This window comes from Phalacrocorax carbo, chromosome 3, assembly GCF_963921805.1.
Source record: "Phalacrocorax carbo chromosome 3, bPhaCar2.1, whole genome shotgun sequence".
NCBI classification, from domain to species: Eukaryota; Metazoa; Chordata; class Aves; order Suliformes; family Phalacrocoracidae; genus Phalacrocorax; species Phalacrocorax carbo.
The window spans coordinates 80805689-80877777 of record NC_087515.1 but is presented as its reverse complement, the minus strand read 5'-3'; the positions used below and the strand labels follow the sequence as shown (position 1 = coordinate 80877777).

At 37.9% G+C, this 72089-nt stretch overlaps 1 protein-coding gene across 5 annotated transcripts; it reads right to left on the bottom strand.

Annotated features, from left to right (window-relative positions):
* Positions 1-17837: 17837 nt before the first annotated feature.
* HACE1 (HECT domain and ankyrin repeat containing E3 ubiquitin protein ligase 1) lies at positions 17838-70528 on the bottom strand. 5 transcript variants are annotated; one of them, XM_064447549.1, is made up of 24 exons: positions 70325-70528; positions 65704-65758; positions 64371-64460; positions 62480-62584; positions 61103-61178; positions 60724-60855; positions 59466-59548; positions 57011-57107; positions 54447-54548; positions 51926-52032; positions 48082-48328; positions 42292-42629; positions 39373-39441; positions 38630-38717; positions 36770-36881; positions 36580-36677; positions 36300-36387; positions 35092-35241; positions 30152-30348; positions 25300-25431; positions 24516-24614; positions 24169-24239; positions 19186-19299; positions 17838-18753 (listed from the first exon to the last, which is right to left on the bottom strand). In XM_064447549.1, exons 1-24 carry the CDS (start codon positions 70398-70400, stop codon positions 18651-18653), a joined length of 2829 nt encoding a protein of 942 aa, XP_064303619.1. In that variant the 5' UTR covers positions 70401-70528; the 3' UTR covers positions 17838-18650. The 5 variants fall into 5 exon arrangements, with proteins under 5 accessions (XP_064303619.1, XP_064303621.1, XP_064303623.1 ...); XM_064447551.1 differs by having other exon boundaries at positions 35092-35172; XM_064447553.1 differs by having other exon boundaries at positions 48178-48328.
* Positions 70529-72089: the final 1561 nt, after the last annotated feature.

Genomic DNA, 72089 nt, shown 5'->3' with positions numbered 1-72089 from the left:
CCCATGTGATTCCACAGTCTTGCGCTTCCCGTGTTGACTTAAGTGCTTAGTAACGCAGTCTGCTGTTCCGGTAAATATCATCCTCCCAGTCTCTACAACTAGACTCAGAGAACTGGGAGGCCTCAGGACAAGCCTTATCAGTAAAAACTGAAACAAAAAGGGTATTGAGTATCTCAGCCTTTTCCATGTCCTTTGTCCTTAGGTCCTGTGCCCTGCTGAGCCATGGCCTCACAGTTCCTTGGTCTTCCTTTTGTTGCCAGTGTATTTGTAGAAGCCCTTCTTGTTGCCCTTCACTAGATCCTCGTCCACACCCGTCATGCAAGCTACCCCAGCACATTTCTGTAATCACAATGATTTCATAAGTCTGCAACTGCACATGGACTTCAAATTCCTTTTGTTTCCCATGCTGCATATGTACCTGCACAAATGCTTGATTCTCTGCCTTTATAGAAAATAAGCAAGCAAACTCTCCTCCTTTAATATTTCTCATGAGAAGTTCTGTTTATATACAAACATACCAATGCTATAACAGTTCTTGGATAGCTAAAAACTGGAACAGTAAGTTAAAAACTTTCTTTTTGCTTATGCATGGATTTCATAAAGTCAATAGTCAAACACTAGCTATATCTCCCATGTCCATAGCCTGAAAATAAAACACAAAAAAGCAGATAGACTGGAGGGGGTGAAATGGGGTCTGAAGGGAATGTTACAGACAGGAAGATACTAGGGATGTACAGCTGGGTATTCTTGGGGATTGATACTCTTCCCTAATAGTGACAAGTGTTCTCCAACACTGAGCATAGAGTTCAAAGTATTTAAAAGTCTCAAGAATTAGAGGTAAGGAAGATTTTGGCTATGGTGTCCAAGTGTCATGGACATGGAAAGCACACCTTACAGAAGGAATACTTAGTTTAATGGAATAGAAAAAACCACACTCCAGTAGAAGTTGAATCCAAGTAAATTTAAGTTATACATAAGTTATAAGTTTTTAAACTAGTGTAGCAGTTGACTACAACAACACATTTGTAAAGAAAAAAGTGGAGTCTCCAGCTGTTCAATTCTCTTTCCTGGCAGTCTTTCTGGAAAGTATATTTTAACAGAACAGAAATAACTGGCTCCTGAAAAAGCATATCTTGTGGCCTCTTCTACAAAAGGCCAGATGCGAACATACTGATAGACCTGAATGTTCATAGGCTGAAACCATAATAAAGCACATAGTTTCTTGGTTCTGCCTACACAGCAAACAAAATACTCAGCAAGCACCATAGCAAGTCAGAAGCGTCCCCAACTGCACCACGTTCAGTGTAGCTGCTAAGGCGCTTCTTGCTGGAAAAGATTAATTTTCCTTTTACTTGCATTAATAAATTCAGACAAAGTTTCAGGCTTACTGATGTGAATAGACCAGCAATGCAGTAGGGCAACAGCTTGTTTATATTTCTGTAGAATGACATTTATTGCGAGAGTGAACTTTACAAACACTTAGGACCAGGTGGTGACTGGTCTCCTTGATGGTACACGGGGGACGGGGAGCCCCTAAGAACCAAGCACAAAGGAAATCTCGGCAGTTCACAAGGTAACACCTCCAGCAACAGTAGCTTCCCCAAAGCAACAGGGCTTTTTCTGTTTGCCCTTTTCATGGGGCTAAGCCTCACTGGGTATGAGTTCATCAAGAGGAACAGATGTGGCAACCTTGTCAAGATGGACAGAGCTGTCACCTGCTCCTTGCGGTCTTCAGAGATTGAGGCCTTCTTCAACTGAACTTTTGCAGGTAGTTCAAGCTTATGCCCAAGTGTGTCAGAGCGTTTGGAGGAATCCTAAAGCAGGAACAAACAAGGACAATGTCTTGGCAGGTAACTGTCCTTTTTCGTTCAGGTGTCTGACCATTCGCTCACATTCAGCAATCCTTTTTTAGCTTTCTTCTTTTGCTGTCTGAGTCAGCCCCTTTTAAACAGCTTGCTGTCCTGACTCCCCCAGGCTGCAGATTTTGATGTTGGTCTGGCACCCCACTGCGATGAGCAGAACTTCATGCCCAACACTGCAGGCATGGAGCAACGCCCACCCACTCTAGCAACAGGGGCCTGGAGGCAGGGGATCTTTCCCCTTCCCTCTTCCCTAAGATGACTCCCATGTCCTGTTCAGCTCTCACAAATAGGCTTTAAATTGTTTGCAGATTATTGCTAATAATCTGTCCACAAAAGCACACTTCTCTCTGCACACTGCAGATACACTCTTTCGGTTTTACGAAATGCAGCTATTCACATCAGCAAAATCTGCATGTTTTACCAGGCTCTTTGCCATTAATTCTCATCTGTGCCAAAGAAAGAGGATGCTCTTTGAGCCACCTGATGAAGGTACTCTAAGCATTTTCGTTGCATACGTAGTGCATACAGAACGCATACCTCTGCAGTGCAGCATTTGAGAATGTACCTTTACATATTAGCATATTGCAGGCAACAAACATAGGCGTATTGTAACAACGTATCCTTTTCACAATCACCCAAGGTATATGTTAGAAGGTCAGGTCTGTGGATTTATCTGCACAGACGCATAGAAAAGTGTTTAAAAAAAAAGGTTTAGAAATAAAACTCTGGGTGCTACCATTCTACGAGAAGTGAAAACTAAAAGCTACAAAATCATGCAGACTTCATTTTGGACTAGTTAACCTTACAAGTACAGTTGCTTCAGACATTTTCCCAGGAGAATTGAAAGCCAGTGGAGGAAAAAGCATTTGTGTGCAAGCATGCATATCTTGCGCATACACACAGGCACATACATTATATTTATGCAGGCGCGTGGTGCAATTTCTCCTTTACACTGAATAAAGCATACAGGATCCTAAGAACTACCAGTTAATCTGGTGGCTGTATCTTCAGATACAGAGCACATCTGCCAAATGACAGAGAAATGGATTGATCGCCACAGATGATTTTTTTTTTTTACTTGATGCTGATGTAATTTATATCAGAAGCAGAGCTGGAATGCCAACCTGGACCAGCAGCCAGCTGCGGCCCCAACACATTAGCTCCCAGATTCCTCTGATAGTTGTGTACATCTGTAAATCTATCAACCTGTCAGACCCAACTTCTGAACCACTTTAATGTGTTCCAAAGATAAACACTCCTATATTTAGGGACGGAAATGAGAGGCTTCTTCTGCTGATAAAAATATGATTTACAACAGGTGTTGGGACAGAACATTTCCAATTAAAAACATCGCTTAAACATTTTGCTTGTCCTCAATGAAATCAGAATGTCAGTGTAATTCTGTTTGTTAATTTTAGCTTGATTTACTAGGAATAATCTGCCTGAGCCAGTAGCTGATCTCCAAAGCATTCCAGCTTTCTGTGGAATAACAAGGAATAAGAAACATGCTACTGTAAAATAAGCAAGGCTGGTGTGAAGTTTGTTCCTGGATAGCCAGAGAGACAAGCCTATAGCAAGTACTCAGCAATGACCAAATAAAGGTCCAGGGACCTTTTTCTAGCAGACAACTCAGCAACTTCAAACAGATTTCTTGGACTAATTCACTCGTGGTATGGGCCTATAAAGCAGTATTAATCTCCTGCTTTAAATCAAGTTTCTGTCATAAGGGTCCATTAATCTCTCCCATGTTATCAAGTGTTTTAGTGGTAGGAAATGATATTCCTAAATTGAATTTTGTTTTCTTTCAGTGTAGCAAGAAATATTTTCAAACTTCTAATAGGAAATGTAAAACCTATGACACTAACAATACATTTGAATAAATAAAAGCTATAAATTAAAGCCACTTTCTTCCAAACCCCAACATTAGAGCAAAATAACAAAAACTGGCTGCCTAGAAAGAAGAAATTAAATACAAGATTTTACCTGAAAGTGCAGCAACAGATGGTTCACTTTTTTATTTAGCTTTTTATAGCAATTGGATATTTTATAAAAACCCTTTACAGTCAAATAATCTCCAGGCACTAATAAAACACTTATTGATTCCCAGTGTATACACTTAGTCTACAAGATGCCCTAACCTGCAGCCTCTACTGTTTTTAATGGAAACAGATACTCTTTACACAAGTCTGCAAAGTTAGTGCCGCTTTGTTTCATAGGAGACAAATTTACAGTAAGTGTCTTTGCATTAAATTTACTATGCTAAAGTTAAAATGGATAACCACAGGCAACAAAACAACTTAATTTTATGGCCAGCAATAGAGCTGCAGGGTGGATGGGGTAGGAGGCAGCAGAATCTACTGCAGCATTGACAAATTTTACAGCCTTTGCTTTTCAAGAACAACAATACCACAATCTCAGAAATGTTTGGGTGGACTTGCCCCACAGAATTCTTTGAACATTGTCTACTGCTGACCATTACTATCTCACTGAGTCCTGCAAACAGCATGGGTTATGGGCTTAGATCAAAGATACCACCTGCATGGTCACACAGCAGTAAATAGAGAGAACCCTTATATATCAGTATATCTTGATTTGCGTTAGGCAGAGCATTCAAAGCCATGTGCCTGGGCACCACCACTCAGTCCACATCAGCTTTGCAGCCCAACCCAAATTCATGTGGTACAAAAGGAAGGAATCATAATTTGTCAGGCTTTGGATGAGGTAGATGAATTCAATTTCACTCAGATGCAATTTACATTTAAAAAAGAGACAACCTGTGTAGCTATAGATTTATTCCCTCTCTATAGTAATTAGACCTTCCTCACAAAGTGAAAGGCAGAACACTTGCAACAAAACCTTTACTTTGGGGAGACGTGGGGGTGGTGATCTCTTAAGTTCAGCTGGGAAACACAAAGTAATGACTGAATACAATCAAAAGCACAGCAAGAACTGACTTGCTTTAAATACTCCTGTTTTCACTCCTATGACAATGATCTCTTAGAGTCTCCTCTGGCATCGCCATGATCTTCATTGCTGCATTTTCTAATATGTCCCAACCTTTAAAGTATCTGTCCTTGTAACTGGAGATGATCATGAAAACATGAGGTTTTGCCCATAAGGAGAATTTATTATAAACATTTCCCAAGGCTAATACGGGCACCTGCATGATGTATTTGCAAGTAAGGCCATCTCGTACACACACAAAACAACTAATAGCAGTGAGCTGAGGAGGCTACGATGAAGACCATTTCTCAGGCTACTGGCTACTTTTAGTGACAGGAATGAAACAAGTTACATTTTTGCACTGTGTCAGATCTTAAGTGTTTGCACAAGAGAGACCTCTTCATTTTTAGCCAGCTGTTTTTTGTGACAAACAGAGGAATCCTACTCCCATTCAACAGAAAAACAAGGGAGAAAAGAGAGAAGGGGGGAGAGAGAGAAAGGGAAAAGCAACAGAGATGGAGAGAAGGGTGGCTGCAGCCACTGAGGCTGAGGAGAAAGTGGGTATGCATCCAAGAGCTGGCAAGCCTCAGGTTAGCATTGCAGCAGCTGTACTGTTGTTTCTGCAAACAATTATTAATGAAAGGAGCTTGTTCCTGTCCATGCATCCAAAGGGGCCTCAACATTTTTTACAGTCCGTTTGTTTGCCTATCAGGCTACTCCCTCACAACATTAATTTTATCCTCTTTCAAGTTAAGCTGTTTTACTGCACACATCTGAGAGGTGTTTGCAGTCCCAGCTCCAGAGCAAATAGATGGCGCGTACTGCTGCATTCACCACATCTCTGCAGAAACTTCTTCTGTGGTTTGCCCTAAGTATCCCTCTGATAAGTAGCAGAAGACATGTCTTCCAAAAACACTAACATTTTCCCTGAAGATTGCTGATCAGAGCCTTTTCCTACCATAACCTGGGTCCAGCCATAAAGAGGAAATATGGTCTTAGGACAACATAAGCAGAACCACATGCTTCTCTAAAATTCAGGATTTTAAGAACTCCTCAAAAGTACATGTAAAAATATGTAGTGTAGGACAGATGTTAACTGTCATATTTCAAGGTGCTCTTCTACATAGAGAAAGAGAATCTAAAGAGAGTAATAGACTGCTTTAAGGTAAGTGTCCTTATTTGTGTTAGTTGAATTCAGTAAAGATTTACATAAGTCTCTGCTCAGAACATAAATACAAAAGTTTGGCAGTAAAAATAAAAAAAGGCCAGCAGCTGAAAATGGAAGGAAATGACAAAACAAGTTATTCAAAGGTCAAACCACACCTCCCATAGACAGCAGTCTATTAAAAAAGGGCTAACATACAGACACTTAAATCATTAAAGGGGAATTAGGCTAATTATCATATAATACTGCTCATTAGAGGAATATTGTGTGATACTCCCATTCCAATGAGTTCTTATACCAATTTACAAACAAGGCACCATTTTCTTAAACAAGCTGTTGATACACATGATGCCTTTTCCCAAAAGTTAAAAGCCAAGCACCTTTGGAAGTTCAGCAAAGATTTCTGAATAGAAACTTCATTTACCCACCAAGTTACACGAGCCTGATGTACAGGATGGCCAACACTTAGATCGAACTTTGACAGGTTTAAGGCTTGGCATCCTGCAAAGATAGAAATCAGAGCATTCTACTACTGGCAAGGGAGACTTAGCAGCAAATAATTCAAGATAATTACACTTAAATGCATTCCCATTGCTTGATGGTACCGATTCATTCTTTGCATGAAGCATGCAGCAAAACAAAACCAGATGTTTACCTTCTGATGCAACTTTATATGCCAAAAAAGCAATTTAAAGTCCTGATGTAATAATATAATATTTAATGGAATGGCTGGCAAGATGATCTCACTTGTAAAGATAGGTGCCACCAATACCTCAACTCTACTGCAGTCAAAAAGAAAACACAAGGGTCAGCGAAAGTGGGTGTTCTGCAAGTAGCCCTGTAGGCTCTGAGATCTGGTACTCTGAGACCATAATCTGAATTTCATGTGCTATAAACAGAGACAGAGAAGTTATGCCACCTACATACACTGATCGTATCTTTCATTATGAAATATTTTTAGTGTGTGATTTCTTGCTTCTGATGATGTCGATTTTTGCCTTACACCCAGGGAAATACCAATGTAATAAAAATACAATAATTAAGTTCCCTTACTTAAGCAGGTTCAGACGTACTGAACTAGCACAGCTTTATGGTCCAGGATCAGAGTAGATAGTTATCCTAAGGCAGAAAAAGCAGTGGAAATATTTTAGATGGATTTATATTTGGCACTCCTCTTTTTAGGGCTGGTAGGAGCTGATGTTTGGCATATATCACCACCAGGCTATATATCACCATCAGAATTAAAGACCTTCAAACCTTGCAAATTCTTTGCTGGTTTACTGCTTTCTATCCATGCCTTCAACAAGACATGCTCAGAAGAATTCCTAATGTTGTGAAGTTTGATTTGTCTGAAGGAGAGGATGACATGAAATTTAAAGATCTCATATTCCACCTCCACAGAAAAATAAGGTACATTAAAAAAAAAAAACAACAGCATCTCTGCAGAGCTGCAGGATAGCACCCCTGGATTAAGAGACTGACACATTTCTGGAGAAGCAAGAAACTCCTCTCCTCTTGCTCCCCAACTTCTTTTATTTCTTTCTTTTAAGTGCTGCCTGCTTCAAATACAGACTTAGAGTTTTTCATGTATGTAACTGTTCACCTTACAAAGATACAAAGCACAGGGCAAAACAAACCAAACATTTATTTATCTTTACAGTGTCAAGAAACTGCTTTCCACTTTGTAGGAAGCACCATTTTTCCCCTCCAGGAAAATTTTTACAGAAGCAGGAGACATGTACCTACACCAGTCACATTAACAGCAGGCTTTAAAGCATGATGCCAACACAATACTGGGGAAAAATAACTTGTGAGTTTCAGTTAGACAAAACCTGCTAAAATATAGGCATTAGGCTTTATTTTAAACTTAAAAAAAATGTTATTTGTAGAAAATATATATGTTGAAGGCACATATTAGATTTAGTGTCAGTCTCTACAGAATAAAGAAAAAAGGCAGAGTCTCCTAAGTATAGCTTGTACTAGTGAGAGGTTGTACATATAGAAAAAAGGCAAGATCTACACAAGACAGACTGTGGGTTCAAATTTAGGTGGTTGGTCTTGGTACAGAAATTGCCAGGTGATATTGAATGGATACAGAAAAAGACCCAAACAAGAGGATCATGACACTGACATCAAGGCCTCTGAAAATGAATTTCGTTTCTGCTGTGAGAAGAAAGTAACGTTTCCCATAAGATACCCCTACTGCTTAAAAGAAACTTTCCAACTTTGTCAGAAGTTAGAAAGCAACAACTAGAAACTTATTTATCTGAAAGATAAGGAATCAGTGTTAAACCATGGGGATTTCCCACCTTTATCAAATGCACCCCTACATTCAGGTGACAGGGGAGGACAAGACACTGAAGCAGAAGCAACCCTTGGAAAGGGTTTGGCTGATCCTGAGTCCTTCTGTGTAACTTTATTACCATTTTCAAACTTTGTGATGAGTGAACACAGAGCAGCTGTGCTGCCATCCAGTGAGACCTGGACAGGCTGGGTAGCTGGGCCAAGGGGAGCCTCATGAAATTCAACAAGAGCAAGTGCAAGGTCCTGCACCTGGGGAGGAACAACCCCAGGCACCAGTACAGGTTGGGGGATGAACTACGGGAAAGCAGCTCTGCTGAGAAGGACCTGGGAGTGCTGGGGGGACAGCAAGCTGACCCTGAGCCAGCAATGTGCCCTTGTGGCCAAGAAGGCCAACAGTATCCTGGGGTGCATTAAAAGAAGTTGTGGCCAGCAGGTCGAGAGAGGTTATCCTCCCCCTCTACTCTGCCCTAGCGAGACCACATTTGGAGTACTGTGTCCAGTTTTGGGTCCCCCAGTTTAAGGACAGGGAACTGCTCGAGCAAGTCCAGGGGAGAACTACCAAGACAATCAGGGGACTGGAGCATCTCCCGTATGAGGAAAGGCTGAGAGACCTGGGTTTGTTTAGCCTGGAGAAGAGAAAACTGAGGGGGGATTTCATCAATACTTATAAATACCTAAAGGGTGGGTGTCAGGAAGATGGGACCAGACTCTCTTCAGTGGTGCCCAACAACAGAACAAGGGGCAATGGGCTCTAGCTGGAACACAGGAAGTTCCACCTCAGTATGAGGAAAAACTTCTTTCCTGTGAGGGTGCCAGAGCAGTGGCACAGGCTGCCCAGGGAGGCTGTGGAGTCTCCTTCCCTGGAGACATTCAAAACCCGCCTGGACACATTCCTGTGCCCCCTGATCTGGGTGTCCCTGCTCAAGCAGGGGGGTTGGACAAGATGATCTCCGGAGGTCCCTTCTAACCCCTACCATTCCCTGAGTCTGTGAAGTGCATTTTCAAGATACAGAGGTTTCCTAAGTGCATGTTTATGACAGCCATCCATACCTGTTTGCTCCAGCTGTCAGAAGAGCTCAGCAGGATGATGAGACAGAAGAGCAGCAAGTAGACTCCTGAGGCCCCACTCAAGGGCTGCCTCCAAGGAATGGTCACCAGAATTAAACCCTGGGTAAAAAAAACCAGACACTACTTCTGAATACTTCCAGACGTCCCTACCGAACTCATCTGTTCTGTGAGGCATCACACAGATACACAAAGGGTGTCCCCTTTCATCAGAAGTTTAAAGTCTAACTATAATAGCATGGGCCTACGTACAGAGACACAAAGTGATTTACTAAGGTTACAAAGGAGGTCAGTGGCAGAGGTAGACATCAAACGTGAGCCTCTGCAGTCTCTGTGTAATCTGTCTGTCCATTGAACTTTGCTGGCTGTTAAGCACAAAGACACACGACAGAGTAAAAGCCCCTGGTGAACTCACATCAAACCAGTCAAGACTGAGTAACAAAAAAGCCTGGTACTGGAGACAAGGACACAGAAGCAGAAAAAAAACTACAGTCCAGCAGTGCAAGACATGGACAAAGGTGGTTTTTTCTGTGAAAGACAATAAGGAAAAGATTTTTTCAGGCTTTTACACACACATAAATAAAGTACACATAGCCATGAGACATCATTAAACACACAGCTGACTCTAGAACAGTTTTAATCAAAGTATTAATATAACTTATAGAAAGCATAGCATTACATTAAAACTTAAGAGTTACTCACTCATACATTTCCATTAATTCAGTCCATTTCTCCGGTAACACTTAGCAAAGAGACAGGTAATCAGCACCAAATACACAGAAAGAAACTAATGAATAGCAAAGGCTAACCATGTTTGTCTGGTCTTTAAGACAGTTCTTAAAATGCCACAATCCAGTCAAGACTGGAGATGGAGATTCCAAATACGCTGAAATAAGCACACTTCCACAAGAACCCTAAACTTAAATAAAGAAATCAACATCTACTTGAATTTCATCCAGCTGGATTTTCAACATTTGTGTGTGAATTACTTCAAGTAGTCAGGAGTACAGCTCTTTGCTGGTAAGGAAGATAGTATTAACATTCAGAACGGTTTGTTTTTTTTTTAAAGTAGACACACAGGCACACACAGACTATTTCGAAGACAAACAGGGAACATAAATAAGGTGCCTTTCAAAAAGATGTTAACCAGCTAAGGACCAAAAGCACAGATATGATAAATAGCTCCCGTGTGTCCCACCCACAGAATTTACATTTGGAATTTTGTTAAATTAGAGACATATTTTAGTAGTCACGCATGCTGTTGTGCTTAATGGAGAGCATCTTGTCTGCACAGAAGGAAGCCCCTTCTCATATATAAGCTAAAGCAGTGCCCTTTCAGCAGAAGCTTAACTTGCTTTAGCAAATACTGCCAAGAAAATCTACTTTAAGGCAAGTAAAGGGAGGAGGGTGTGAAGTATCAAAATGATGAGTCAGCAGAAGGCTCATTCTGAGCTAGCATCAAACCTGAAAGAGAAAATTCACCATCTCTATCAACTCTCCTCGAGACCTGCTGAGCCCAACCAGTCTTCCCAGTCTCCGAGGCAACAGACTGCAGCCTTCAGACCAGGTGGGGAAGAAAAAAAGGGTCACATCTCAAGGAGGCCTGGGCACTTTTCCCACCCCCCAGCTGAATGACATACCTGTTGTCCAAAACACCCATTATTCCACATCTACACTCAGGACGCTATCTTCGGTGAAGAAGTGAATAATCTCCACTTTCAGAAGTGTGCTTCTACCATTTATTTTCTCTTTTCTCACGTTTACGTCTTACACCTAGAGCATCACTAATACATGCCACAAATCAGGGGTAAAGAGTAGTCGTCGTCTCCAGGCCAGCTCACCAGGCCTAATCTATTATGGAACTTAGATTCCCTATAGTACAATCCCATCCTTTAGGTGGCATACACCTAAAAGCCATAATGCCATAACATCCACAGGCATCCAAATAGCAATCAATAGCTGCATCACTTTATTTCCACAAAGACAGCAATTAGAAGAATTAATCTAAAATAATGCTTATGCATAGTCTCACCTAAATACATCAGAATAAACTTAGCACAGGCAAGCTGTGTATTGGATGCCTGTGAAATCCTTGCTCATGTGCATGTGAACTAGTATCACTTCTCAAGTATTCACCTTTCTTTCCAATCCACGTAATTTGTGGACCAAGATGTTTTTATATACTGGACAGCACTAGGGTTCAGTTCCCTTGTACCAAAGGTTATAAATTTGACTAGACAGCAACAATTGCTTTTTAATCTAAGCAAACTGATCTGTCAGAGGCAATCAGTACAGTGAAGCTATCCCAGGAGAACCCTAATAATCCCGATGAATCACTCAGCGCTGTATGAAACTCAGTAGTTGAACTCTTGGCACAGAATGTCACAAGCACTTAATGCAGCAAGTATATACAGCTGCAAGCAGCGGGCTCAGGGACGTATGCCTTCATAGTGTTTGTACTCATGCTGAAATTCTACACCTTTTGGTATTAATTAGTTTCTAATCATATTAGCATAACTTTCTTTTAGCAATATCTTATAGAAAAAAATTAACACACATTTAGGGATGTTATTTGCTATTCTTATCAATGGGTACATGTTACATTCAGAGGAAATGGTCCAGAAAAGTCTGGGTGAGAAATGGGAAGGGTTCTGTTGTAAGAGAAAATTTAGCAATAAACAACAGTCAATGATGAGGAGACCAAAATGGATGGAAGACACCAATTTCAGAGGAGAAATTCTGATGGACCATTACAGCCCTTCTCACTGGTGTTTTGAGCCTATCTGTAACATCTCAAACATACTAAGTGAGCATTCTAAAAATGATGTGCTCCAACTAAATTATACACCATGTATGGAACGACATGCAATAATGCCATTTTTTAAACCCAAACTATTTTCATTCAAATTTTATTAATTTATTCTTAGTTCAAATTACATGCAGGTTTTTATAACTGCAACTAGAAATACTGCTTTATACACATAACTAGAAATGTTTCAATCTACCTAATTGTATAGTGCTATTTTTAAATGAAACTAAGTATAAAAGTAAGCCAGTAACCTTACACTAGTTTTATGTGGCTTGATTCACATTGCCTCTGAGCTACAGCTAGTCCCACAGAAGCATAACAACTCTGTTCCTGTCCTTAGAGAGTAAAAAAGATTGTGGAATTGACAAGCGTGTCTATAAAACATATATCATAGCCTCTAGTCTATCAGCTGTATGATTATCTACAATAAGTATAGGTATAAACAGATGTTCTGACTTGAAAAGCACTTATCTTCATAACTCAAGAATCCCCAAGGAAGTTTAGTCTAGTTGGTTTAAAGCTTTGATTCTTAGCATCAGTTTTGTAGTTGGCCAATTTTACTTCTTAACTGGAAAAATACTCACCTATGGGCATGCTAAAAATTCTTAGTAATAACAGCTGCATATGCAAACTACTGATTTGCCCATAATTTCAACTGCCTAACTGAAAATTCACCCACTATTTCAAAATGAAGGTAAGGAAAACAAACATACATGCAAAATCCCCAACTACAAGACTAAAATTGAAAGCCTACTTTATTTAACCTATACAAAAATCATGCAGTTAGTAGCATTAATAGAGGAAATACAAAATCTCTGCAGCCTAAAACACTGGTGTTTGGCATTTTGCTATAGTAGCACTAATTATATTGTAAATATATTTTCAATATATTACATATAATGTAAATGCTGGGGGTTATGTTATGTATATATTTAATATATAGTTGGTTTATATTTATTTAAATATTTATTGTTATATGTTATATACAATAGAGCATGGAAACTATAGAGAAAAAGAAACCAGTCTTCAAAACCTGAAAAGCTGTCTTGGGAAAACACCTTCTTCTCCACTCTTCAACACCTGCATCGCATTCCAAAAGCTTGTGGTAGAGATAAAACATGCTACCAGATCACTATGCCTACCTGGTAAGGCAAGGTCATCCATTTCTTCTTACCACAGTTCATATTTATCAGTCTGTTGATTAATCAGATGGTTTTCTTCAAGCATTCTTTCTAACATGCAAGAAAAATTCCCCTACAGTACCATCTTCTGCAAAGGGAACTGCTTACCTACTACCTGGAACAGAGAATACCAGAATGGCAGCCAATAAAGCGTTATATTCAATTTAATAGTGCAGCTATTTGGCTTCTTAAGTCCCCACTCCAGAAGGACTTTCTGTAGTAGAAGCGGCTCCTAAAAAATGATCTTGCGTCAGAAGTAGGGATTGCCTAGTGTACAGGTTCCTGTGCATTATATGCTGACACCAATTCAGATTTCTTCTAGAAGCTATCCTGTCTTCTTTTCCTCCTCACATTTCTGTTGGTTAATCAAGAGACTTGAGGATGACCTCAATCATGAGCCAACAACTTCTATTTAACACACATAAAAAGGGAAGTATGTAAGATGGGGGGGGAAAAAAAAAAAAGAGAAGGAAAACCTTGAAGAAGTCCTGCTTCCCAGTCTGGTCTGCCAGCATTAGGCAGACATCAGACCTTCTTTCTTAAACTGCCAGTATTATTGTATTTGATCTCAACTTTCTCCTCTGCTTCCCCCACTAGGCCAGGACACACTATTCCTGTTTTGCCTTTTCTCCCCACTTCCCAAAAGCTAAGGTACAGAAGCAAAATTGCAACTTGGGAAGCGGGGGGTGGGGGATGACAGTAAAACACCCCTATCTTCCTATCTTTACAGATTATAAGCCCTTTAAGGCGAATATTGTCTCCACTCCGGAGACTGCAGTGGTGTTACAACAGGAGCAAAGTATTAAGATAAGGCATTCCTTAATTCTCTAGATGCCTTCCTTCTTCATAAAGGTGCCAAAAGGAGATTTGATTTGTGAATTCACTAGACTTTCTGAAATTATCAACACAAAAGTTGTATTAGAAAGTGGGACACACTGGAGTACTTTTTCAATATCCTTTAGTACTTTCATAATTGCTTGAAACATTTCTTTAATAGGATATTTTATAAGCAGTTATTTACAAAGTCTTTAAAATGGTGACTGGATGGTCTTAGCAAGACTTCTGAGTATGTTGGGCTTTTTTTTTCTTAAGTCTAGAAGAAACATGAAAAATTTATCAATGAGAAATTTGCCTTTTGTCAAGATTTGCTGACACACTATCAGTGGTAGCACCCTGCAAGGAATTCAAGGTTACTCTAGACAACAACCAAGCATAACCAAACCCAGTGTCTTTACTGAACCAAGAATCCAGATCTCAGCAACCATATTTAAATAATACCAAGAATAACTCACACAAAGAACTAAAATAGCATAATTACAAAAATAGTTAATCCTGTTGGGAGCATGCAGCAGCTGCATTCTTTAGATTCAATCAGTTAAAAAATTTAAGCCTTGATCACTGAGGGAACTCTGGATTTTGCTTTTCAGCCACAGATGCCTGGCTGGCAGAGAGCACTGGGAGGAATGGAAGCAAGCCAGTGCCAGCAGAATGGAAGCAAGCCAGTGCCAGCAGACCTGCCTGACCTGTAAAGGACCTCTGGTGTCCAAGAAGGAGAACTGCAAAGACTACTTTTCTTCAGAGTGAAGGATCAACCATCAACCCACTACGTTTACAAAAGGAACAGCAATCCCTTGGTTCAGTTCTACACCTCATTCCTGGAAAATCTGCTACACATTAAGACTTGGAGGAACACCTACAGAGGACTGTTCGTCTGCATATCATGAGGGACAAATTAGGGCTTGTTTATTTATTCAAAAGGTTTAGGAAAGCAATCTGAGCAATCTTCTTCCCTCTTCCTTGCTCTATGTACCGTAACTCCAGGTTGGCTGTGACTGGAGAGAGCTTCCACTCCTGCTCAGGTCTGGAAGGGGAAGAGCAAGGCTTTTCTGAGGCACTATAGAATTCTACTGGCAGAGCTGAATCAGCTCATTAGACTACAATTTTGAGTTTATGCTCTTGAACAGAAAAGTTCATACGCTTCCAAGGTGTAGGTGGTCCTAATATTTTTTTTACTGTATATGTAGAAGTCTCCAAGTGTCTAGAAAATTCAGGCCAACCACCTTCTCCCTCTCATTCCATTTTCAATCTTATTAACTATGGAACATACAGTAGAAGTCATTATGCTACATTTCATGGTTTATGGTTTTAATGGTTTTGCAGCATTAGATGCACAACACATTTTCAAGCATCAAAAACTCGGCTTTGCTATCTAACATTTCATAAAGATAATAAAAGTTAATGAGCACTCATGATCTATGATCTGACAAGACATCTTCTGTTCTTTCCGAGATGAAACACTCACCCTGCCTTGCTCCGGCACAGTGGGAGAAAACAAATATAAACCAATTAATCATTCTAAACTATAAGCTATATTAAGTTATAGTTTCTCAACAGGCTTTTCATACCCCATTGCTAATAGGGCACAGGTGTCCTAAAAAACAGTCTTTCAACACAATAATTAAATCCTGCTAACTTCACATGGTCAACTGCAGCGGACAGTACTGTTTAGCATTTCAGCAGGGAAAAAAACCTGTTCAAAACAAGCAATAACAAGGTTGCTGTTACACCAGGAGTCCAGTATCAAGAGCTCTGTTCCAATTTTCTACATATTTTCATCATTTTTTTTATTACAGAAGTATTTTTTAAAAATTTCATTCTGACCTATCACGGGAGTATCTGGCACAAATATTAAAAGAAATACTACAAGATACTTCATGCAGAACATGACTAACACCAGTATGGGGGAAGAAGGAGTAGTCTGCTTCGGAACCATTTGTGAGGCTGCAACAGGGAGATCTGTCATAGGGAACTGTTGAGAAAATTAAAATTCTGCACTTTGTTACATTTCAAAACCAGTTGCTGAGTGTTTGAGGAAATCTATTTTGAGACCAAATTCAGATTGTGATACCTATGTCTATACCTACAGTATAATACAAAAGTATAGGTGCAAAGAAAAATCTGATTCTTTTTTGCCCCTTCACTCAGCCGTATGGTATGATGTGTTTTAGACACCACACAGGAGTGTGCAAGATTTCTGATTCCTGCAAACTGCTCTATATTACCATGAAACAGAACACGTGAAATGAAAATAAAAAATCAGACTATATAGTAGTTAATGAACAACAGTATTTACAGTAAAACCCTCGGATAAAGATAAAATCCCAGTTTACATAAAGAAAACAAATACGTAACTCCTAACACACACCTTATATTGCTCAAAACACTGTCCTGCAATCAATCTACCTTGCAGAGGCACACAAAGAAATAAACTATAGAGCCAGGGAACCTTGCACTGCCCAACTGTGCAGAAAAGCAAAGTATTTTTGCTAACTGAAGGATCCAAGATAACTGGGATTTAATGCTAAAACCCCCACAGCCTCAAATGTCTAACCTAAATAGCCTAAGCTTCCTAGAGCATGCCAGAAAGAAACAGCATCTCTCCACTGACTGAAGCAATAGTTTAACCAGCTTTCACTGGATTGCCCTGCTGGAAGAACCTGCTCTTTCTGCTAACTAAAAGCAGTATTCTCCCGTAAACTGCAGTCACAAACACTGCATAGGAATTTAAACCAACATTTATGCGCGCACAGGCGCAAACAGAACTGGAAAGGAAATAAAGCTACTAAGTCTATGTATTAAGCTTAGCCCAAAGGAAAGTTACTGTGGCACCACTGAATCAGATGGTCCACAGATTTCTCTCTCAAACCTCAGAGAGATTATGTATGCTTTAGATTAAAATAAATAAATCAGACCTAAAAGAACAGCACCAAGTAAGCAGCCTAGACAGATCAGCTGGTGAAGTCAGGCTACACACATATTAGCACTTACTGTAGGAAAACATGAATGGATTAGTGGCAAAGAGTTTGTGCTGAGGACCTGAACCTTAAAACTTACATGTTGGGGCGGGGTTCGCTATGCCTGAGCTCATTAACTCTTCATATCACCTCTTCAGATCAGTTAGGTCTTGCAGACATAATCAGATATTCATCCATTAGCATTTGGTACATTTTTGGATCACGTTTTTCTGTTTGGTTGCACCTGGAGAGAATCCAGTTTTCATTTCCTGAAGCAAAAGCATGACAAGCAGGGTTGACCAGAAAAAAAAACCACAAAACCTCGAACAAACCACCACTCCTAGCCTGAGCCAAAACAATGATGTAGACCTACCCTAGGGTCCTTCAAAGGCAGTTATGTAAATGCATGTGCAGCTACTTATCAAAAACACATACTGATAAGCCATTGCTGTGTATTTTTATACATTATTTGAGCAATACATTCTAATTTATATACATTTTGACATGAGATTCTAATTATTATAGTCTTGCCAATAAGACCCCAATAAGGTCAAGTTCCTTCCTTGTGCATTTGCTTATGTCCATCCACACACTTCAACAATGCCTTCTTCAAATGCTGCTTCCATGACAATTTAAGTTATAGTAAGATGAATAAAATCCTTGGGAAAAAAGAATAAGCCACCCACAAAGACACACAAACTTGCTACATCCAGATTCTGTTAAAAATATTAAAATTTAATAATACCTTTTGAACATACAATTATGTCAAGGAAAGAGTAAAGGCATTCAAACAAATGGATATAGATCTTAAATAATATTTACAAATTCTAAACTGCAAGTTGGCTATAAAGTCACAAATACTTTAAATATTTAGTAGAATATAGTGTAAATTCTAATATAAATTAGATATTAACTTCATCTGTTATTTATTCCAGTGATAACAGTCTAATCTTTACATACTATATACATTAAAATACTAAAAAGTTATAAAATTTTATTTGTTACTGTGCAAAGAAATGGAAAATACATCAGATCTTACTGTACAATATCCAAATTGAACTTTCTATCATGTTCTCTGCAAAAATAAATGGCACTTTCACATGCAACAAGGCATAAAGTACAAGTCTGTCCATTAGCAGTATGCCATCTGAGTGCAAAGTAAACTAAAACACAAATGTCATTCAACCATATAGTTGAATATCAAAAGTAAAAGTGTGGGAAGAGATTCTGACAAACTTTCTGATTCAGACCAAAGTAATAACGAGAAGCACGTAAACTGATTTTTCCATACAGATCTGTCATTTTTTTTAAAAATGGAAATACAGCATACTGAGAAGTTTGTTGTGACGGTATCAGTTACTTTGACAACACATAATGGAGGAAAAGCTGATGATCCTGTACGAATACAGAAGCCCAGCCCTGCCAGTGGGCTGCGGCATCTAAGCTGCTTTTCTATTGACAGTTTGCAAAATTACTTCTGCCACTCTGAATTGCACATCAGTAGCCAGATGAGTTTTCTAGACTTTATTATGCCATTGTGTAACCATAGCTTCCACAGTGCAATGCCACAAGAAGCCTGTCCTTAAGGATTTCTTTGCTTGGGTATTCAGGTAACTTGAGCATGTTGATACTGGAAAAAAAACAAAAGCCACATCACAGTTCAACAAGAAACACAACAGTAAAGTTTTCTGAATAAAAACCCTGAAGATGTCACATTTATAGAAGAAAAGCCTGTGCTGCATCACAGTACCACTGAGCATTCAAATCTATTGCAGGAAATTAAGGGGGGTTTTCACTTCAGCAAACTGTAAAATGACAATTTAATATTCCCTTACTAATCCCACTGCCTTTAGTCAAGCAAAATGGAGTGGTAAAACAATGAGCAAACAATGTAACATCACCTGGGTTAAAACCCACCACTTTCATACTGGACAGTGAATACTCTACAAATTAAATCTTTTTTTTGCCTTTTAGTGAAAATAGTCAAAAGAACTGTACTTTTGACTGAGTGACATGAAAAAGCCTTGTTTTTAAGGTATTTCAATGAGACTAGTTAACATACCATGTGCTTGATGTTGGTAAAAGATTTGCAGTATACGGCACAGCAGCAATTGTAAAATTTTGCAAGCCACTGCCACCCATTATATGGGCAAAGCCACCATGAGGCACCCTGGAACTGAGAAAATTCACAGAAATTAGACTATTACAAGAACATTATAAGCCAAAAAATATAATCTCTACACTGCAAATATCTCTTACTGCTAGTAATTAGGCAGTTACTAATACTTTTATCAAGGTTCCCCCCTTCTCACCCATATCACAATTCTCATTGTCCAAATTCTTTTAATTACAATATTGAGTAACACATTTGTTCATTTACATCAGGCATCAAATTGTTCAACTGATACTTAAGAGAATTCTGTTTGCAAAGAGAAGTCATTTCTACAACCAGTTTTCAGAACAGAATGTCATCTCAGTTTAGGCAAACATCTCGTTATTTACATTTACAGTTTAAGAAACACTGTCTCATAAAAAAGTTTATTCCCTGATTACTATCTGTGGGACAACTGACCAAAGCATTCTTGACATGTCTTTTCATTTACTACTTCAGACAAAATATTTCAAGTAACTAATAAAACCATTACATCAGCCAGCGACAGCCTATGGCAAAACCAGAACACACAAGAAAATCACTAGCATATTCAGGAAAGCATTCTCAATCATATGACTTTTTTTTCCCCTTTTACCAATATATCATTCAAAGAGTACTCAAGGTGAAAATGGACAATAGCCCTGGACTCTTCAGAGTCCCTCCCTATAATGTTAAAATGACAAACAGAACAGAATTCATATATTTTTATAACATCAACTTAAGCTGGTATGCATTACAAAAAATAAAACACTTACAATGAAGGGATAAGAACTAATGAAGTTGAATGTGAGCCAGCAATGCATCCTTGCATCAAAGGCGGCCAGCAGCCTCTTGGGCTGCATCAGGAAGAATGTCACCAGCAGGCCAAGGGAGGCGATCCTTTCCCTGTACTCTGTGATAAACATCTGAAGCCCAGCTCCAAGCTCCCCACTACGGGAGGGACAGGGACATACTGCAGCAAGTTGAGGAAAGGGCCACAAAGATGGTAAAGGACTGGAACACCTGACACAGGAGGAGAGCAAGCTGGGGCAGTTCAGCCTGGAGAAGAGAAGGTTCAGGGCAATCTGATCAATGTATATAATTTATTCCTCCCTTCAGGTAGTAAGATGGAGGCCAAGTCTCACGAGGGAGCATGCAGTGGTTGCCGGTGACAGGACAGGAGGCAGTGGGCACAAACTGAAATCCAGGAAATTCTGTTTACACATGAGAAAAACTTTTTTACTGTGAGGTGGTCAAACACTGGAAGTAAGTTGCCCAGAGAAGCTGAGGGGTCAGCACCCTGGAGACAGTCAAAACATGACTGGACAAGACCTTGAGCATCCAGCCCTAGCTGACCCTGCCCTCAGCATACGATTGGACTAGACAATCTCCAAAGATCCCTTCCAATCTCAGCTATTCAGCAACTTTGTAGCTAGCAAAGAAACAATCTGATAAATAAAATAGCTTTCCATAAAATACATAACTGCTGTTAGAATTTTGGATTACAGGTACTTACATTAAAAACAATGCTCCCATATTCACAAAATCAAAGTTACTGTAAAAACCAGGAGCAAGAACAGAAAAGAAGAATGAAGTAATGTTCCGCTCACAGTAAAACTACTTGGTAGAAATGCAAAAGAGTAAGGGTTGCTACTGCCAAATGTTAAGGGGCTAGGACAGAGCTCGCAATAATACTTTTTAAGTATACCTTTAGAGCTGTCTGTAGTATCCAACACACAAATCTCTATCACCTAGCTTAACAACAGCAATGTCAGGCATATAGTTCTAGCACTGGTAGATACAGGGCAACTACTGTGGAGGGAAGTACTGATTATTTGCAGCATACTATTTCTGACATACAAGCAGAACTGTGCTCACAACCACAGCCCAGACAGTTGTAAGGATTTTACAGTGGCACTCTCTTGTACCATGGATTTGGCTTGCATCTCTAATACAGTGCTGCCTCCCCTGTGGTGACTTTTAAGTCCGATGAACCAAGAGAATTCCACGTTCAAGTTAACAATAACACAGACCTAACTGTTGAAAATTTCTCATTCAGCCCACTATTATCTAAAAGTTTTTAAAATTGAACTTATTAAAGTGTTTCCCATACAACACATCAAAATTGTATAGTATGATCAGGGATTTGAACATTTAAAAGTTAGTAGGTGGCTGCCAACTTATGCCTTCAAGAATGAGTTTTCTTTCCAAGCAAAACAGAGCCAATACAGTAAAGAAACCTTCCAAATATGTCCAAATTAGATCACAAGATCTTATCTCTCTTACTGCACATGCAAATAGCCTTCAGCAAGAGCAATAATAGGATTTCATAGCTTTGGAAACTTCAACAATATTAAAATATTTAAGTTTACATCTGAATCCTAACTTTTCTACCTATTTTTCCACTTACAGACTTAGCATAAATTTACTTGAAAACAGTATAGAAGAGATACTTTAAGCCAGTTCCCTTATGTTTTTACTCTTAAAAGTAGTCATATATATCTATCACATGTATTAAATATGCTGAATTTCCCTTAATATAGCATAAAGCTTTACTCAACAGAAACAATCCCCTAAGAAGTTAAACAGCAATCTGATAACTGCAGAATAAAAAAAAATAGAATTTACCATTGTAACAGTTGGAGGGAAGTGTTGACAGCTTAACTAAAAACCTGATCAAAAGTTGCCAATGGATAATTAACAATTTAGCCAAATGCTATTATAAACACCAAACAGATCAAGAGGGGAAACAAAAAAAAGTAAAAGCATATGAAATTGGCAATACCATCTCAAGTAGCTGTCAGCAAAGAAAAAGTAGTGGTGCATAAGTAAACTTTCAGATCCCCAACATGAAGCACAAGAATAATTAGGCTTTTTCATTAGTTTGCTAAGACCTCCAAACACACAGAATCTGCTATTCAAACATTGCTCATGACAATAACTTTACTGTTAAAAGAGGTCTCAAAATGAGTCTCCACTGAAACTATCAAAGCAAGACTTCATTTCACTGAATAGAAAAAGGTGTAAGAATGGGGGAAGGCAACAATAGGCAAAGTTTAAGAAATATTGAGAGATGTCAGAGAAGCCCTGAAGACAATTTGTGAAGAGACACACACACAAAAATCAAGTGAATATGTAGAAGTGATTAAAGGGAAATGGAAAAAAACAATGAAAATTTTGAATGCAAAATTTTGTACTGTCAACAAGTACACAGAGAAACAAATTCTTCACTAAGGAAATGTGACACCAGAAAGAGGTCCTAGTTTGAAATCAGGTATAATTTTAAGTGTACAGTTTTACTTAAGATACCAGCCTGTACTAGATTAACTGGTGTTTTAGCTCACAGACTACTCAGCATCTAAACCTTCCATGCCCAGAAACTAGGACTGTCTAGGGATTTACGTGCAAAAATGCCAGCTATGTACCACTATTAGAGGGAACTTTCAACGGTTAAATTCTTATGGAAAAATACACCTATTACATTTCTCCGGTGACTGAAAAAACACAACAGGTTCCTACTAGCTGATACAGAAAAAAAGCTAAACAACTTGGGTTTAAATTCCATCCCAGAGTTCTTAAAAGACATACCAAAAATTTCTTTCCTACTCAGAAGAAATGGTTAAGAACAAGTCAGTGTGTGACTTGTGACCAAAGTTAATGGTGCTCAAGCACATATTAATCAAACAACATAATTGTTTACTTGAAAAAAGCATTCCTTAGCATCCAGTAGATTACCCCAAATACCATGAAAATAGTGAATGCAACTTCAGTATCATTTGGAATGTTTTAAGAAGCATTTGAAACACAACCTTACATCTTAAAGATCCTTGTTTGCTGTCTAGATTTAGAAATGGCTTAGTCCACTAAAAATGAAAGACCAGCAGCTGGTTGTGCAACAGATGTGCAGTTAGAACTGCAGGAATCATTTCTGCGGAGAACAGAAAGAAAAGATCCATGTGCACAGAACTAGCTTCTCAAATTGTCTGTGATCCCTAAAACCAATGAAATTCATAATAAATCAAGTGAAACTAATAGAATTTGAAGACTGTCCCTTTTGATGATACATGCATGACTGAAATTCCTTGGTATAAAAGACAAGGTTTGATGATCTTAATTCATATTTCACCATTGCTTAACCACAAAACTTACAAACAAAAGGTCAACTACTCTACTAATCCTAGAATATGAAGGGAACATCAAATTAAGATGGTGCGGTCTCTACCTGCCACCAGAAAAAGACATAGATAACACAGCTTAGATTCCACATGTGCATCTATGGATCCACTTTGCAAAATGTCTGCACACACAAACTCGGCAACTCACCCAGCTCATAGGGGCATTTATTGCTCAAAACCTTCCCCCACTGCCCCCAAACCATGAAGGAAATAAAGTGGCTTTTCCTGAAGAACGAGAATTTGGGACAGAAATCCTATATAAGGCACAGCCTTGCATAAGGTTCCATCTTCACTTGATCTTGACATGCTGCACTAATGTTAAATTCAACTCAGCTTTAGGAGAAGGATGTTCTGTTTACACTGACTGAAGTGATACCTAGTTATCTCATATATTAAAGCCTATATTGATTACTGGAGAAGCCAAGAGCCACATAAATATGCAACAGGAAGAAGAATATAAAGCATAGTTAAATTCACTACTGCCTTGTTAAAAATTGCCTGGGACACCAAAGGCCTCTCGCAAAGTAGTCAACTATAATAAATAAATAATCAACCATTTTGCTGGCCATACAGGCAGCAAAGGTATTAACACACATTTTGTCTACTTTGATCAACATATAGAACACCAAAGTATGCAAAACAGTTTCTCGTTAGGTGATCTTGCATAGTAATCTGAAGTGTCTTGACTTATTTCAGAGTATCCAGACAATATATTTGGTGTTATATAAGAGTTTCTCACCTGCCAGTAACGAACTGTAATAGTAATACTCTCTCTTCCTGAGTTAATTCTTCCACAACATCCCAGAACCACTAAATGAAAAATAAGTTAGTTTGTATTTTCCACTAAATACTCGTAGTACTTGAAAAGATAACTGTAAAACAACAAAATGAATGTTTGTGTGTTTGTTACCTAAACGATGGAAGTTTTCACATGAAATTCATACATAACTAAGTCACAAAGTAGAAATACAGTATAAAAAACCTCTACAAATTTCAGCCAAAATAAGCTTCCATAAACACACACAGAAAACAACAAAAGGACTTTTATTAAAATGCAAGAGTCTACATTATTAAAAAAAATTTTACCTGAATAACTTGGTCTCCTCTCTCATAGCCACTGGTATATTCTGTATTTTTTAACCAGTCATTCACATCAATTTCTGGCATACCAGACAACAAAAGCTCCTTCAGCAGAAACACACAGATTGCAATTAGGCCTCCTGACTAACCATTGATTTCAAGAGTTTATGCTATTTTAAAAAGTAATGCTTTAAGTATAAAAATCAGTGCTTTTTCAGTTTAGTTGCAACCCTTACAGAACCTATGATTTTTAATACAAGAATATTCTTGAATTCAGATAATTTCATATGTTCTGTTTAATTTAAGCACACAGCAACAAGAGAGAAATTATTGCCAAAGAACCTAAAAGAAAAAAGCTCTGAATTTTGGAATGACTTGAGATGTGCTGGTCACAGCAGATCAAAGCACCACAAAAACTTATTGGAGTTTGATTCTGTGACTCCAAAAAAACAACAGACAGCATCTCTTTACTTTTAAAGAACTTCTGTCCTCCTAAAAGAGTATGAAAAGGCTTAAAGGCCACAACATGCTGATTCCACTTTGAAATTACAATGTAAGGAATTTATCAATGGCACGTGAAGTTATATTCCGGGAAGATGGTCATTCTAAGTAATTAGGATAAGCAGGAATACACTTATTGAGATCCTCACTGACAGATGCCCAGGAAGCAAAACCAAAGTGAAAGACACAAAATGTCTATGTTGTGGGTACTGAGCTTTACTTCTACATCATTACACTACTGATGAAGTACGCTGAACGAAGTATTTGAAGTATAGGCATTTCTGCTTACCAGTTCATATTCATCAAAAAGCTGGATCAAAGACGGTGGAATGAACATATGGAAGCCTTGTAAAAAGGCATTTATCTGAGGCTGGATGGCTCTTGTCATTCTAAGCTCTGTGACAAGCTGGACATACTCAGCCTGCAACATAAAAAAATTACATTAAGACATACAATAGCAAAAACATAGCGCTCAGGCAAACTCGCACAAACAGAATACATTGCAAATCTCATCTACTGTACAATGTCAGGAGTCCCTATGCACTTTCACACACAGAAGCAACCAGCATAATTCAGAAGGCCCCTCAGAGTTCAGAGCCCCTTCTGCTCTTCCCATTTCCTTCCTTCCAAAGGCAATTCCCAGACAGAAACGTTTACATCGTAACACAAACCAGTCAAAAAAACCAGGGACTTGGACTAAAATAGAAGTGAATAAAACTTAGTTTGTCATGCCTGCATGTAATACAACCACCAATGTGATCATGTAAGGACATAAGGCACTATTCATAGGAAAATATTATATTAAGCAAACCAACATAACTCAGGAAAAAGGGTAAACTTCTGAAGGAATATTTGTGAGCCAAAAAGCTTTCTTACTTTCCCCCTATCTCTGGAAGTCTAACAGAATATATTATTTATCCCTTTGTTGTCTTAAAAAAATCTAAACTGTTATAAAGAAAGTCTTGAAAGTCTCCTCAGTTTTTAAAAAGGAAAAAAATACATTAAAGCATTTATACGATAACCACGTGAATAGACAATATCAGTTTGTATGCTTTAGAGATTTCGGGGCTCCATCCCCTTTAAAAAGATGCCAGTTAAAAAAGGAATCCACCAGAACTTCGCTTTTGTTGAAAACACAAAAGCCTAGGAGGCAGTTAATGGAGGAAGGTTCTTAGAATGAGACAGACAAAAGTACCTACATTAAAGCTGTATAAACATGTCTCATCTACCGTGTCGAAACTATGCAAGTTTAAAAGTCTTTACTCAAGAAAAGATTTCTACTTGAGAACAAAATTTATTCCTAGATTATTTAAGGTACTCAGTTTCAAAGCAATGCTTTGACTTCCTAATCATGATTTTTAATAATGAAATCATAAAACATACCTCCCATTTAAATCATCTCAGCTATCACCTTCTCTCAAGACAATTATCTTACAAAAATACTGCCTTGATCTTTAGTTTTAAAAAACATTAACCTAAACTTTTAGGTTCTGAACCTGCACAAAAGAAACCAAGCATTCTTTCTTTCCTCCCTGTCTGAAAAACAGAATGAAGTATGAAACATTTCAAAATAGAAGACTATTTTTTAAAGGCAATTCCTTACATTCACAGAAATATAGAGGGGTTGTCATTTGCTTCGCAGTTGGAAGGTATTTTTAAATGCATTACTGCCATTTTGTAAGAGTGATAAGACAACTGATTTGTGAAGTGCTCTGAAGAAGAGGAACACTAAGCATATCTTCAACTGCAAAGCTGTTCCCAGAAATCCAGTTTCAATCTAGTCATCTCCCTAAGTTGCTTCTACTGCCAGTGGAACTGAAGACACCTCCCTTCTCTACGGAATTAGAGAGGCAGCCAAAGGAGATTAACTGCCACAGACAAAAGTCTGCCTCTCAATACATCTTACGAGCTTTAGGAAGAAATCAGAAACTTCAGCAATATCAGGAGTAGCAGGAATGTTAACACTGGCCTTCAGCGATCAGAAAAACTTGTTTTACATCTTCTAAGTTCCTGTTACATAAGTTAGGCTATTCAGAAAACAGGGTTGTAAAAATTCACAATGTTATTAAAAAAAATTCATTCGAAAAAACATGACAGACTTATTTTTCTGTATTACAAAAATACTTACATTGAACACTTTCATTATGAGAGAAAACAGTTGCTGTGCTTTAGGTATAACAAGAAATGTTTTAAATAGCCTGGAACATCCAAGCATCCTCTCTATCAGCACTGGTACATGCTGAAAGACCTCTACCACATAATTTACATAATATATGCTAGTAAAAAAACTGGTCAATTTGTTTTTCCCTCTGTTCACTTCATTTACATTTTATTCCCTCTCAGAAGCCTTAGGAGCACATTACAATACAGAAGTATCTACATAATTTCAGATGTACATATGCATTCCTACACAGTGCATAAAAGGTACAATCCAGCCTTCTTTTAAGAGGGGAGATTTGATGAGACCAGCATCACAAATACAACAACAAAGTCTGGTTTGGGTGAGGGGTTGTTTGTATTTCCTTTGAGGTAAATCAAGCACAGATCATGCTTCCCTAATTTTATAACCCCATATACTCTGAGACGAGGATCAATGTTCATTATGATGTTCAGATTCAGAGAGCTGCTCCATTCCAAAGCTGGCTGAAAAACCACCATAATTCTTTACTGCCAAACAGCGCAACCAGCTCAGACAGGCAAGTCCTGGGAGGACACAGAAAGCCATAGGATTGTGGAGATTTGTACCATTTTTTAAGATAACATATGGTCAAACTTTGCCTAGCTCTAATTTTTTTTTCCAAAAAAGTAAAAAGCTGCAAAAATGCACACAGCAAAAAACAAAGAAATGCACAGCAGGGACACGGAAAAAGCCTGACTCTTCACTTTGAAGTCTCCCCATTACCATGACAAAAGGAAGTTGAACCACTACTATAACCAATACTTCAGCTGGAGCTACATGGACACTCCAGTGCAACACTGGAACTTTTGCATTGTATGGTCCCACAGCCATCCACCTGTTACGCAGCTGATGTCCAAGAAGTTCCTCGTTCAGAGAAAACACTTTACAAACAGCTATTACTACCACTCCTCAACGGGGCATTTACTCTACTTTGGTGTTCAATAAGAGGGAGATGGATTGTTTGGATGATTTGGCGGGGGGGAATGATGTGGGGGAGGTGATGTGGTTTTGGTATGGATTTTTTTATGGGTTTGTTGGTTTGGTTGTGGTTTGAGGAAGACTCACTCATTTTCATTTTTTAAAAATGTTATCATTTAAACAGGTAATCTGCTAGTGTACATACACAGCAAATTCCTTTAGAGGCTGAATTTTCTTCTCCCAGAGGTATAGCAAATACAATGAGTTTTAAACAGCGATCTTTTTATTCTTCGGGTGAAGGCAGGAAAAAAGAAAGATCTCAGGAAAAAAAACATGTTTTATAAAGTAAAGTAGACACTTTTCCTGTTTAACCTGTTAGAACTGCTAAGCTAAAATATACTGCAAAACCACATTACATTAAAGAAATTGGGAAAAATCCCCAAATGCCACTAAGACACAGATCTACAGTTTTCAATTTGGTTCACCATTGTCAAAAATCAGTGAACAAGAGATGGTGCCACCTTTTAACTGTTTGTTCACTTCACATTTTGCAGCTTCAAATTCAAAAGTCAATTAATACTAGCAGTTTCAAAGCTACCACACCAGTCATCTGCTCCTTACCAGCTTTCAAATAAAAGCCACACAAACTCCTTTCCCCTCCCGCCACAGCTGAGAAAGGCTGATGAGCTAGAATGGATGCATCTGTTCTACACACATTCAGTCACCCTTTTTAGTCCGTGCCCAAAGTCAGAAGTTAACAGAGAGAGCAAAGTAAACTACTACTGACTGAGGGTATCCTCATGTGGGCAAACTTCTAATTTCATGCTAACTGGTAACAGTTTTTAAATAGTTGTTATGAAACCACAATTTATGTCAAGTACATCTATTTTATACATCTAGGAGCTAAGACTGCCCAGTAACAAGAATCAACATCTTTGCTTTCTCTGATAGGTAATAAAGAAATTAATCATCCGCTGCCTTCACAATTAGACTTGTTTTACCATCAGTATTCTTTCATGAATTACTATATTGCAGGAAACAGTGCAGAATCAGGCTAATAATATGTATTCTTGTTATTGGAATGACACTCTGCCTTAATGAAATTGAGAATTAAGAATACAAGAATCCAGTGCCAATTGCTCCAACACAAACTAAAATTTTGTTAGAACAAATGCTGACACCAAGTGGCCATTTACCAATACAGCAGCTGTCTACACGACTGGTATTTCTGAATACTGTGTACACAAAGCAAGTTAGGTTAGCTCAACAGAAATTAAAATCAAAATACAAAGCAGACAAAGATCAAGAGAGTCAATGATACAAAAAATAGCAGGTCTACCCGTGACAGTCCTGCAGTTTATCTAGTGGGTAACTGCAGAATTCGATTAGACTGATGTCTATCTTAATTTCTAGATGATTTTCAAAATCTGGCTGAGCTTTTCCATATTCATTGTTGAACTAATGCTGCAGAGAACTCAGTGACTTTCCAAGCTGTTACTGTTACAGTAAATTCAAAAGGCAGATTATTTCCATACACACTGAGTAACTTGCAAGTGGCTGATAAAGCTTCCTGCAGCCTTTTACTATGTCAATTATCTACATGTTACTTACTGTAGAGAAATCCAGTGCCACAGACCGCCCTAGCAGGCAGCACACTTTGCGATGTTACCTACAATTTTACTTTTAGCAAGTGCTTCTGTTTTACCTTCCTGGTATATATACCCATGACTTAACTTCAGGAATATTTGTAACTTTTAAAGTAAACCCTTCATTTAAAGAGTTACCTTTCTTCCAAAAGTTTCCAACCTTTCTTTCCAAAAGTTTCATCAGAAAGACGAACCTCTAACATGAACACTTGGAGATTTTAAATAGTACTATTGCTATAACATGCTAAGCTAGAAAAAAAAAAACGGGGAGGAGTGTTGACAACTACTTTGTATATTTCCTTCTAAACAGGTATATCATTTATGCTTCCAGTTATTCAGAAGGTCAGTCCAATTGCTTTTCTTATACTATCAACTTCTGAATAAACCTGTACACTTACCTTGTTTTCCTGTGTAACAAGTATACTTGCACCCCCTGGCTTCAATGGCACTTCTTCCATTGCTCCAAACACATCAGTCTCAACAGAGAAGGTCAGCTCTAAACCCAGATCGCTGATATCATTATCTAAAATCCACTGCAAGTTCTTTGCATACTCTGGATCAATAGATGCTACATCCTGATAATTTACAGGTATACCTAGAAAAAACAGAGACAAAAACCCTCAAAAAATAGGATAAAGGAAACAGGGCTCTAACTTAATATACGGTAAAAGACTGCCCTCTAGAGTGAAACCAGAAGAACGCAGCAGTAGGAAAAAGGGGGGGGGGAAAGGGGGATGGGGGATTCACTGTTATGAACTACAGCAGAACTGTACTGACTACACTTGGAAAGTGTTAAAGAATCACATTTCCTCTGTATGTTTTTCTTCCCAGCGAAGAAAGTGGCATACTATTAGAGCAACCACAATTTTCACAATTTTAGCTCACTAATGGATTTGAGTAAAAGCATCTAACCTTATACAGAACACATTGTTTAATGAGTCTCCTAAAAAAATTAAGCTTTCTACATAACTTTTAGAAACCCAAATATATTTCTCTATACAATATCATATTTTCCCCCAGAAAATTATTTAGAACTTGGGGGGTGGGGGGGCAGCCGAAGGGAAGACAATCTTTCTGTACTTGGAACACTCTCCTACTCTTCCATTTTCTTCTTTTTAAATCATGTCTGCTATGAGACCTGCTACACAGTTGAAAAAAGTTATTTATAGAAATTTTACATTTTCAGACTGAACTTAGTCATTTAGAAGCATTAAGAGGAGAGTTGCTAAAAGCTTGACTTTTATCCAAGTACAGAAACTGCCTATTTACAGCCCCTTTGCAGACATGGCACTCAAAGGTGCCCAGAACAAGGTGACTTTCGTGTAAGAACTACCCTCTTAACTACACAAGAAAGCAAACCCCAATTACTTTAACTCTACTGAGACAGAAAAATACCTGGGAAAAGGGGCAGTGGATGCGGGTGGTAGTAGGTTTAGAGAAAAGCAAGTTATTGGGATGTACTCTCTTCAACACCATCTGTGCATTGTGAAGTGTCACCAGGGACCCATTAATAGAAGTCTTAGCACACTATGGACTGCAGAAGCAGCACCCCAAAGAGCAATACAAAATTCAAAGGTTAGCAGCCGGTAGAAACGTGCAAGTGCAAACACTGTTACAGTATTTCCCTGCAAGAGCTGACTGGTGCTGAAGTGGTGCATACACAAGCTGTAAGGCATTTTTTTCTAATAAAAATCAAGCAACACTCCCATTTAAGAGAGGGATATATAATTTACTAATAAATTTTTACTGTCAACTCTCTCAAAAAATCTAACAGCTGTCTAGTAGTTTCTAGAGGACTTTTGCCAACTAGTAAGCATATGTGCATTTCACATATGAAATGTTTACATAAGGTCTCTGAGGAATATAAGCAAAACGTGGGAAGGAAAGAGACTGAAAAGTAGGAATCAGAGACTCCTTTAGAGAATAAACTGAACTAGAGCATTATGATGAGATTACATTCATAGTAGCATGTTGTGAGACAAAAACACTAAGTTCACTCATTTGCTTGATAGATATTTTACCATCAGTAGACTCAAGCCAGACAGTTAAAGAAACTGTCAGATTTATGAGGACAAAATTTGAATCCCATGAAATACTATGTGTATCCTTCTCTTGCTGTACCCTTAAGGCACCTGTAGTTTGAAAAGGAAATTTATCTTAGCATAATTGTGATAAACAGGTATTTCTTTGCAACCCAGAACTTCAAAAAGATACTACAGGTAAGATCTGAGACAAATTCAGTAACTATTCAAGGATTTGAGACCTCCAGCTCAATACACACTGACCCAGAAACTAATTTTAACTTTTGCTTATATAATCCATTTCAAGGAGTATTTTCTATTAGACTTTAGTCCCCTCTTTCACAGTGTAACAGCAGATAGCACAGTTCAGAATTTATCTGCTACGTGTCTTTGTGTGTTGGAGGTGGAAGTTTCCTTTTCCAAACAGAAATGTAATTGGCTCCTTAGAAAAAAAATACAAAGTAACTGGGCAACAGCACTAGTGAAACTATCTTCTCCTCTGGTAAAGCAGAAGGCAGACAGGTTTGTTTTCAAACCGCCTAAGAGACTTTTTAAATTTCTGACTATATTTCTGCCTCAGTTCTACATCTGTAATAGAGTGCAGCCCTAAATAAACATGAAGTCCTATAGAATAATGTTTGATTTCACAGCACAAAACCCCATGCAAGCTACGTACCTAGCATCTTATAAAGCACATTAATTGTGTGTTAGCTGGGTCATCACTTAAGTTGATTTTTCCTTGCCTACCAGTTCATCACAGTGAAAAAAGGTGGTGTGCCCACCTGAGTCTCAAAAAAGTAGCCACATTTGTTCATACAGGTTTCCGCTTCTAATTAACATGCTTCTGCATCACATCTGTTGACTGAAGAGTTCCTTTGAAAGAGGCTCGCACTATTCCTCAGATACAGGAGGTCTTACCACACAAGTGGTAGAATTGGTGCCACCAACAGGAAAGGCTACAGGAAACAAGGATCTCAGTGCAAGGTGATAAACCAAAGGAACGGAAAAAGTCTCAGGCTTTGAAAGATTTCATAATCCACTACTTAAGACCTGACAAGTAGCTGAAGGGAATCTCTGTATGTAACCTGGTAACTTGTATTTGGCATCAACAGTCAGCATAACCCATAGCTGAACCTGAAACAAATAAAAAAACCCTAGGAGCATCTGCTGCTGTGCCACTCAGTTTCCTTAAGCAAGAAGAGGGGAGACTCACAGAGCTGAGGGAGAAAGGCCTTGGAAAGGTTTAAATAAATCACTGTGACTGAGGTGGAAAAAGCAACTACTTTGGGAAGTGGAGGTGTAATTTTTCCAGTTCTGTGTCTGACAAGTTCAAAAGGTTCATAGGTTTTTATCACTTATTACTTAAAGCAGCTGAACATGCACAAACCTCTAGAGAGTTCCAGGATGCCTGTTCAGCAAAATGACAAGACCTTACTAAGAGGGACTGGTGAGATCTGAACAGACTACTACTTGTTGCTGTTTGGTTTACAATAGTTACTCTAGCAAAATGACAAAAAAAGTAAACAATAAATCACCTTTTCAGTTCAGAAACCAACAAATCCAGTACATAATCATGATTCAAACTAGAAAAGAATCCAAATTAATTAGTAGTCATTTCCAAAAGAGGTGACAAGAGCAACACTTGACTATTCTCAAGCTGTCACTGAACAGCAGAAAAACGTTTTTCTCATTTGTGAGTACATCGCACGGAGATTAGCCTGTGAGCATCATTATTCTGCTTACACAGAGGAATCCCTTGATGTCAGAGGCCAACCTTAAGTCAGTACCCAAACTGTGCCACACAAAGATACGTCTACTTTGGAACCACTTTCCTATGTGAAGGAAAGCCTGATGAAGCATTGCCAACGCGGTGCTGCTTCAGATTGGCTGTCCTCCATTGCCTCTTGCCCAGTACACACTCTCCTGCAGCAGAAAGTGGTACTGAGGGAGAGGAGTAAAATGCATCCATTTGTCAAGAAGATCTTGACAAAGATTACTGAGCCTGCACCATCAAAGTGGAACAGTGTTCCCTGAACACTTTCAGGGAAGAGAAACAGTAAATCTGAAGTTGATCTCTCCTGGACTCACCAAATATCACAGAAAAACTGTAGGTAGACAGAATGATTACAGAAAACCAGAATGAGATGTAAACAATCTCTTAAAAACCTTGCTAGGTCTTAAAGTAAGGAGTGGCTCTCGAGGAAAAGTAAAACTTCCAAAATCAAGTTATCTTATGCTTCCAAAGATGATTAAAGAATGGTGCTTAAACACAAACAAAATTCTGCATGCAGCAGCAAAAGAATTTGTGTACTTAGAGGAGTAACATGAACGCAAAAGGAATTTACCCTTCCATCAGACCCTCATGCAAGAGGGAAAGTTTTTCATGACAATGCAGACCAGGGACATCACATCAGACAATCAAGAGGCACAAAGGTTCACAAAGAAGAGCAGAGGAGATCCCTAGATCAAATATACCACTGGCTATCAGCAGTCCTTCTGTATAAAAGGAAAAGTCACATCTTTATAAAGACTTCTGCCCAATCCTCTTGAGTGCTACAGTAAGCGTATGAACTAACTTTCCTCGTGAAGGAGACAGGATGAACCTGCATTAGTTTTGAAACATTATTTCAGGAAATGAGTAGTGTTTATTGGAGTGGATAGAGAGGGAGGTTCACAACATTATGGATTCACCTTTGCAGAGTCTTTATATGACTCAAGAACTGGAGACATAATAAAGAATGGCTGATAGATTTTGCTAGAGTTCATAAACATTATCAACTTTTTAAGCCTGCCCTAAGTTAACTATGGAATGATTATTTTCATTTCTCAGAAATGACATGACAGGACGGATGAATTTCACAACTGTGATGCACATAATTACATGCACCACAAAAACAACTGGCTGCACTAATCTGCCTTTCAGGCTTTCCTAGTCAGCAACCTAAAAGACAACTAAATTATGTGATCATGCTTTAGACAAATTAATGATGCCTTCTTTGTTTTTAATTTAAGATTCATATTCAAATATAAACTGAAAGATTAGTAATTTTATTAAAAGTTGCTAACTGTATAAAATTCCCACATAGTTTTGCTAATGCATTTCTGTGTTTTGCAACTATAACAGTTCCTAAAAGAGGCTCAGACTGGAATAGCAATTACTGCCATATTATGTTGTGACTCTGATGTACATAAGATTAGCAAGACATTCATTTGCACAACTTTTTCACTTTTAATACACACACAAAAGTAAAAACAGAAAAGGTTTACTGCTCAGACAACTGTTACGACTAATAAATGGGATTTTAATAAAACCATACCAAGAATATGTTTGTAGAATGACCTTGTGAAGTAAATGTTCACCAGCTGCCTGTGATTCAGAGCTAGCCCCAGGATCTGGCCTGCAAAACGGAAGTAGTTCAAATGATCTGGATTTACAGAAGAGTTACTGTTGGGCTGGAAAGTTGTTCCTATAAAATAAGAAGATTATCATGTTTCATGACTTGCCTTATTTTTTTTAAGTGCATTTTCTATTTATCAAATACACTAAGCATCTGAAACCCCTGAAAGTTTTATTTTGGTGTTCTGGAAGATTGATTGGGGTTTTTTGTTTACACCAAAAGTACACCAGAAATAAATGTATTAGACTGTAATAACATCCTATGATTACAATGATACTGCTTAGCCACTCTCCAAGGCACCATTCTGAAGTAATCATCATCAACATAAGGGTAATCATGGTCGGCTAAATTTCATCCCACATATTGCCATGTGCACTTTTTGCTCACTCTAATGGGCCACGCTTCTATCAGCTTGTGAACACGATCAACAGAAGGGTCAGAATACACCCACTTCCTTTCATCTTGCTCCAGACAGATACAGACAGTCCAGTCCTGGTGCCCTTGGAAAAGACCACCTCAAACAGACGTCCCTGAACTTTTCCTTTTAACTGTCTACTGTTAACTGAATTCCTTGCCACTTCCCAAGACTTTAAGCTAGAAAGCAAAACATTTATCACTGATGATGATGTGAAATCTTTTATTGATAAAGATTCGCTTTATATGAAGTGCCCAAAAGCCAAAAGTCAAATACAAAGTAGGCGTGTGTAGATCAACGTCTGGTTCTACCACATAAATTAACTGATTGAATGCATAGATTTCTAAAAGGAAATAAAGGAATACCTCCACAGTTCACTTGCAGATACAGAAGGAAAACACTCTCTGTACTGCTCTCAAAGTGTTGTGTCCTACTATTACCAGGCAGAAATAGCACGGACTCATTAAAACCAACAACACTCTTCTTACAAAAAGGGAGAACAAAAATCAAGGAATCTTCAAATTAAGAAAAATATTTCCTCTGTACCTATAAAAACATACAATGAATACATCATTCCTCTATATGAGATCAATTCTGTCAGTGTTGCTTTTAAAAAGTGATACTCATTCTGAAAACAATTAAGTGGCTTTTTTGTTGGATTATGAAAATGGTTTTATAAAAGACACTCTAGGAAAAAAAGGCAGAGACATACCATCAGCTGACTGGGTAAATAAGGCGTAATCTGGGTTAACTATTTCACTGGATAAGATATCAAACCACTCACGCACCACACCCTGTCCCTGCATGTCAAAAGAATAAAGCATATCAGTACATAGAACTTTCACTGCACAAACGGTTATGCTAGGTAACCACTCATTTATTAAAGTATAAAAGTTATTTCAAATTAGGATTTAGTTTAAAACAATAATTGTGAAAGAATTACTATTTCCATATATAAATACCATGAAGGAAAACCATGCAATTTTACCCACCATGCCTTCTTCTCCATGAAATCTCACAGCAATCCCCTGCTTTAGTTTTGCACAATTTGCTTTAGACACAACTTCACAGCTACTCCTAAAAATAGAATCTAAATACAAAGCACCAATTAGTTTTTTAATCTTAATTCATTAGATTTCAATGTATTTCAAAGATATACTAACTCCTTTTATAACACAATACCTCTGTGAACCAAAAGGATGTCATTTTCATTGACAGGCCTGTGCACCATGTCCGAATCTGGCTGCCCAACATGCAGATGTTCATAGAACCATTCACAGCGATCTTTAAATGGCTACAAAACAAGAGGTAAGTCATATCATATAGATGCATTCAACTGAGTAACTCCTCTCATAAGCATGACTGAAAAATGGTTATGCATACTTCTCAATTCATTTTTTGAAATGTGCAGAGAGATACTTAGTGCTACCTCAATATGCTACACAGTATTTTGGGAAGAGGTAAGAACTAGGCAGGCCCTTAAGTGCTTGCTGAAGTCTAGTATGGAGAAAGACTGGAACACCAGTTATGTAGAAATAGCTATCAGAGCTCACCACACAGGAGAAAAAAAGAAAAAAAACTTCTTCCAGGGAGGGGGGAAGGTATCTAGATAAGAAGTCACTGGCTCCCTGTAACACTACTAATTGTCAACCACAGCTGAGCACAGAAACACAAGCAATAAACTGGTCATATTTGTAGTAAAGTTCATTGGCAATAAAACACAGCCCAAACGAACCAGAAACCTTCCAAAGCAATTCCTAGGTGAGAAAGTCCTAGCTTGTTTGACTCGGTATTTAGATATCTCAGAAGAACTGCAAGATGGCTAAGTATAACACAAGTATGGCCTCTCATCTATCACGATTCACAGCACATACTTTCAGTTGATCTAACAGGGTATCAGTTCTCAGGGTTTCTTTATTATTCATAGGTAATGAATTTTAAAAACACACATTTCAACCAAAGGAGAAGAATAAACAAGCAATACTACTACACCACGTCCTAAAAATGAAACTGAATTACCAAAAACAATGTACATCTAAAAATAAAGGTACAGTACTGTTCACAACTGAAAGAACTAGAACTTTTGGAACAGAACCCCCACAATAATTGGGGGGGGAAGTTCTGGTTGGTTAAAGGAATTTTACCTTGGTTTTTAGCAAATTCTGTCTTTGACCAAAACAATTAAATATAAAGGAGCCTTTCTAATAGATAACAAAGCAAAAGTATACCAGTGTGTGCTAAGTGAAGGACTTCCAAATAGCTCATTACCACCCAAAGACCATCTTCATTTGTAATAGAAGAAATAAACAGCTCTGTCTCTGAGCTACATGTAGACAATCTATCTTTTAAAGGTAAGTGATGAAAACGTGGCAGATGTTTAACACTACAGTGTTATGTAAAGCAGCAGACCTCCATAGGGGGGTTTGCTCACTAATTTTTCCACTTAACTACACTAGTCTTCCCTAGAGTAACTCTTCAGTCTTGAATTCATGTCCCATGTTCCACTGAGAAGGGAGTTTAGGTTATGCAAGACATCAGGACTTTACTCAAAAAAAAAAAGGAAGTGGTAGGAAACAAAGCAAGGAGTAACAAGACAACATGAATTTTCACTGAAGGACCAGCCACTAATTAACTATGGCCTTATCAACTAATTGCGGTACATTTATCCTCTGGTTTGTCTCTAAATGTAAGTCAATTAAGGAAAAAGCATGGCATTTTAAAGCTCAACCTATTAGATGTCCACAAATAATTTAATAGTAGAAAGTTAACTTTGTTTAACTGAAAGTTGGACTTGTAAGACATATTTAACATTGGTCATCTCAAATTGACTTACACGTGAATTTTGATAACTGAAGTACAGAAACCTGGCTACCACATCTGTTTAAATCTGATCTTTCAACATGCCAGATTCAGAAGCATTGGAGGCCACACTTAGTTCTTCCGTCCTCCCCAAATGGATTTTTTTGTAAATACTATTATTTTTAAACAAAACGCCTTCTTTATATTCATAGAAGCTGCAACTAAATATCTTGTGACACTTACCTGAGCCTTTATGATATGCATAAATCTGGACATTAGTTCAGGACACTCAAGAAGAAAATGAAAGTGATCAAAAATTATTTTGGGATTTCTGAAAGCAAAATAAATTAGAAGCCTGTTAATCAGAGATCTAATAATGCTTCATGATACACAAAGTCTAAATAAAGAGACAATGCAATTAGTCATATAGAAAAGTTCCAACAAGTTCTCTTTCGTAATGTTTTCCTAACTCGTTTCCAAATGATTGTGCTACCTCATCCTTTGAACATGGAGGACACAAGCAGCTCTCCAGACAGAAGCAATGTTATAAACCGGGCGGTCCCATTAAAACTCCGGAAACAGTGAAGTGTACAAAGATGGTTTAGACTCCTTTAAGAAGTCATTAAGTATAACACATTTGAGGATGAATGAAAGTTTTCATCTGCCTTAAAAGGGAAGGCTTTATTTGGACAAAGATGAGGAAAGAATCCGTTAAGGAAATTATTCTGTCGCCCTGTGAAAAAGATTTTGTTCATGAAATTTCACAGAATCTTACAAAAGGATCGCTTACATGTGCGGAAGAGTTCGTTTAAGCCTGAGCTCTGAATCATTAATATACACCCCCCTTGAATTTGGCAGGACCATTAAAGTGCTTAGGGTACATGTGTCACAATAGCATAAAAATACAACTCAGTAAGAAAAATATGAGTCTGAATTATTTTTGGGGGAAAACAGCAATTAGAAATTCCATATTTCTTGAAGCTTACCGGTTAACAAAACACTTCAGGACATCATCATGTTTGCAGACAAATTCTATAAAACGAGGCGATGTCATCCTGTTCAAAGAAAATCATAAGATGCTTTTGGGTAATGAAGTTGAAAAGAATTTGAATTACATAAATGGTTGCATTTTTTTAAATGAAATACTGTGCAAATAGAAACTGATGTTTAACTAGTCAATCATGAAACAAAATACGCAGCGGCATTAAGATTTCATAATAAAATAACAGAAAAGGCAAAACGACCAATAGTCAAGAAGATCAAGCAACATGACCACTGACTTATTAACTATACAAACAAAAAAGTTCAAACTAACGGAGATACACATTTTTCAACTGAATCCTTCCAGCTTTCAGTACAACAATGGAAGTACATATACGGAAGGACTGATACTATATGCAGAATATACTTGATATGCATATTGTTCCATATTCTTGTTCATTATATAAAACTCCCACTACGCACCTTGTAAATTGTGATAAGTGAGGAGAAGAGCCAGGAAGAAATAACACTACAAACTTAGCAAACTTAATAATGGGGGACAAAGTGGTATTTAATGGCTTTATGAAACAACAAAACTACTTGTCAGGCAAGCACCTCATACACTGTTATGGGATTTTATTTCTTTTATATATATATGGAGAACAAGGGAAAGATTAACATGGATGCAAATTTTACTCCATTTATTTACATCTACCTTTATATGTAAATATCCATTGTTTCCATTTTCCTACATCTCCATTAATCTACATCTTTTAAAAGTCCAGGATAACAATCCTAGAACTGTTGCTGTTTCCCACACCAATTTAGACAAGAGCTTAGTCTTACATAAAATGAGCAGCTCTTCTTCTCTCCCTTATTATGTTTTGAAGAAACAAGTCTCAATATCCTTCCCCTCAGCCCCACAAAAACCAAATGAACAAAAAATCTTAGGGAGACCAAATATGAACATTTTAAACATATTTCTGATCTGAGAGGTGATCTGAAAGTACTAAACAACTGAAAAAAGTCCTCCCTGAAAGGACATGAATTTCTCTACCTGTAAATTGCCAAACAAGGTGTAAGATGCAGTATACAGAGAAGGGAAAAAAAAACTTAGCATACACTTATCAGTTTTGATGCTGAAAACCTGGAACATTGTATTTCAGTATATTAATAAAGAACGCCTAGATTCAGTATCAGCATTTGCAGAAGAAAAGCAATCGTGGCAAGTGAAAGAAAATAACCTCAATATTTCAAATGTTAACCAGCTAATTTTTCACTTAAGCATGAAATGCCATCTTTGTTGTATGAATATTAGGAATAATGGAAAACTATGAGCTCTGTTTACTCTCCTCCATTAAACAGAGACAGTCAAATCTAAAATTAGAGCCATTTTAAATTATTTTGTCTGAAAAAGTCATTTGTTAAAGTTTCAAGTGTTACTTGAAGATGGCAGTAGTACTGTTACACCATTGTGCTATTTACTCCTACTAATATGAAGATTTCAGTAAAATGGAGTAAGTCTCACGTACCTCTCTACACAGTTCTGAAAAGCCCTGAAGCAATACATAATTTAGGTGTGCTCCGCCTTACTTCCCTACATCCCAGGGAGCCATCCCAGTTGTCACTGAAGCAGTTCTTACTCTCCTGGCTTCTATAACTCCCAATTAAATTTATGCAGTATCCACAGGAGTTCTCCCTAACCTGAAGCATAAATTATGCTTAGGGACAGACCCATTGGGCAAGGTCCATCAGCAAGTCACCTGGACACGGGGACACAGTCACCCCTCCGATTGAATTTTGGTATAAAGACATAAGTTGGTGGGGAGGTAGTATACTTAATCACTTCTATAAACATTTCTGCTTTTCATTTGGCTGCTTTAAATAATACTTTACTGGCATTTTATCTTAGCAAGGTTTGGTGGAGATTTCAAGGGAAATGGCTAACTAGCAGTTGCTTTTTCAAGGTGGAGTTAAATTAAAAGTGAAGGTACTAAGGCGCTTGTGGAACATGCTGATCCCCAGATCATCTTTCAGCGTGTCCACAAAGCAGTGTGCCCTAGACAAACAGTACCAGCCAGCCTGAAAGCTTTTATTCCACTAAGTTTGGAAGAGAAAAAAAAACCCTTCCAGTGGCTGGGAATAACCAAGAGTTGTCATGTAGTGGGAACCTTGCTTCCAGATTCCTCAGGGAGCTTGTAATACCATCATACTTGCCTAATCCTCCATTCAAGAGGATTCCTTGCAAGTTCACAGATATAATCCATCACAATCTTGGACAGACTGAGACTTCAGTTACAGTGGACACACTTTCTTCCTTTTAAACCAGACACTGATGATATTAAATTTACCTAAGTTGTGCCTGTTCCACACAAAATTTGTTTGCCAACCTAGGACAGGATTCCAAGTAAGCATTGCTTTGAACTCTCCTTATTATAAACTTCTGCAATATAGCCAAGCAAGTTTTGCCGCAGCTGTCATTTTCACACACAAAAGATAACTCACATTTATTTCTGAGCTTACAGCTGTTGTTCAATAAACACATTAAGTTTAGGGACAATTTCACATTAATAACCAACAGCAGAAACAGCTAAGTTTCAAGAGACCAAAATTACATTTCCTGCAAGTATCCCACATGACAAAAAAGCTATTAGACATTCAATATGAAATCTGCCCCAACGCAGTTACATTCATAGCTAGGAGCACTATGGAAAATTTGAAATTTGCTGTGCTCTCTGGTGCCATTAAAGGCCTGCCACCCACCCCCCAAAAAAAGCATTAAACAATGGAGCCAGTGAAAGCATTAAAAAGCACACCCTTGACTGTTACTAATATCATCTGATCAGCGTCAGCATTATTCCAAGAAAGCATATATGATTTTAAAACAGTAACAGTTTTGGTAGCAAACAGGATCCTCTCCTTACCCCTGAGGCATCTGACAGGAGCAGCACATATAAAAAGCTTGAATGACAGCACTTAGCCTGTTTGCTGTCATGGAGATAACATCCTGGCAATCAGCACAAGCTTCCTGCTTCCCAGCAACATCATAACCTTTCGACTCGCCAGTGTCGGAGGAAAGCTCTTTTCTGCCCTCAGTTTCTGCAGTGGCAAAGGAAGGCGTAGGAGTAGCATCCTCGTGATCTGGTCCTTTTTGCTTCAGTAAAATAGAAGTAATGTTGGCAGAGTCCCTTTTGTTTTTCATCAGCTCCGTGGCTATAAGAACAAGCCATTCATCTAGAGAATGCCAAAGCAGTTCCAGCGGCTGTGATACACATGCAAAAACAGCCAAAAAGAACATGTTGACATAATATTGATGATGTCATAATTCTCTTAAGGCAAATATCATGCACATTTAAAAACTTTAAAGGATCCTTTAGAAGCCACATTAGAGATGAGTCAAATACTCAAAGAATTCTATACTTGTAGCCATAGAGCACAAAGAGAAAATTTCATATAAAGAAAAACAATCAAGTAGCAGATGGAATAAAGATAAAATAATTTAGAAACAGTGAAATGCTGAACTGTTTAACCATTACACAGTTGTTACACAGCATACTGCCTCACCGCTGCAGTCAAGCGGAGAGATAGTAATACACGTGTTGAGCTGCCAAATAAGCATGTGTCAGGTTTTTTTTAAGGTCCTGGTCAAAGAAGCTCCCTCTGCCAGCCAGATAGAGAAAACCCCAGACACTGCCACTGAGATTCAGACTCATGCACATACCTAATAAGATGTGCTTTATGCACAGTGTGAGCTCATACAGCTAATTTTGGTAGTATCTCAGATGTCTTAAGAGTAAGGGTCACTAATACCTAGCTTTATGAAATAGAAACAAGTATCAGTAGAATCATGTATCAAATTTTAAAACTATTAAAATTTTATTTTAACAAAGTCACTCTTCATTCGCTACCACCAGCTTAAAACCAATATAATTGAAAACTGGTACAACTCCATCATTACACATTCGAGGCCTACTACAGAGGAAAGGGCTGAGAGACCTGTGGCTTTCTCAAGAGCATTTATAGAAAAAAAAAAGACACCAAAAAAACCCCAAAAGTACGAGGGCTGACTGCTGTCCCTTTGTGGTGTTTAAGGGTATGTTTCACAAGCATACAATCTAGTGAGCTAGATGTGTATCCTACAGGGAGGCAATTCTGACTCAGGTCTTCCATAGCCTTCCAAAAATAAGAGTGAACTTCTAAATGCACTCCTTTTCCCATACAATACTGTTGCATCAACACTTTTCACCACTTAAAGTATTCAAAGACTTAGCAGATACTGAAAATTATGTTCTCATCTTCTAAAGTTGCCTTTAAAGATTAAGAGCTATTCACAGCACACCGTACCAGAAGTCTACACTATCAGGAGCTCTGTCAGTACACCTAATGGCAACACACTCAATACACATTGAATTACTTCTCATAAAAGGTGTGTATTAAAAAATTCTGTTGAAATTTACCATTAAGAAGTTTACCATAATGCTTCCATTTTTTCCCCCAAGATGAAACCTGGGGAAAGTCAGCCTGATCTCTAAGACTGGTAGGCTTTGCTCACCATACTGTATGACACTCAATCCCTGTACTTCTAGTGACAACACATTTCTCTAAATGATGATGTTAATTCCTCCAACATAGGTACCATTTTCTACATAATCTCTGCGTACATGATCGAGTTAGCTTCTTTCCAAGACCCACCTGGCAGACCTTCAGCACAAAAACATAACAGAAAAACTTTCTAATAGAAAGTAGGACTTACTAAATACATGGAAGAATTAAAATGCTGCTGTGTTATTAAAACATCACTCATCAAAAACTAAGTAGCTATTTACTAGAATACTAAAATGGAGTTTTCTTCTCCTAAACTTTTCAATACTTAGCTTGCTAGACAGCATTTTTCTGCTGATATCTTGTGTTTTCTTTTTATTTCCCACAGGCTTAGCATGCCTTTCAGAACTCTTGCAACTGATTCGTTTCCCAAAGCTAGTCTTTCACAGATTCTGATCACAAACTCATTCAAAAGTGTAATTAGGCATAGCAACTTCAACATTTCTCCTTTTTTTCTAGTCTAACTTCAGCATGTAAAGCACTCCTCTAAATGTTGCCCACCACCTCCATATCCACAGGTGTCAGTTTTTTATGTTAGCATCCATGCTCAGACCTTTTTGAGCATAATATGGACATCTTCAATCAAATCATTAGCAACATTTTTTCCAGCTATGCAGCACCTTTCTTTTTACCCGTCTTGAAAGCAAGACACTAGAAATTAAGCCCACATTCAAACTTCAACGCTGGAGAAAAATCTTTTGCCAGGTGACAGATACACAGTCTTTTAAGACACAGGAGCAGGAGATCACTAACTTATGATGTAACTGTGTCACAGCAGAGAAGTCAATTCAATTCTAGAAAATAATATCTGAAATGAGGGAAAATTTTACAGGCTTCCGAACTTTGTTCAACTAGACAGGGAGATTTTGCAGCAAGTTTCCCTAATATGTGATCATACTGAACAGCAGTGGGAAGAGCAATACATGAAAACATAACTAATGTAAACCTGGTCAAAATTACTATTCATAAAGTTTCTCACCTGTAAGATCTCATTTGAGTTAGCAGTAGCTTATTTCAAAATCGGGTGTCTAAATTCAATGACTATTCTGTTTCTTGCAAGATCAGTACAAGAGTGTGTCTCAACTAGTTAGTGTTTCTACTTTAAAGCATTTGGATAGGCTTGAATTGACCAGGGCTGTAATGAATTACATAGCGAGAACTTCAGTAAAGGAAAGATGGCCCTGTGACTTTCTTGTCAAGGAATAACATTCCTCAGTAGCCTCAGATGAAGATATGAGCACATTTTCAATCCCTTCCAAGCTAAATTACAGTGACAATTCTTCAAAATACATTCAGTCAATATCCTAATACAGAAAACTTTAACACAGCATTAAGAAAAAAGTCAGAAGAAAGTTTTTCTTCATTTCTTAAACTAGACAAAATACATTTTTGCACCAGCTTTTTAAAAGGAGTTATGAAGTACATCTTTAAAGGTCATCAGGTACAGAACTGTTTGTACCCAACAGGAGTGCATTCAGAAGGAAACAATCCCTTATACCACGCAGTAAGGCCTGATAATGCTCCTCCACACATCCTTGGGGGATGAAGGGTACCACACGACAGAACTCCTGCCACTGCTACACTCAGTCCTCCCCAGATAAATGTTTCTAGGTCCATTCTTGAAAGAAAACAGTATTGAGCAACAGATTAGCTTCCTACGTAGTAAAGACAACATCTAGAGGTCTTCTTTTGCTCAAATAAACAGAATTCAGAGAGGTTCTGAATTCAGAAGAACTCTATGATTCTATGGTAAGTGGATAGTGACCTGTATCACTTTCTTGTGCTCTGGAACGTACTCAAAGCCTTTACACGGGACATGAACTAGCATTCTGAGGGACTTGTTTTTCCCCATAAAACCTGTATCAAAATTTAAATTATCTGCAACATATATCCTCACACAAACAAATTTTAAGATCAGCAGCAAATTCCAAGTTAAAGCTACTTTCCTCTAATATTTTCAAGAAAGAGGAAAGGGAAGACAGGAATAAGAACGGGAAGTCATCCAATTGACTAAGCACTAAGTCTAATCTCCCACTACCCAGTTACTGTAAATTCAGTAAAGAACAGGGTAATCCAACCACAACTGAAGATTAATTTAGCATTGCCAGACCTGTGTGCCCCATTCCCAAATGAGAATAAGTTTTCGTCACAGGTTTTGAATTTGAAATTTAAACCAACCTTAAAAATATCACAAAGACAACAGTGGCCCTAACGAAGGGCTGCCTCAGTTTTAACATTTCTAAAATAATTTAAAATAGCAATAATTTTAAAATAATCCTGAAATTTTTGTTTTGTTAGCTAATACAAGAATAGTATATATTTTGCTCAGTTATTAAAAAACAAATGTTGTCTTTACACAATTAAGAATTACTGATATTTTCTGGGACAACTGTGCCAGCTGGGTAATGTAAGTCTACTGCACAAGACTGAACTCCATTCTAACTGAGAAGCAATTCTTTCAGCACACAGAGCAGTTTGGGCACACAGATAAGCGATTCTGCTGAAATACAATTTCCTTTGCAAATTGCAATTGTATGTTTTTCCTTGTTTTATAGTGAGTTTTGAAATTATCTGGAGTTCAGAAGCATGAAACCTTTGGGTTTTTTCCCCTTTTTGGGCTATAAGGAAACACAAAATGCAAGGATATGAGGTCAGCTACTCCTAAAACCTTGAAGAAAAAAGGTAGCAGAATATCTACCACAGAAAGGTAATGGAATATCTCCCTGCAGATAGCTCCTGTATTAAGCACATTTAACATCTGCTTGTTATTTAATCTGGTATATTTAAACCAATTTTAATTAAAACTCTTAGAATATGCTGCCTTTAATAAAATTATTCTTGTGATTAAGGTAAGGCTTTGTGTTTTGAAAATAGAAATCTGGTTAAACTCACAATGTACCAATCTAGCTCTATCTTAGTGTACAACTCTAAAGGACAATTATTAGTTGGATGAGATTATCTCCAGAGGTTCCTTCCAACCCCTACCATTCTGTGTGATTATTACACTGCATACTGTACAATGCACTACATTTGCACACAGTATTTTCATACTCAAGCACATTTTATATACATTATATAAATCATTTTATTAAAACTATTTTGCTATCAGAAAAACATTTGTGCTTGTTTTCTGAATAGTCTAATGCTTTCCTTCTTTCCAAGAGAAGTAGTTTAAACAAAAACTGAGCTGCATTACTAAATATAGTTGGAATTAAGAGTATCATCTTTCATGAGCTTATCAATACAGCTCTGTCTTAAAAGTCATTAGAAGTAACCTGATGAAAACATATCATCAAATAAATACAGTATTTTCAAAATATCATTTTCACACCACTCGAAGAAATGTGAAGGTTAAGGAAAATTCTCCTGTAATCACTGGCATCTAACTTGGGTGATATGAACTGTGACATGAAACAGTATGGAGGAATATGGGGAAGACTACCCTTCAGTTCTTTTTAAGTGCTCTGAATAGTATGTCACCCAATGCAGATTGAGTGGCATGCAGGAAACTGGGACTGCTTTACAGAAAGGCAAACTATGATTTTCTACAGAGGGATTCCTCAACCAACAAGTAAAAAAACCTTCAGAAATTAACCACCTAAATGGCAAGTACCTAAAGCAAGTGTTTGAAAATAGCGATAACTCAATAACCTTGCGAGGGTAGTAATAAGCTAGCATTCTTGAATTTTATTATTGTATGCTTCTAAACATAACTTGGGGAAAAACTTCATGGCCACAGTGAAAACAATGAACAGAAAGAATTCAATAGTTTCCATTTATCTTGTGAAGCTGGATAAAACTGAATGATCAGAACTCCCAATGAATCTCCAAATATCATTCTGAAATTACGTTAATACAATCTATTATATCAATATTACCATATTTTGAGATTACTACACTCCTAAAGAACATAATAAAGTTGTTTACCAAAATCAGCTGGGTAACTAAAGCTTTAACATCTAAGAAACAATACATTAAATAAGAAATAAACAGAAATCATAAAATGAGATGTGCATCAGTGGTTAAATGATTCCAGTGGTAAAAAAACAATTAAGGAAAAGTAAAGAGGCAGGCTTAACTTAAGAAGGAGTAGGGACATCGACCAAACTTACTTCCTGTTCATGAGATGTCTGATTAATGAATGCATGCTTTGTGAAATTCATCTCTTTAACGTCTATCTTCCTAACAACATCATATACTTTTCTGACCTTGAACACCTGACTTCTTGGAGTTTTATTTCCATTGTAGCCCATGTCATTTCCATTACTGGGAGAGGATGGGCCAATGCGAAAGACATGGCAAAATATCCTCACGATCCTTAAGAGACTCTTCATTTGAGCTTCATAATTACTTGACAAGCTGAGGGGAAAAAATGGAATATTTAAGTTTCTTTTCCTAGATGAAACAATTTAGTATATTAAGGAGTAAGCAATCTAATGGTAGGGTCTGACACACATGCTGAAAAAAGTCCTAAGCTTTAAACCCTAGTGAATTTTAACTTTCATTTCCTGCACCAGCCCCAAAAATCAAATATAAGCACTATAATTTTACTAATGTGTACTCATAAGTTTAACTAGAAGTGAAATAAGAACAGCAAATTTCAGATCTTGCAAAATACTTCATTTGGTTTAACACACGTGCATTTCTTATGAACCCCTAGTAAGAAAGTCAACTTACTAAAGTAAGGATCTCAACGTATGAAACAAATATCCACATGAAAATGTTTTTCAGTCCAGAAAAGACAACATCCAATGGTAAAAGCGTACTGACTAATCAGATATGCTGCCACAGCCCATCCTCACCTAGCTATTACCCTAAATGCCCATTAACTATTTCAATTGGACAAGTGATCAGGATGGTACAAACACCACTATTTCTGCTCAAGAGAAACATTGTCTGGATAAATACTACACAAAAGCACCACTATGTTATTTATCTAATAAATACATTAAAACTTATGTCTTAACTGAATTGGCCAACACTGAACTCTGTACCAATACAGTGTAGAATCTGAGATATTCATGAGCTCCTGCACAAGCAGAACATTCTCCACCAAATTCAACTCTGTTTTCTTTCCTTAAACCTCTGATGTAATTAATAATCTGTTAATTCACAAATATGAAACACAGCTAGTTGTAACACCGCAGTACCTTTACCACGACCTCACTCTCCCTATGGCACGGGTAAAAGCAAAAGACCTATTTGTTTTCAGCACTAAATCTTAATGATTTTTTTAATGGCTGCCAGTGAGGTCTTAATTTTAAAAAGCCACATACTAAGAATTTTACAGAACTGATATACAAATATGACTTTCTTGTCACAATCTAGACTTTAAACAGTGAAGTCTTCAATAAATCAAGATAAGAATGTAACACAAAGAGTAAGTAGTGTAACAGTAGGAATGCTAAGTTTTTAACCAGGTAAAGAAAATCCCTTGACTAGCAGGCTGTAATTATATTACCAGAAGCTCTGGCCACAGCCACAGATTAGCATGTGTAAAATCCTTGCTTATGTACAAAAGGAATCTAGGAATACAAGAAGCTAACTCAAGACACTAACTTAACTATTGAAAAAATAACATTTTGATTGAGGTTTATCGTCCCTCAGCATTGTTTTCCTGGTGAAACTTCAGTTTAAGTCTCCTGTCTCCAGGAAGAGGACCCACATATATAGGAAAACCCTAAAGTGCTTTTAATAGTTAAATGAAGCTTTTATTAGCACGTTCGTAAACATTCAGCTAGGCCCAAACTGTACCAGCAAGACCAAATTATGTCATACTGCAATTACTTCTTGAAAAGAGGAAATACACGATGGAGGTAATACTAACTGAATAGGCTCCTTGCTAGTATTCAAGTCCTCAGGTAGAAGCTTGGTGGCATTCCTAGCTACCTGCTAGAAGCATTACGAAAAACAACTTTAGACACTTTTTAACTAAGCAACAAACCCACCCAACAGCAATGGGCTGTGGGTTGTCACCTAGGAAACTAACAGTGATGATACTAGTTCAGCCATGCAAGACTATCATAACTTGAAGTTTTCATGTACAGAGTACATTTTACATACTATTTGTTGGAAGGAAGAGAGAAAGGAAAGAGACACAAGATCAGAGGGTGTATATTCACCAAGTGCTACCTTCATCCTTGTTAATAATAAAGCAACTAAGAAATACCTAGTTGAAGTAGAGATTGAAGCCTCTGACAGAACAGAATTGGAGAGGGCAGAGACACAGTTTTTGTGAAACTGCATCTTGTAATAGGAAAAGAAAATAATTCTTGTGACATATTACAAAGTACCAAAGGGAAGTGGGCCAGTAACAGTCCACAGGACACCCTGTGTACTGAAGTACAGGCATCTCTGGAAATGCCTGCTCATCCATCCCAGTTCAAAGCTTCCAACTTGTCTTCAGCCTCTGCTAGTCAGTCCACATGCAGCAATACAGGACTACATACTGGCTCAAATTCAGAGACAGTAGGGGCACACAGATACGATTTCTACAGCCATACTGAGGGATCATTGCTCAATACAGAGTAGCAATAACAGTAATAAATCAAATATAAACACACAATCAGTTTATCTCTGAAGATAACGAAATAGAAACAAATACTGCCTCATATGATCCAATCCAGCTACCATGACCTCTGATAATGTCCCCATACAAAGCAAGTTTGAAACCCTTTCCTGCAGAAAGGTTTTACACTTTATCACAGTTTACTTCTAGGAGATCTATTGGCTCTAATGACATCTGGAGACAAAAGGAATGTTACAGGTTAAGCTCTTTACACCCTGAAGCCCAACAACAGCTACAGTTCAAAAAGTTACCTTTGCAGCAACAAGATGTCATTAATATGTCCATGAACTTTAACCCCAAACATTTGAGGGTTTTAAGTCTCTTATGCTCATTCAGAGGCAAACACCCATCAGAACAAGAATCTGATTAATGGTATTATTAATTTCCTAGCATTGTCTAGGAGTTCTCACCTGCTATCTACAAGCTCCATCCAAATTTAGCATGACTGATGGGAAAGAAAAACCATAAGAGCACCTAGAACTAAGAATGTATTGTATAGTCTCCATCTAACTGATGGGCTCCTCGCACCTGGGCCTCAGCTGAAAAGAAGCATTCAAAGTCTTACTCCTCTACAACATATGCTGAAAGACATATGTTACAGAACACTCTTAAACCACTATTTTCCAAAAAACCATCCAGAGCATGTTAGTAAGTAACTTTCACACCTGCTTTCAGGCTCTTGACCTCTTTCAGCAAAGATTTTCTTAGCTTCTAGTAAAGCACAAAGGTTAGAGCAAATCCTACTAGCATTTGAAAACAGTAAAATGTTACTGGTGTTCCAACAGGTAACAGATGAGGTGTTTGGCGTGAACTCCCTCAAACAGGTGCCACAAAAACTGGGAAAGCATACTAGAATAATACGCTTGCCTGTTTTATGTGCTTCCCCAAGTAACCGTTTCTTGCACTGCTGAGACAGCACAATGGTAGATGAAATTTTTGCCTCATATATATTAGCAGCCATGGAAGGCAAACAGAGCCAGCAAACATGAGACAAGTGTCTGAAGTAACAAAACTCTTCAAACATACTAAGAAAGTGTGTAGAAAAGTAAAGATGTGGAAGAGAAGAAAAAAGGGAGGGGAGAAGGAATGATTCATAGGTGCCTAAAAAGCTTCCCTTCCTAGAACTGACATAGTCAAACTAACAAAACAAAAAATACACTTCTCTGCAACTCAAGCTTCCAGACACCAGAAGCTATACAAGGACAACAGCTTTCTCTCCTGAAGTCCTCATGAAGACAGTGATCTAAACAGACATTGTCAAACAGAATCAGATTTGAGATCCATCTACTCCAGCATGTGTCCAGCATCAGATAGTTTAGATTATTAATACTAAGTGGCACTAACTACCAGGTAGCTTATCAAGCTAGTTATGATCCTCTCACACTTACCTAAGCAGTTTGTGACCATTTGTTGTTGCAACTTCAGCAAGACTTGTTAGGATTTTAAGATACTGGCTTTCGCTCTGCTGAGACAAGTGTTCCAGAACTTGACGCAACTAATACATTAAAAGAAAAGAAATTGCATAGTGTCATGGAGCATCAGATCAATATTTAATTTAGAATGTTATCACCCAAGCATTAATATCTAGCAACTTCAATGTACATCTATACTGTCCAATGTCTAATCTAACCTCAGTTAACGTTTCATTATAATTTAAAGATTACTAAAAGGTACACATTCTAGTGTCAGTGTAGGTACTACAGGGTATATAATATAGAATGCTATGAACACTGAATGCTTAAGCATGTACTATTAATTCATAAGAACAACTTATTTTCATTTGAAAAATTAGTGGGATACACTTTCAACTTTCAAAAAAGCATATTGAGTTTCATAATTCATAATTTACCTGTCTCCCCAGTTCACTCCTCAGTTTATGACACAGTGTAAATGAAGGTAGTGAGAGCAAACTGTAGGATTCAAGGTTCATTTTTGCTCAAGATACTGAATGTCCTTCCTTGGACAAGAAGTCATACATACCATGCTAATCAATAATTGTTATGATTGCACTTTTCTCAAAATTCTCCTTTTTCTTGCCAGTACCATCACTTGGCTCACAAAGACTAGATGTTGCAAATGCCCTGTCTCAAAGTCCTTTGTTCAATACTTCTCTAGCCTAGACATTTTTTTTTTTTGTAGATAAACTAACTCCTCAGTGGCATTGCTCCTCATGCATTCCTATTGTATCCTCATGTACTCCCTTCTTGCATTTTCAGAAAGTTCAGTAATTCTTCTCACCTTCTCCTGCAGAAAGGTGGAGTGAAAAGGAATCTCACACAAGTCATCCAGTCCAACACTTTGCCCCAAGGCACTTGTATCTACAAACCAAACCGGCTTACCCAATTTGCCCGCCTGGGTTTCAGAAGTCTTCTACCCTGGAAGCCCAGCTGCTTCACCAACTGATCTCTTCTAATACTTCACTGTCCTTGACCATGTGAAAGTTTTTCTCAAGGTTCAGATGAACCTCTAGCTACAAATGGCTACGGGAATATCCTTCTCCCTGCAGTCTGTTGATAATTTTTCCAGTTTGTCAAGAACATTTAAAATATGAGTCCTGACTTCTAACATACATCCAGCCTCTTCATGTCATCACTTTCAGAGTGTATGAACTGGTCATTATACAAAACTTTGGTCAGAACAGCTCAGACTTGACCATAGAAAACCACACTTAAAATATGCTTCCATTTTGGCAATGATGCATAAATATACTGTGTGCTATCTAATATATTTCACATACCCTCTCATTCAGATCTTGGTTTTGCACACACGTCCACCATTACTCATATATGAAACATTCATTTTTCTTGCTTACTGTCTTCACTTCTACAATATATGATAACATGCTTTGCCATTTACCTTTCTGTAGGATGTCTTTTTTGTTCCATGGTTTTAGTTTTCACCTTCTCTTTTATTTTAAATCATCTAAATCATCTCCCCACGCTTCCACCACACACTTTGAGAATTCTCATCTCTGTTGTTTTACTTTGTAAACTCAACCCTGCCTCAGAAATTTAAACACTGTTTCTATATAGACTTACAAATCCTCAGTCTTGTAATGGAAAGTAATGGGATTACAAGCAATAAAAACTTCAAAGATATAGCACACCAAGTTCAGTGAAGTGACAGCCAGTACTTTACTAAATCTTTTTTTTAAATTTACAGTCTGTAAGATTGTTTGCTTGAAAATAACTTCAAATATATTAAAAATCCACAGCTAGCTAGATTTGGAAGGGGAAAAAAGAACCCTTTCCTTCCCCCTACACAATCAAGAAAATTCTTCTCCTTGCTTTTTCCTTGCTTTACATTGCACTACCCCACAATAATAAAAGTAATAAAGTATAGAAGAACCACTGAAAAGGAACAGAATAGTTTCATCTACAGCAATAATAACCAAATGAAATTGCAGCTGCAATCTTTTATACTCTGATTGTAGAAGGCAACTTCATACAGATAAGCGCTCATACTCCAGATGTTCAAGCTCATTCTAGATGATTCAAGCCTCAAGACACATCCTAGAATTGATATCTGCAGATAACCACTAAATGAAGGAAAACAGGCCCCATTACACAAAGTAATTGTATATATAGAATGCTCTACCAACCCCTTTGTATTGAAGCTTGTAGCAAGTCTGTTCTTTCAGCTCTTACACTGCCTAGATCACTTTGCCAAATACGCAGTTAGAACACTAAAATAAAATGGATCCCACATTTAATACCAAATTCTTATGTTTAAAACCATGTGAAGACTGTACATTTTCCACGGGAAAAAGAGAAGTACATAGTGGTCAACTACTGTGGCACTGACAGTCAACTGCTTGTAGTGTCTTCTTATCAGGACACTCATATTAAGCAATCAGATCTCCATGATACAGACAGATGGTTAACTATAAAACACATAATACTGTATTACCATGTTTTCCCGTAGATCTTCATTCTGTGTCATTTGAATTATTGTCTGGAAAAGTCGAGGATGGTATTGTATTAAGACTTCACAAGTCTCTCCATAACCACCCTAAAAAACAGAAGTTCAAAAACCATTTTATTTAAAAGAAACATTAGAATTGAGGTTTAAACTACTACAGGCATTAAAACCTACTGAGGATTACAATAATTTTTTTTTAAATGCTGAATGGAGAAATCCACTCCTAAAATAAACTGAAATTCAATAATGCATCAAAGGTAGATATCACAAAACTTTTGGAAGAAGATGGAATAAAATTCTTTCAGTACATCGGCTCATATATCCGCTCCCTTTCTTCTGTTTTTCAAAACACTTTCCTAGTTAGAAAAACAAAGTTATATTTGAACAACACTTCAACTAACAATTTACTAAAGATTAAACACAGTGCATTATTTAGCTTCTCTTCCCATTGCTGATGTTTGACATGCATCTACCTAATTACACCCAGAATCTAATCCTTCAAAACAAGCATTTCCCTAAAGGTTCATAAGGCACAAATCTGACTTGTTAAAAGAAATAGGATAAACCCATGAAAGGGTTATTTAACTTTAAAGTCAATACACAAGTACCATTCCACTTGTGCCTTTGGTCAACAGCTCAAACTAACTTCATAACCTTTTAAGAGAAATGTTTTCTGAAAGAACAGAACTTGAATTTGCAGTTTATTTGTATCAATAAGAATAATAAGAATTGTATCAATTCTTATTTAACACAGTTGCATTTTTAAGCAGGCACCTAACACCTGAGTACACATCAAATTCTACACTGGAAAGATGACCATGACCATGTAACATATTAAGGAGGCTCCTTCTCTTTGCATGACAGTTTATAACTTGCTTCAGTGATAACAGGTTCATTAAACAGACTCGTTTAGTTGTTCCTGGTGCCAAGAAATTTAGTATTAAAATTAAAACCACCTAGAATCGGCAAGAGTTAATGAAAGTCAGCTCGCCAAAATCAAGGTAATACCATGTTGGCAAGAAGTATATGAATTACAGTCTTCTAAAAAGATGTATCTGCTCTAAAAAGCAAACCTGTAGGCAAAGAATAAAGAAAACCCTTGATGTAAAAGGAAAGAAAATATTGTTTTCTCCTTTTTTACTTAGTATCATGAACTTGTAAACTAGATGATCTCAAACACAGCAATATCATGTCGCAAACAGCAAACACTAGGTGTCACTACTCACACCTAAAAAAAGTTCACAGAATTTTGATGTATAAAGTGGTGCCCTAGGGATTGTAAAACTGAGGACTGAAGCAGACATTTGAAACACTAATCATAAAAACTAAGAATAGTACCATTAAGTATACACTGGCATACTTACAAGTCTGTGGCGGCAAAAAGCCTCAAAATTGACTAGACTTCAAGCAGTTTTATGGTAATAAGTGATTTTGCCATAATAAAGAAAAAAATTAACTCTGAGCTTCACAGTTGAGTCAGTAGTGAGACAGTATAGTGATCTGACACTTCCAAGCAACCGGAGCTGAGGACTTAAGATTTCTTATATACAAAATGAAATGCTCTAAGTAACCTAACTTGATCAAGACCTTCCACAGATAGCCTATGAAATAAATTTTTCAGAATTAAACATTCAAAAAATATCCCATGGGTATTGGAGACAGCATTCTCTACCATATACAAACATACTTCAACTACAGGTCTTAGGCACATGAGAAATATTCAAAAATTGAATAACTTGAGATTAAAATAATCTGCTAGTACAGAAAAAGATTTGAACATTTCAACTTTATCCTGCCAAACTAATGACATACACCAAGACAGTGTGATGTCCACTAGGGGCAGTCATTTTTTAAGCTTCCAGTTTTCTAATCTGCTGATTACTAGCAAAAGCTTAAAAGCTTCCATTCATTATGTGTTATTTACACACTGACCTTAACCTGATCCTACAGAAAAATGTGTAAGTGTTCACAAATAAAGAAAAGACACCCTAGCAAGCAGAACAAACAGTATCTGGTATCAAACAAGAAAGACTCAGTTTTGCACAGTAGTTGAAAATGCTTAAGACTTTTGTTCCTCATCCAGATATAGTATTTGGAGTACCTTTGAAAAAGTGAGAGTCAGCACCATGTAAGTTTTGCTTGTTTTTATTAGTAATATCTCTTCAAGAGAAAAGAAAATCTATTACTTGATTTGAAAAAAAGTCACTCCTCTGCATGCCCTTACCTCTTACCTGTTAACAGTTAAGCACCTAAACAGAGTCTATTACCAATATACCAAGGTTTCCCAAAATTTCTAGTCAAATGGAGTCCTGCAAACTCTTTGCTTCTCATGAGCTCCAATCTTCAAGTCTTTAAAGACATTAAAGGCCTTTGCAAACAGTACGAATTGGGAACCTGCCTGTAGGATCAATTTAATTGCAAAAAATTATTTTTGCATTTCTGTTTCACTAAAAGACTACCATCTAATATAGGCTTTAAAAAGATGACACTTATCAGGTCACACTGTAGTAAGTGATAGAAGTTCATAGAAAAAAGTGTTGCTAACTCAATACCTGTACACACAGATCCAGTGGAGTAATACCGTTTTTGTCTGGTAAATATTTGGCTCCTCTCATCAAAAGAATTTGTGCAGTGTCTCTCTGACCATGGCTATTCAAGGGAAGAGAAGAGAGTTAATACAGCACTTATACTTAGCTATGAGTGATAAATCTGACTTTATTGCATCTAACAAACAAAAGCAATATAAGCTAGGAGAAAACAGTAGTTGTGGTATGAAAGCAAGCAGAAACACAGAATGGAAGATAATGGCACGTATGTTCTTCTACCACCTTTCAAGACCACTGCAGAAGCACAGTGCAGAATTAGGTATGACCCATTTATCAAGCCAGAGTCACCCTCATCATTCAGAAATGATTAATCTTAGCATAGCATCGTATATACATATGAGCTGCATTTCCTGCAAAAAACAGAGCTCTTCCTCAATTCACGACCTAATTTACTTGAAAGTTTTCTTCACTGAGTTCTTTGCTCACTCCTGCCAGATTTGGGATAAAGAAATAGTCTAATTGTGCTTTAACCATCAGTAAAACATTACTAAGATTTTTTTTTATTGATAAAACTTTTTTTTTGCACAAGAGTTCAATACATCACTCTTGGCTCTAATTTCTTTTAGCCAATACATGTGAATGTTTTGCCTAGCCTTTAAATGCGAAGAGCAATTAGTTTTACTTTTCCATTCAGAGTCTATTTCAGTCTCATTCATCTATTTATGGGTTGTATAGGACACATGTTTCCTTGAGTTGAGAATTTCAAACAACTATTCCAACATGCCATCATTGCCTAGAAAAAAGTAAGACCAAATATTATTTACATCCCTCAACATCTACAGCATACACTTTCCAAAACCCTTTCTTCTGAAGAAAATTAGAAATTGGGTACCAGTGATTAGATGTTAACTTCATTAAAAACACACTGAAAACTACTGACTATTGCCTTCACCAATATTTAGTGCATACAGTGTCAAACATAATACAGAAGTATCTATAAAGGGTGAAATGAAAGACTGATACAAAAGACAAGGCAATTAAGGTTACCGATACAAGTTTTTCAGTGAAGTTTAAATCACAAGCTAGTTTGCAGCGTACCCTTTACACGAATGTATGAATATTTGCTGTCCTGGAACACACCAAGGCTGCCTGCACTAACAGTTCAGGAAGGGCACAGAAAAAGTGACAATTAACAGCTGAAGGGCAAGAGGTAGCTTCACTGGTCTCAATAGTTCCCAGCTGAGTTCTCCTCACTCATGTCCTTCCAGCCCAGGAAACTAGCAAATTAACTAACATACCTGACTTTGCCCCAGTGCAAACAGAGTCAGCTACCAGTTCTCAGAAAGGAGCTAAAACTAATGGCCTACTTTAAGCATCTCTTCATTGTAGTTCTCTAGACTAAATGCACAACCCAACACCTTGAAAAAATCGGGGTTTCAGAGTCAGACTTTGAGCACCAATACCCTTTCTCCAGCCATCACAAGCCACTGCTGCCCTGTCATCAAGGACCTATAATCTTTCTTCCTGGGTGGCAGCACCACCAACTGGCACTTCCAACAAGGAGACATTGACTTCCACTACACACCCTGTTCATTCTATCCTGCCAGCCGCTCCAATTTTTCATTTCTAAAGGAACATCACCACAGCACTTGCAACACATTCCCTTCTCATGGGGAACCACCAAGACAAGTTGCTTGCTGCTTTTAAAGTGGATGCCAATACCAGTCCATAAATCAAGCACCAACGCACTCAATTAGCTAGCAGCTATTTATTCTCCACTTCCCGTCTTCTCATCTGCCAAGAAGTCAGCATATACTAGCTCCAGAGACCAGGGCTCCCACAACATAACTCTTGGCAGGCCACCAGGTCAGTCCATTTCTCCTTTTGTTTATATTAACATTTTATCATAGGTGAACTATTTAACCTGTAACCAAAACACAGGGATTATAAAATTGTAAGTGTTCTGCCAGATAGCAGAATGCTCCAATGAAAACAAGTGATTAGTTTTAAAATAAAACTTAAGAAAACAGAACTGATCAAAGCAACAATATAATTTCAATTCAACATTGCAACTTCAAGACATGTATGCACATTTCATGTACACTGTAATACCATAATGTACATTAAAGGATAGTCAAACTTGCCTTTTCAGTTTACTCAAAATAATTTAAGTTGGGAGATCTCATTTTCAGAAAAAAGTTCAGCAGTCATTATTTGACTCATACTAGCACATTCACAGCTATGTTTAACATGTCTGTTAGAAAGAGGTATATAAGCCTGCAGTACTAAGATAAGTATTTAGATGAGTCACCAAACTACATTCAAACATGAGGCAAGATTAAATACCAGTCAGCTTTTATGCTTCCTAAATTCTGTGCTTTCTAATCATTTTTATTACAGAAGCATTAAAAAAAAAATCAATTTCACTTTTAGCACAGTATTCAAAGTTACAAATATATACCTGCAAGCAAAATAGAGCGGAGTTGCCCCTGACACATTTGGCCTGTTTATATCTGCACCGCTGTCTAGCAAACACTGCACCGTCTGGAACAGAAGAATACCAGCATTAGAAAAAGAGCAACAGAACATTCTATTGGCTTGCAACAATCTAGTGTCTAGTGACACTGAAGGATTTAATTTTCAATAATGGTCTCAAAACCAAAATTCTTAAACACTATATGGAAAATCATGGCTGTCAGAGCTCATAAAGCTTCCTTTGAACTTCCCATTTTACTAACAATGCCTTTTATTGAAATTCAGCTAATTCCAAAGACCCCTGAAACTACAAGCCATTTAAAAAGGAAAACGACACTTTGGAGAAGTAAACCTTAAGCTACTGACAGCCATAAACAGCCTTATTACAAGCTGAAGTTTTAAACACACACTAGAGTAGAAGAAATAAGTAAGCAAATTCTAAAATATGAAAACATCAAGCAGATGGTCAAACAACTTCTGCTATATTCCAGTCACATGAAGGAGATAAGTCTATAGATAAGTTTCTCATAATTTGGTCTTCCAAAGTTGAGCTCTGACAATGACAACAGAAAGGATCCAGGTATAAAGACAGTGATATTTTTTTTTAACAGTAAATAGTCTTGGAGACAATCTGTATAATTCAAGATCACTGCTCTACATGGCTGTAATACACCTCAAGTAAAGCACCCAGACATGTACCCTGAGAGCAAATAATCAGCCCTAATGCAAAGCCAGATCTAAAAAACTATTCACACAGATCAATAAAGGAAGAGTCTATGTGAACTTGCTTACTTCCAATGTGAAATACCCAAGTGACCCAACTCTGTGTTCAGTTTTTATCAACAGTAAATTAAGAACTTTTCAGATTTCAAAAGCACATAATCACTGGTACAATTATGATTCAAACACATTCTAAAAACATTTGAAAATGTTCTTCCTTACTTTAACACTACATCAAAATCTGCCATCAACAAGGCAATAACCGTACTACAAGACAGCTGAATAGTATACGTAAGTCACTTAAACTCCCATAAACACCAAGATCAATCATTTGCACAAGAATAAATTAGTTATTCCCATGGAAGTGTCTGCAGTCAATACCAAGACAAACAATAGAGTTCTTCACACTTCTAACCATTACGTGCATGACTAGCCTGAAGTTTATAAAAAACCACACATGACAACACTGAGGCTTTACCCAACTCTTCACAAATCCTATGTGTTAATAAAATTTAGAAACTTACTGTCTTGTGTCCATTTTGACAAGCTACATGAAGGGCTGTCTGTCCCATTGCATCTTCAACATCTACATTACTGACGTGCTGAACAAGATCATGAAGCAATTCTGTTCGCCCATTAACAGCCAACCAGTGAATCTAAGTACAAAATGATGATACGTTTCCTTTAGCAATAAGTATTTCATAGGTACGACTTTAAACCTGACTGTCCTATTGTCAACATTTTCACAAAGAGAAGCTTTGAACACCACTGCCATATGCTTAGGTACTTTGATCACAGCTTTTGATTCTTAAGGGCACTAGACACGTGGCAGAAGCTTAAGAAATGAGAATTTTCAAATTCTTCCTTTATTTTAAGACCAACATGAGAATAGATAGCACTTACTGCAGTCAAGCCTTCATTATTACAAATGTTGACATCTGCACTGTATTCCAGCAGCTTGCTCATACATTTCTTCTGGCTATAAACAAGAGGAACACATTCAAACGCAGCCAGGGAAAATAATTTACAAAGACCAAGTATCTTCTCAGAGCTCCACTTACTCTAATTCATCATTGTACAAACCACAGCAGGTAGTTCTACTTTATAAGGAGTATGGCACGGTGCATGTGAAAAAGAGAAGTGATCATCAATAGCACCAGAGACGCACGCATACAGTGCAAGCATAGCATGTAACAGCACAGGTCTAAAAACACAGTTGTGCAGCTGAACGGTTCTGTGGAAAGTGTAGAAGTACTTAACCAATACTAACAGCTTTAGCTCAGCATGAACTACACTCTCAAGACAGGAAGCTAGAGTTCAGCTAATGAAATCCATGAAGTTCATCATAGTCCGTACACTTCAGTGAACACATTTACAGTACACCACTAGATCATTATTTAATGAGACACTCACTGTAACACCATGTAAGTCTTTGACAAGGGGTGTTTTTCCTATTTCATGTTTTGTTTGGTCTTTTAATGCTGTAAGCACTTTACCCTTCAAAGTTTATTTCTACTTTTCTTTTTATTTGGTATCTCTTCTACCTTATTCATGCCTCCTTTCCACATAACTGTCGCCTGTGTACATTTCTGCATTTCATCATGTACCACTTGACTGCTTCCTTCTCCTACAGATACTCCTCCCACATACCTAGAAGCCACTAAACACTACCTCCTCCTCATCTGAAGTACCAGCCATGATACAATTCAGTTACTGTAAGACATACATGCTCTAAAAAGACAACATTACCATTATCAGCTGTGTGTTTCCACACACACTACAATTCAAGAAAAAAAGATCTTAAAAAGGTGCTTGCTTCACCATTCTGGGGTTCCCCAGTATTGGGCAGGCAAACTTTGTATTCCTTCCCTCATAATAAAAATCTCCTTGGAGACACTATCTGAGAAAAATCAAAAATCTCTGAACCCTTTCAAACCCTCTAGTGTTCTCTTCAGAATCTGTTCTTACTCAGCTAACTGGAAGGCGAATGTGTCTCTTGTTCGATCACTGTTGTAAGAATCATTAAGCTGCTGCTTAAAAGAAAACACTAAAATGACCAGCACTGAAATTGGTACTTCAGACATAACTGCCTATTTATATGAACTTATTTTGTGAATATTCAAAGTACGGATTTTAATCTCCACATTCTCTCTAAGCATGCCATCCCTATTTTCAGGAGTGGAAAAGTATTTTGTTTTAACTATGCAAAAATATTACAGAACATGTCAGCTCGAGTGCACTGTGCACAAAACCTTTATGAATTTTAAAAATTTTTCTTACCCATTCCTTGCTGCTAAATGGAGAGGCGTGCATCCTGAAATGTCCTGATAGTTTGGATTTGCCCCTTTTTTTAATAATAGAACAAGGCATTCAACTGATCCACAGCTAAGAACAAAATAAGAGAAAAACTGTAACAACAGTATTTACAAACCAAATCTATATTGACATAAAGACAACAGCAATAGTATGTACGTATTACATTCAGTAGGAAATCTTAACACAAAACCGTTTTTACACCCTCATAGTTCAATATACACAAAGCTAAAGGAAAGACACTTAAATGCAGTGAGAACCAACTGATCATAACTTGTACTAATAAATAGGCGTTAGCCTTCTATGCTATTTTAGTGACTTTAAAACCCAACAGCTTATCTTTAAGACTGCCAATTGTTTAAAACATTTTGCTTACTATTTCCTCTCACCTTCCTCATCTTTAATCTATTCACTGAATTTTCCATTAAATGACAATTCCAATATCTTTTTTTGTTACACTTCAGTGTCTGGAAGTTATATTTAAGGGTTTAAATATCAGAAAAATTCTAAAACTCATACAAACGCTTCTTTGCTATTTGTTTTGAATCTGTAACTTCCTTTTACTTTTCATAATATTGCAGCTCTCCAGGATAATCAATGACACCAAGAACAAAAACTTTGCATTGTATGTTTATCTTACTCCTGAACTCTTCAAGAGGAGGAGCTGACTGAGAGGATAAAGATATAGTGTTTTTGTATCCATCACGACAGTCTTCCCAATGACAGAACTGCTACATGAAGTCCAAATAAACTTAAGATCAGCTGTACAATAAATTGCAAAACCAGCATGTTGACAACCTCTTAATGACACAATAGCCAAGATAACAGAGAATCCAGAAACTAAGTGTAACACAATTTCTTGGGTTTTATGATCAATAGATACACCTTTTCAAAGATACTTCTAAGATGTATGATAAAAATTTGCTTGCATTTTTTTCTTTAAGTACTTTAAGTACATTTTATATAAGCAGCGTATAATTCTGAGGTAAGTCTCAGAATTATCTCTGAGCCTGCTAGAAAACAGAACTGCTAGAAACAGTCTGCTGGAAAGCAGAACTTCTACCTTTATTGTGCCCAAATACCTGCTATTTATATGCAATACTACTGCTATTTATTATTTTTACTTTTTAACAGTTTAAATGTAAGAACTTTCAAGATATTTAAAATGAGACCCATATATGGAACATTCATTTATTATTTTAAAGTTTAGTTTCCTGAAAGGCCATTTCAAAAACTATCTGGTTCATTTCTATTAAGGTTATGTTAATCTGTCTGTTTCTTGGCAATATAGATTTATCCCCATTGAAGAGCTACATAAAATATTAAATAATCAAGTGCAAATTTAAAATGTGTGACCTAAAGTCCTTTATCCAGGTTGCAAAAATTTATTATAAGTGAGCAGCCAAATTATATTCCCTTCAGTTATGGTCACATGTAGTACTTCGGAGCAGCTGCTTCTCCAAGAACATCGAAGCACTTCCCACTGTTTTAGAATACTTAAAAAAACAAACAGCACCTGCAGACACGGTTTTTCTAAATCTAAAAAGGCAAGAGTAACACAGCTATACAGGATACAAGAAGTGGCTACATTTCTTCACAGACTGAGATTTCACAGAAAAGGAAAAACAGTATCTACAAAGCTTCCTTCACTAGAATTTGGAAAGCCAGTTGATACCATGCGTAAAACCTGTCCTCTCAATAAGGCAGGCACGTTGCTAAAAGAACAAACAAAATACGAAAAAAGTGTAAAAACAAAATGTTAACTGATACTACAGAGTTTTCCAGCTTACATTGGTGCCTTAGATTTGTGGTAATACTTTCATTGTTAACTTCTGGACTGGACTCAAGTAAGTCTTACTTTGCTGCAATATGAAGCAAACTTCTCTTCACACGTCCAAATGCATAATTCACATCAAATTTTGAATTTGATAGCAGCTCTGAGACAGACCTTCAAACAAATATAATTTTAATTAAAAAATAGCTCACAATATCCAAGCAAAGTAACTTGCACACAAGTACTCTATTTCTTACTTGATCATTCTTTATTTTCCTTCCAACTAATTTCCGAACAAGAGATCCAACAGCTTTCAAGCACCTGCATATCAACAATACTTTTACTCTGTCACTTCCTACTTGTAAATAAAAAATGAACTGTGACACTGGACAACTGTTTCAAATGTATACTAGCAAGAATTATACCAGACAGCCAAATCACTTTACAAATATGGAAAACAAGCATATAATAGCTTTGGTTTGAAAAACAATAAATTCCCCTTTTTCCTTCTTATCTCAACACAAATGCCCTAATCAGATATCCAGCAGCTTTCCCAAACATAGGCAAAGTACAGAAGGAAGACTGGTATGTGAAATCATCATGATCAAGTAGAAGGACACATGATATGCCAATAAGATAAGAAATGTAAATAGGACCCTTCAAGCCCTACTGAATTAATAAAAATAAAATATTAGTTAAGTTAAAACATTTCAAAACAGGCAAAACTGCAAGTGAGCTGGCAATTTCAACCTCCAGTAATGAGCTGATCACAGAATTTAAAACCCTTGCACACAACATCAACAAGATATTATGTAGCAGAACAAACGTCTATCGTAATCAGATAAACAGTTTACAATTTCAGTAAGAGTTACTACCTGCTTGTCTACAAAACTCAGCAGAAGGTAGCACCACTTAGCTGGCACTACACAGCCCCCAGGTCCCAACCACTTTGAGGGCAACTGCATAAGAGAAACAGCTGGTCATCTGAGGACCCACAGAAGTATCAATATCATTGTCCAACCCTTATTCCATGTCTTTCAGAAATGTCTGATGAGATTAAGAGCTTCTATGCCATCAATAAATACACAGAGCTACAACCCAGTTACAGAAAAATGCTTTTGTTTCCCAGGGCAAATTTCTCTACGTGCATCAACAGAACAAATCCCAGCTCTAGTCTATGGCATAAAATAAAACACTGGTTTTATTTTATGCCATTATCAGGTAAGAATATGCTGGGATGCACACAGTCAGTGATTAACTTCAGCTACAGAAGCTACCTCAGCAATTCAGCAGTAGAACTCCTGGAATTGCTCTAGCAGCTACAACTGCAGCAAACATGCTGGATTTTTTGGACCTTAGGAGGAAAAAAAAAAAAGAAATTAAAAAGATGAAAAAGGAAATTTAAAGAAGCTCTCACCTGTGCTGGTCAGCCATAACCATCGGCATTAGTGTATAGACCGCAGTTTCATTATCTGTGAAGAAATTAAATTACTCCATTAACATAAAGAAATCTTTTATGTAAAATAAATTCATCTAGCAACACTTATGTACCTTTTAAAGTGTCCATTGTTCAACACATCATTCTTATTTACACAGTTTATATGTACCTAAAGCTTCATTATAAAGAAAAAGCCACCATACTCAGAGAGCAGAGGTTATTAACAGGATCGCAACACATGAAATTTCAATGTGGCTTTTTTTCTTTTACCAAGTAATAATTACAGAATTTTCAATGGAGCATCAATTTCTTTAAATTGACAATTCTGTTAATTATTACAAAGTGTTAAGAAATGTGCATTAACAAAAAAGTAAACAGCTTTCTTTAAAAAGGAAATTTCCGGTGTTCCAACGTGACTTCCATAGCCCTGATACCTATGAGTTTGCAAAAGTGATTTATTTAAGTTACTCGTAATTATTTCTTTTTGTCTCTAAACTTGAATACCTGAATGCAATAATTTTCATTTTCGTTTCTAATTAGTTTTATATTCCACATCTAAAGGCAATGAAAAAAGGCCAGAACACCAAGACCCACATCAGTGGTGGGAACCGAGTGACATTTGGCTATACAGTCTCTGTCAGTACTACTGCTGCACACTGTATGGGTATGACATGCGTGTTTGGTCACTTACAGACTTCCAGACTTTCTGTAGCAAAATATTTTTAAAGAATGAATATGACAAAACTTAAAAGGCTTTAATGTGTAATAATTATTAATAATAATGTATAGTAAATGTTATTAATTATTGATGTAGAACAATTCTATTTTCTAGCTCGAAGCAAACTACCCATTGCTGGGAGTACAATCTCCACAGACTCTTCATGCAGATGCCAGTTTACGACAGCAAGGACTACACTTTCTGAGAACCCAGGTGTATGGTTCCAGGATAAGGAAATATAGGACTGTTCTCATAAAACTTTTAGTTTTAACTTTTTCCTCATTATCTTAGTTGATCCAAATACCAAAGTTACAAAGCAATCAAAACAGGAATAATTAAAACAGGCCCAAAAAAGTATCACTTCTCATACCTTTTATATACCATGATTGTATATGTTCACTACTTTCACTAGATAGGTGAGCTAACACTTACCAAATATTAAACAAAGAACTATTCAGAATTAAAGCAGAGCCAGAGAAGCCCTTATCATGCTGCAGCTATGCTACTCATTATTTTTCTTTTACAGTGCTGCAAGATTAGTGCTGCTACCCACTATTTAAAGCAGTCTGTAGCTAACAAAAGAAAGAAGCTATGCTAATCTGTTATTACTTTTGAATACTGAAAAGAGATAAGTCAATTCAAATTCAAGTAACATTAATTCTGTTATTGAATTTTTAAAAGATTTTTTATAAATGTTGCTTACAGTGAATGCATGGTTGAAGACACAAACGTCTCAAAACACCAAATGAAGTTTCAAAGCTGCAGAGTAATTCTGACTATCACCAAGTCCAGAATTTTGAACTGTCTATAGATTGTTCCTTACAGCAGAACTCTGAGCATCACGTAACTCCACCCCCAACATGCACCTCTAGAATTTGAGTGCTGGGGGGAGGAGGCAGGCTGGGAGGGAGGGGACACACAGAGGGAGAGTCCTGGAAATAAAATTAGATAGATGCTAAAAAAGAAATACATTGTGGAAAATATTTGTTCACTTTTTAAAATTGTATCCATGATTAGCCTCCAGTATATACAAGTGAAAAAAAAATCTCTTGCTTGAGCTCTGTTCCACAGATCTCTTGGCAGGAAGGTAAAGCTCACCAACTGAAACAAAAAACAACTTGGAAGCGCCAACTAAAACTGAGCATGGCATCCTTACATATTCTCATAATCATGCCCCATTTAAAATGGACCCAAAAAAAGCTTTAAATATACCAGCACACTTAACTAAAATGCTCAATACTGATCCTGATTAAACTTAGCTATATTGCAAGTATAGCAATCTAGAAAAAGACACTAGTTAAATATGTGTATAGCTCGGCCACAGAAGGTTTTTATGATATAGCTACAAAACTAAGCCCTTTGCTATTCCATTAACAGAATCTACACTGTGGAACATATGCAGATTTTTCCAGAGCTTTTCTGTACAGAAAGAATCAAAAGGGTGTGGGACTAAGGAGCTTTTATACCTATTTTTGGTAGAAGTTATCCCTATTAATAAACAAACTCCTATTGACTTAAAGTAAAACTACATGACACCAGCGAGAGAAGCATTATATACCTCATGCACTTGCAGAATTTATTTGGTATCTAACTCGCTTGTGTTTCAAGTCATGAATAACTAAAAAGAAAAGGCACCCAAAATGTAGAGTCAGAGACAACAAAGGGCCTAAAACCTACAACTCCAGGGCGCAAGGCCTAGTTTTCAGGGACTGGGCCTTAACAGTAGAATCTAGAAATTTGTGTCAAGCTCTTAAATGCCCAGAAAACACCTGTTGAAGGATACTTCAGAAGAGTGATTAAAAAAAACCAATACTATTTCCTATTGGCAAGGTCAGCTCAGGGTATTCACTGGTATTGGGCTCAGGCCTTAATGCTTGCTTAAAAAAAAAAAAAACACTTAAAATTCATCATCTAGAATCCTGACCTGCCAAGATACACTTAATATTTTATTTCATGAGATATTGGCTTGAATTTGGCAGAGACCACAATCCTAAAGTGTCAGCACCATCTGTATAATAATCTAATGGCTACAGCACATACAAAGGAAGTTAAATACCTGGATTTAGTGCCTTCTATCAGCATAAGGAAGTTCAAACATACATCTCCATTTCCTAAGAGAGTACTATGAATCTTAGTTTACGGATGTAGAGGTTAACTATATATCTTTCAAATTAAAGCTATTCCAATGTAGGGGGGCAGTGGGGGAAATCATAATTCAAGAAACCGGACACAGTACACATGAAGCCACCAAACCACATGCCATACTAGAATGGTGGCGGTATTTTCTAAGCTGATCCTGTCACTGCATGTTTGGAGCAAAACACTACAACCCAAACCTGCTTCTCAAGAAGAGTTTGGGCAGGCCTGTATGAACCTAGGGAACACCAAGGTCAAGAAAGAAGATACATAATGAGCTAAGATGCACCCAGAGTTACATGGCCATTGAATGGAGGTTTTCTTGGAATGTAATTCGAGACTTCAGTGCCTGAAGTCCATTTATCTCCTTATTTCAGTCCAACTGTGATTTGTTTCAGGTAATTCTTAGAAGATACACAGGACATTCCTTCTGCACTACAGGGCAAGAGAAGTACTTGTTCCAGAACTCAGAGGGCTTTCATTTGCACTACCACAGACATAATTACCTCTGAAGTGTAAGATAATGCCCAAGGATAGGAAGAAAACAGCTAAACTCAAATTCAGAATGAATTTGCCTACGCTAGTACTGGAGTAAATTTAAAGCAGCTCCAGCTGGTGTAGGCTGTGCTAAGCATTATTCATATTGCCATCACCAATTAGTTAACCTGGCACTACTACACTATTTCTAAGTCTGAGTTTACATTAACAGTATTACGTCAGTTTTCACTGCTGCCGCTGAAGAACTTCCAAGAAGCAGCAAAATCCATCTGAAAGTTGCTTGTCATTTTGTGACATTTATGAGCAACTCTACTGGCAGACACTGAAACTGCTGACGGGCAGCAATAAGGAAAGGGTGTAGCAGCTCACTGTAGGGGAAGTCCATACGCAGCAGCCAGGAAGTCCAAACAGGGAACACATAGAGAAAAGACGATGTTACTCCTTTCCCTCCAACACTGGAAAATAAACCTGGCAGACATGCAGCCAAAGACTCCACTGTAAAAATAAACTCTGAAGAAAACACAATCAAAGCACATGACTCACAGGAATAGAAACTTTTGCATATCCAAAAGCTTCTGCAGGGGTAGTCTTCCCAAAGGCCAGACCTGGCTGGAACACTGAACTACTTACTGTAAGAGCCTAAAGATGTATTTTCAACTTCATCCCGATATCGGGTGGCTAGCACCCATGAGAAGCAGTTTAGAGTCAAAAAAATTATGCTGTGACCGGTGACAGTGACTTACAACACCTTTTCAAGCAAAATTCAGCACTACAGGGAAAAAAAACACCACAACACACACGCAAGAAAAAATAAAAAACAAGCACACAAAATACCAAAGATATTCCATCACTAGTGCGTCACCGACGACGCACCTAAGGAAGGATTTAGAACCGGGTAAGAAGAGGGTGGACCACCCGGGCCCGGGCGCAGCGAGCAGGGGCCCCCCACGCCCCGTGACAGCCACCGCCGGGACACCGGGGGACGGAGCGGCGGGGGAGGCCGCAGCCGCGGCTGCCATCCCCGCTACCAACAAAACGCCCCTGGGAGGCGGGGGCAGGGACCCGACTTCCATCCCTCCGAGTCGCCTCGCCGGGCGGGGCTACGCCACGGCCCCCGCCTCGGCTCAGCTCTGCTCGCCCCCGGCTCGCCTCAGCTCGTCCGCGCCGGGGCGGTAAGGCCGCCGCGACCCCGGGGGAGGCCGCCGCGGCCCTGGGGCAGACCACCGCCCTGCCGCCCCCCTCTCCTACCGTCCGGCAGCTCCACGGTGCGGGCGCGGCGTAGGGACCTCGTCAGCCGGTTAAGCTGCTCCATGGCTCTCTCCATCCTCGGGACGCCCAGCCGGAGCCGCGGACACCCCCCGCCGCCACCTCACCTCACCCCATGGCACCGGTGGCGGCGCGGAGCCTCCCCAGGCCACCTCCGGCCCCCAGGCCTCTGCACATGCTCAGCGGCCAGAGCGCTGCGCGCATGCGCGGGGCGGAGCCGAGCCGGGGGGCGGGAGGCGCGCGCCGCCTCTAGGCAGCAGCTGTGCGGGGGTGGCGGCGTTTGGTTCAGTTTGATTTGTTCTTAGGGGATAAAAGGAAAGGGATGGAGGTCATAAATTTTCAAAACCTGTGGAATAACGATATTTAAACATCTGCTTGTTACAGTTTTTGAGAAAAAAAAAAAATTTCCAACAACAAACACTGCCTTTTGAAACTGCCGGTGTAGAGTGCAGCATGCCACTGCGGTCTCGGGGCCCTGGTTTCTCCAGGGTCACAGGAGGTAATGGTGCCTGGCAAAGGCACCTGAGCAGGATGGGGGACCTCTGCTGCAATCCCCACCCTGAAATTGCAGGCTCACCAGAGAAGTCCCAGGCCAGGGGGTAAGTGGGGTTTCACCAGTCAAACTCTTGGAGTATAAGACCTGAGGAGTTACTGAAAATGAAGAGGGAAGCACATAGCAAGGGATGAAAAGTGTGGTTGACTTTACTAGCACTTCAAAGTAAGCACAGGAAAAGGAAGATTTAGGACCTGTAACCTAAAAAGCAGAAGCAGCATTTAATAATAGCAATAATACATAGAGTAAGACATGAGAAACAAAGAACAAATATTCATAAATTATTTGTCAAGTCTTTTTGTGTCTCAGTTGCTACTCCCAACTACAACAAAACAGATAAAGCACTTGAATCCAACAAGAAATTGTTATAGTCTGAGAACAGACTAAGGAAAGATCAGTTAGGTGCTCTCAAGTCAGCTGTGCCTCATGAACTCCCTCCTAAGACTTGTCAAGACCTAGCTGAAATGGATTCATGGAGGACACGTGGATGGATTCATGGAGGACGTGGAGGTTGTGTGGGGGAGGAAAATCTGGCATTTATTGGCAAGTCGTTGTAACTTAAATTCCAGAAAAAGTGCCAGAACTGTACATACCTAAAAGTCAACAAGGAAACAAGTGCCAGAGTGAGCCTGTCAATTCATTTCTTTTTCTGGCAGGGTAGTGCATGTCATCAAGTGTGAAGAAGCATTCAGTGCCGGGTGTTCTGGCCTTTATGATGCTTCAGGTGTTAATGTAACCTTGGCTGGGGAAGTATGGGATACATGAAAATGCTGTAAAGTAAGAAAGTAAAAACGGTGGGATAATCATACCTCAACAAGTTCTTATTAATGGCCTGCTTACAAATACAAGGAAGTGGGTGGGAATCCACAGGGATCTGTCATGATCTGATTCTGTGTAATGGTTTCATTGTTTCATTCTGTACAATGTTTCAGTGAAATAGTGGCATAACATGTTCCAATGACTCTGACCTGGAAGGATGAATTGGAGAAAAAAGATCTGAGAATTGGAAAAGGTTCAGAAAGGACAACAAGGACAATCAAGAGATGTGGATTGGCTTCCATGTATGTGGGAACTGACTTGGAACTCTGCTATCTAGAAAAGAAACACTGGAGAGGACATAGTAGAAGTGGAAAAATTATGAGTGGCATGGAGAGAGGAGATGGGAATCTGTTGTTTACTCTCTGCAGTCAGACA

Coding starts and splice junctions, on each gene's coding strand:
- HACE1 (XM_064447549.1), bottom strand. CDS start 70,400: ATGGAGAGAGCCATGGAGCAGCTTAACCGGCTGACGAGGTCCCTACGC. Junction 42,630..48,081: donor AGACATCTCATGAACAGGAA/GTAAGTTTGGTC, acceptor TGTGTATCACAG/CCGCTGGAACTGCTTTGGCA. Junction 24,240..24,515: donor GAGGAGACCAAGTTATTCAG/GTAAAATTTTTT, acceptor TTTTTCATTTAG/TGGTTCTGGGATGTTGTGGA.